Consider the following 72,089-nt stretch of genomic DNA (forward strand, 5'->3'; position numbering starts at 1 on the left):
ATTTTGGTAGCAATATCATGTATGGGCTATGGTATTAACTGCCAAAGTTGGCAAAAATGTTCGTGAAATTGCGCGAAAATTACGCAAACAATTACGCAAAATTATGAAATGATAAAATACTACTATAACATACAAAATCAATTACGATTTTCCCTGAAATTTTACATTACGATTACGATGCAAAAATGCAAATTTCGATGCGAAATTTCGCATATGCGAAATTTCAGCCCATCACTGGTGGTAGGCTCCACCTGTTCATGCTCGTTCCTCCACTGTCCACTCTGGTAAAGACCAGTCGAGGACTACTGTGCATGTGGGGCCCTGGTCGTGTGCCTCCTTGGTTGCACTCCTGTGGCTGGGAGTGTTATGCACCTGTGCAGTTACAAGTCTAATTGCTCAAAATGCTCCCGGCCAAAGGAGCGCAACCGAGGAGGCATGTGCAGTAGCCCCTGGCTACCAGGTTTAACACAGTATAGGAACAGATGGGACCAGACAGACACAGAGGCCTACAGGGAGCTGAAGGTAACCCCAGGAAAGTATAAAAGTGTAATGCCTGGGGTTTATACTTTGACCACCCAGAGCAACAAGGCTAGTAGCTTAATAATGAAAGAGGCTACACAGGTTGCCCAGAACAACTGCAGCTCTGGGCTTCCGATATCACTACAAATCAAACACAATGGCAGCGCAGTGCGATGTTGCGAAACCCTAGCGATAGCAAGCATTCAGACAGGTACAAGACAGGACTATAGATTGGAGCATAACTAGTAGCAACTGCAGCTCACAGTCACGTCCACAGAAGCTGAGCAAGCAGGCTAACAACAGTCGCCAGCAAGCATCCACCCAGGCAAGACTACAGGAAAGAACGTAACTAATAGCAACCGCAGCCTATAGTTACGTTCCCAGAGCTAGAGTAGCAGGAATACTACCAGTCACCCACGTGGTGATGGCAGAATCCAAGCTATCAGGATAATGAACTTTACTGACCCACTGCGGATGCAGCGAATGTCCATCAGGCGTGGAAACAAGGCAATACACAATAATACAGAAAAATAACAAACTGCTCAACTAACGGATAAATATATATTAGCAAGTCTGCATATATATTTATCAAGAAACTAGCTAAAGCACAAGTAACAATGTCGCATAGAACTACATTAACAGATCTATACCAGAGTGACAACGTGACCAGCAGACCAGCGTACTGACCGATATGTCGGGCAAAGTCTAAAATGGGAAGAAGACTTTTATGCTGACATCAACCAAGGGATGCAAGTATGCAAATTTCCACACAGCTGAATGGTAATCATTCAATCCTGAGCTGGCTTGATTACCATTTGCTAGCTGGCTGTGAATGCAAAGGACTGCCATAAGAAATACCTGCAGTATTATGTAACAACATGCATGCAAGAAATCCAGGGTTATCCGGCCGCAGCGCAGCTGCAGCAAGCAATTGGTGGAATGATGACAGCATCCTAAGCTGCCCAGAACTGCAGAGCGATTGCAAATGACAATGAGACTTATTGTGAATGCACAACCGAATGCAAGAAGATAAGCCAGAACTGTCTGTTTGCAGCTCCACTGCAGCGGACAGAACATGCTACAGGAGGGATCCTGACAAAAACCTTACGTTTTATTAATCTTGGCTTCTTTTTAAAGAGAAACTTTACATAATGTAACTTAATGATTAAGATTACTTATAGTTTTCAATATTCGTTTAAAAAGTATTTATTCAGTGTTTTCCTATTACAAAATCTTTCATCTCCCTGATTTGCGTTATTAATTTGATCACAGGTGGTGACATTTTTACTGCTGACAAGGTACATCACTGCGGGTTGTTTGTTTGTTCCAAAGTCAGCAGAAACAACACTTGGTCTCTCAGAGTGCTTTACAGCAGACGGTTGTGTGACTTCGTAGCCTAGGGTCATCACTCGGAGTCGGAGGGCAGGGGTTATGTACTAACTAATAGGGTCTCATATTTTTATTTTCAGATATATAGCTTTTTTATATATTTATATATATATATACCGTGTTTCCCCGAAAATAAGACACTGTCTTATATTAAATTACCCTTCAAAAAATGTGCTAGGGCTTATTTTCGGGGAGGTCTTATATTTTCTGGGGGTATCCATCACCTTTATTGTATATAGCCAGATTCCCCCCTGCTCCCTGCTAAATTATTATTTTATTATTATTATTATTTATTGAATTTATAAAGCGCCAACATATTGTGGGTGCTATACATTTTTGCATGCTGCACTGATTATATGGGGCTTATGTAGGTGGGTGCTGGTGTATTGCTTGCCTGTGACTGTGGTGGGTTTGGGTGCTATAGGTTACTGTCTATTTAGGGCTCACTTTACTTCGCTGCTGCTGCTGCTAACATTCCTGGCAGCCCTAAGCGGCAGACCTGTTCACCACCCGCCTGCCCGCCCGCTCGCCTGCTTTACCTCGCCGCTGCCACTGCTCCTGGCCCCGTACTGCAGATAATCCACGTTCCTGTTTATTCTCGGCATAATTCACAAGGCGCAGAGTAGCGCTGACATGTTGTAAAGGGCAGCTACTGTATGTAATAAGAGCGCTGCCCTATACAGGAAGTAAACAGAGATCACTTCCTGTATAGAGCAGCGCTCTTATTGGATACAGTAGCTGCCCTTTACAACATGTCACCGCTACTCTGCGCCTTGTGAATTATGACGAGAATAAACAGGAACATGGATTATCTGCAGGACGGGGCCAGGAGCAGTGGCAGCGGCTAGGTAAAGCGGGCGGGCAGTTGGTGAACAGGTCTGCCGCTTAGGGCTGCTTATGGAGGGATAACCACTAGGTCTTATATTAGGGGGGATAACCACTAGGTCTTATATTAGGAGTAGGACTTATATTTCGAGCATACTCGAAATAGATACTAGGTCTTGTTTTCAGGGAATGTCTTAAATTCGGGGAAACACGAGATATATATATATATTTGCATCATTATGTCACAGTTGCAGTTTTAAAACCCACACTCTGTCTTTTAAGATATAAAACAAAGCAGATATAATGACCCTTTGAACTTACTTTCCTACAGTAAAACCTTATCTCAAGCTGTTTCTCAATGTTTCTTGGCTGTTTATGTGCTTCAGAAAACTGGACTGTATTCAACCAAGTTAGGTCAAACTGCTCGCATAGATGGCAAATTCACCCGGCTCCAGTAAAGTGCTAACACGTTTCGGAAGGTATGCCTTCCTTTCTCAGAGCTTTGAGAAAGGAAGGCGTACCTTCCGAAACGCGTTAGCGATTGGCCAGGCTGCAGTGACGTCACGAGCACCATCGCAGAAGGAGTTGCGTTCAGCACGCATAGCGGAATCTAGCTGAGTTCGGGATTATGGCAAGATTCACCGGACACTAAGCGCCTCAGCACTTTACTGGAGCCGGGTGAATTTGTCCGACCTTGCTGCTACTGACAACTAAGCAGCGGGTCTTAGTCTCTCCTGCCCAGCTGCCGGCCGGGGCGGACAGGATTGAACGGCTCCAGCCCAGACACTGCGGACCATCTACTTGTGAGTAAGAACACTTCCTGCATAAATCATTACCTTTTGCACCAGTCTACACTTGTATTTGTTTGAAGGAACATTGTGACATATATTAATAATGGCAGTATTTGTATAGCGCCTTTCTCCTGTCGGACTCAAAGCTCTTGCGAGGCAGCCACTAGAGCGCACTCAGTAGGCAGTAGCAGTGTTAGGGAGTCTTGCCCAATGAACTCCTTACTGAATTACTGGCTTACTGAACCGGCAGAGCCGAGATTCGAACCCAGGTCTCCCATGTCAGAGGCAGAGCCCTTAACCAGTACACCATCCAGCCACTATTACCTGGATAACCAAGTCTGAATATTGATCATTTATTATTGGACATAAATCAACAGTGAAAAGCATCTTCTAACAGTGCAACAGCACGGATTTGTCCTAGTTTTTACAGCAATTTTTAAATATTTTTTAATTTTTTAGTTTTTTAGATTTTTCTGCTGCAGCAGGGCAGTGGTTTTGAATGTAGAGTGTGTGTCTGAATGTCCATTCATTTTATGCTATAGATTTGCATTTATATCAACCGCATATTAATTGCCTTACTGTCTATAATAAATGAATTGCATCTTTATTCGAGCGCCAGCCTAGTATCAGTTTATTGTTTATATTTCATTCAGGGGTATTGGGATCACCCCATTCTAGGTTGAGCAGCTGATAGATCCATAGGCGCAACACTGTACATTGAATTTCTTGATCATATGTAATTCCTGTTTCTCCTATGTTTTCTCCTAGGAGATAATTTTTCATCTTCTATTTTAAATAATTTTCCAGCACTTTTCAACTGAAAAAGTACTGAGAAGTAAGTGCAAAAGTATTATCAAAATTATTTTGAGTATTTTCTTGCTTGCTGGTGGCTTAAAGAGAATCTGTATTGTTAAAATCGCACAAAAGTAAACATACCAGTGCGTTAGGAGACATCTCCTATTACCCTCTGTCACAATTTCGCCGCTCCTCGCCACATTAAAAGTGGTTAAAAACAGTTTTAAAAAGTTTGTTTATAAACAAACAAAATGGCCACCAAAACGGGAAGTAGGTTGATGTACAGTATGTCCACACATAGAAAATACATCCATACACAAGCAGGCTGTATACAGCATTCCTTTTGAATCTCAAGAGATCATTTGTGTTTCTTTCCCCCTGCAGCTATCTTCCACTGAAGTGTCAGGCTGTTTCTTCCTGCAGAGTGCAGATAGCTGTGCCTGTATGTAATTCTTCAGTATGTGAAAGCCCAGCCAGCTCAGAGGACGAATTATCCAGCTTGTAAAAGATAATAGAGCAGAGAGAAGCTGCACTAATCTAAATAACACACAGGCAGTGTGCAGAGAGGGGCCTGGAGGGGGGAGATGCATCACAGAACCACAACACTGAAGAACTTGGCAGGCTTCCAGACACAGGCTGACAAGTCTGACAAGAGAGAGATAAGTTGATTTATTACAGAGATGGTGATAGTAGAACGTGCTGCAGTAAGCCAGAACACATTAGAATAGCTTTTGGAACTTGTAGGATGATAAAAAACAGGATGCAATTTTTGTTACGGAGTCTCTTTAAAAGGCATTTTATCGACACATTTAAAAATATCACCTAGGAGAAAACTCAGGTGAAAAAGTGAATTGCATATGGCCCACTTTATGTTTGGCAGTTGGAAATTGGAAACAGCCGTTATTTCCCACAATGCAATGAGGCTCAGGAAACTGTCAGTACTATGGTCATGATGACATCACACTGTGTGAGGGATTTCATCACAATATCAGCCAAGCAGACCCTCTAAGGCGATATGTAAGCAAAGATGCCACATTTGTGGCATTTTTTTCTATAATGGAAATCAAATATCCCTCTCAAATTCTCCCTAGAGATAAAGAAACAAATTCAAGATTTTGGGACACACGAATAGCCTTAAAGCTCTCTCAGGCTTGAAATCAAATAAAGTTCCGAGCCTCCCTAATTTAAAATCATATTATTAGGATTAGGGCTCCAGGGATGAGCTTGAATTTTTGCCAAAGTCATTTTTGAATCAAAATTTCCATTTTCTCCTTTTATAAAAATGAGAACTTTCTCAAAGTTTTGTCTGTAGACTTTAATTAATTTGGTGAAATGTCCTTTTTTCCAAGCCTGTTGCTCTTAATATATTTGGTAAAAATGAATTTTCTCATGTATATACATTTTTGGAAATGTTCTCATGTATGTTACATTTGATAAAAGGGTTAAGGGATGAGCAAGATAAATTTTGTGAAAAGCAAAACTGTACCAGAGTGTTTGGGCGTGGCAGAGAAGATTGGCTTACCCATATCGTCGCTACTTGCCAAGTTGCCACTGGTGGTATGCTGTGCCATGCTCGGGGCTTCTAGATGTGAAGGTTAAATCGATGAGAAGATGGAAGACAGCATACATCACAGCGTCGAGAGATGACGACATAGGTAAGTTAAACCTCTCTGCCATTGCCCGCACCCCACATTCCCATTGGAACAATTTCCCACTCTGTAAACCTGTTTTCGCTCACACTACATCAGGAGGGGGTTTTGTTGCTGAGCTCCATTAGAGGAATTAATAATAAAATAAGTAGTTTAGGGTGGAAGTTTTTTACATTTAGAATGATGTTGATCTATATTTGGTATAGCTTTTGTAGATTTTTGGAGATGGTGTAAGTTACTAATGAGTTTTAATACCCTACCTAACTAAGAAACATTAATCAGCTCTGGGGTTTTGAAAAGCTGCCAAACACACAATACTTTGTTATGTAAATTTCTGCAAAATTTAGCCCAAATGGGGCTTTAAAGTTTCTTTCAGACTTAGAAAAAGACAATTTGTGGGTGCTGTAAGCTAGGCAAAGAAAAAAGTTTTAACATTAATGTGTACAACCATCATCAGCTATTGGGTACAAAAAGAACAGGTGAATAGCTAGACTGCATAGAATACTTTAAGACTAACATAACGTTTTTCCTTAGTCCTCTCATTAATGATTGGAGGGGGAATTAGGTTGTGGACTCATTGGCACACAGGTCCACATGAGGTGGAACTACTCAAAACTTAGCAATTATTGGGATCCAGCAATAAAAATATCCTCTAACGCTATGATTAAAGCTCAGCAGTCATCAGATACTCACTTGCCACAATTCACATGCTGCAGCTACATTTTTCTCCCACCCTACATTAAATAGCCTGGAGTAGGTGCCTCCAGTATAGGTAACCAGAAATAGGTACCTTAGTATAGATAGTCAGGATTAGATGCCTCAGTATAGATAGTCAGGTTACGGTATAGATACCTCAGTATAGATAGCCAGGATTTGATGCCTCAGTATAGATAGTCAGGAATAGGTACCACAGTATAGACAGCTAGGATTGGATGCCTCAGTATTGATAGCCAGGATTAGATGCCTCAGTATAGATAGCCAGGATTAGATGCCTCAGTATAGATAGCCAGGATTAGATGCCTCAGTATAGATAGCCAGGGATAGATGCCTCAGTATAGATAGCCAGGATTAGATGCCTCAGTATAGATAGTCAGGTATAGGTACCTCGGTATAGGTAGTCAGGGTAGCCAGGCGGAGGGGGGAAGCAGCAGCAGGACCAGCAGTGGCTCAGCAGTCATCAGATACTCACTTGCCACGATCCACATGTTGCAGCTACAATTTTCTCCCACCCTACATTAAATAGCCAGGAATAGGTGCCTCCAGTATAGGTAGCCAGAAATAGATACCTCAGTATAGATAGCCAGGAATAGGTACCTCAGTATACTCCATGGCGGAGTGGGATACATGCCAAAAGTCCCAGGGAAAATCTGGATTTGACGCAAAGCAGCGTTTTAAGGGCAGAAATCACATTGAATGCTGAATTGCAGGCCTAAAGTGCTTTAAAACATCTTGCATGTGTATACATCAATCAGGGAGTGTAATTAGAGTACTGCTTCACAATGACACACCAAATTCACCGTGTAACGCACCGCAAACAGCTGTTTGTGTAGTGACGACTGTGCTGGACTGGTGCGCACCGTGGCCAGAGTGCAGGCCGTGGCGGTTTTCAAGCCCATATGGTCACCGGGCTGTGGTAGCTCAATGATAGAACAACAGTGACTGTCCAGCTGATCAAATTTGGTCTGTCCACAATGAAGCAGCGACCCTATTATTGTGGGTGTGCCCCCCCCCCCCCCCCCCCGAGACACTCAATTTTTGGTGGCTGAGCGTACAGATGGCATTGCTCTCATCTGAGACAGACACACAAGTACATTTCCACCCCGCTGAGCCTTGGGGTGATGGCACTTTGGTGGTGGCGGTCGACTGAGTGTTAAGTGGGGTGCTAGAATCAGAGCAGGAGGAGGAAGATATTTCATGCTTCCGTCAACTACGTCAACTACGTCCTGACAATATTGGGGGTTGATGGCACGTGCCTTGACCACTGTACTTTGGTCGAGGGCCGCACGGAATCACGACAGTGCGACCTCGAACAGACCTGTCAGGTGGCCTGCCTCTGCCTTTTGTTTTGTCCATATTGGGGGGGATGAAGTGAAAGGTATGCACTGACTTGACTAATACAATGTGAAGTCAGTCACACAGGTGCAGTTAACAGGTATGCATGGAGTGGTATATCACACTGCGTGCGCTCACGTAGGTAGGTGGGTGCACTGTGAACAACAGGTAGGTATATGCAGTGATGGGTATTACAATGTGCACCTGTCACACACAGACAGGTACCGGACAGGCACTGTAATACTGTGTGCACTCACATAGGTAGGTGGGTGCACTGTGAACAACAGGTAGGTATATGTAGTGATGGGTATTACAATGTGCACCTGGAACACACAGACAGGTACCGGACAGGCACAGTGACACTGCGTGCGCTCACGTAGGTAAGTGGGTGCACTGTGAACAACAGGTAGGTATATGCAGTGATGGGTATTACAATGTGCACCTGGCACAGTAGTAATTATACCATCAAGGGGCCAAAGGTCAGCTGCGACTGACTGACAGGGCTGTATATAATGCAAGTGGGCCACACACAAAAAAAAATAGATCACAAGAACAAGATTAGCTCTCAAAAGAGCTGTTGAGGGGTGCTTTTTTAGCAATAAGAATCAGCAAGGAGCAAGCTAACAAGCCTACAAGAGCCTAACTAAGCTTTCCCTATAGGTCTCTGCACAGCAGCTCTCCCTTCTCTAATTACTGCAGGCACACGAGTGAGTGAAAAGCCTGACGCTGCGTGCCTTTTATAAGGGGGGGGGGGCTCCAGGAGGGAGTGTAGCCTAGATTGGCTACAATGTGCCTGCTGACTGTGATGCAGAGGGTCAAAGTTGACCCTAATGATGTAGTAAAGGAGGCAAATCGAACCGCCATAAAGTTCGCATTCGCCCGCGAACGTGAACCACCGAAGTTCGCCGGCAAACCGTTCGGGCCATCTCTAATGAGCAGGCCCCTCAGGTGCCTGGGCCCGGTCGCACAGGCAACTGCTGCAACCATGGCCCCTAGGTCCCTGCTTCTTGCCTTATACTGTTTGATTCTCTAGAACTAAAGCAAATAATTTAACTGATTGGAAGTCAGAATTATGCACCTGAACCAGAACATCCCCAGATTGTAATATCACTTAATTTAATTCACCACCATGGACAGAGTGTTTCATCAACAATGGTACTTAATTACATGATGCCACAGAACTATATATCTTTAACAGTGTTTATTTACATGCATCCTTTTTATCTCCCCTTGTTGTTTATTATACCTATAATTACTTTTTTTTTACAATACCAAAGTAAATGTAGATTTTACTTTTATCTCATCTATGTAGAATTTTGTTCCTAGAGCCTGTTTAATGCTGTGCTTCAGATCATACGTTGAGTTAATTCTATCCTGTTAAACAGATGTCCTTGTTAAAAATAAATAAATAATATGTTAAAAACAAATATACATTGTGCAATTCTTCTTAACCACTTCACCACCAACGGGTTTTACCCTTACCAGCCAGTGCAATTTTCACCTGTCAACGCGCCTCCCTTTCATTTGCCAATAACTTTATCGCTACTTATTACATCTAAATGACCTACCGTATATACTCGGATACAAGTCGACCTCGTGTATAAGTCGACCCCAATATTTGACCCTCTTAATCTGGAATTATTTAATTACTCAAGTATAAGTATATCTAGCAAAGTTAATGGCTGCACAGTAGACTTGCAGCCTTGCACAGGACATAAAGAAAACCCAGAGAAATGCACCCTGTATGTATTAAGAGAGTTTAGCCTGCCTAATCCCCCCTCATCTGTGTCTAATAACAAGCTGTAATTTGATCTCTCCTGTGTCACCTGACAAGGCAGATAAGCTCATTTGAAAGCACAGGATGTTAACAATACGCCTGCCTCCATGAAAGCAGGAAGTAGACACACTACAGCTGATACAAATTCTGCAATACATCTGCACACAAAAGGCGTTTTTCTTTTAAAGGTAATTATGCTATTGCATATCTTTTAGTGCAGAGAGAAAGATCTGAGATCAGGTCCACTTTAAACAATAGACCCTTCCCAGAGCCCCAGCAGCCAGCGTCTCTCTATCCCTCCCCACAGTGCTAAATCACCTGCAACACACTGAATATCCCCCCCTCCCTCCCAGCACAACTCTGCAATGTTATGCGCTGGGAAGGCTGCCTCTTTCTGTCCCCTTCCCCGCAATGCTAAAGTCATTTTGTGCTTCCATCCTCTTTCTCCCCCCTCTGTGCGATCTAATGCACAGTGAGCACTGCAGCAGAAGCGACACTTACAGTCCATTGCCAGCGCTGAATCCTCTATACGTTCATGCTGTAACTTTCCCCCCTTCCCTTCTTCCCCCGAATCTCCGTGCAAATGTGGGCTGCCTCTCTCTCCCCCTCTGTGTAATTAATGTTAGGTGCCCTCGCAGCTGAAGCCGACACTTACGTTTTATTGCCAGCACGGTATCCTCCCTTCATGCCGCTCTCTGTCCGTTAGTACAGCTCCGGTTCCCGATGTCATGTGACTTCATTTGTCATGTGACATCGAGAGTCGCGTTGTACTATTGGACAGAGAGTGGCATGAAGGGAGGATACCATGCTGGCAATAAAATGTAAGTGTCGGCTTCAGCTGCGAGGGCACCTAACATTATGGTTCCTTCTATTGGCCTCTGAGGAAGCTTTGTAAGCGAAACAGCTGTCAGGCCTCCTTCACCCCCACTCCATCCCGATGTATCCTACCACCCTGGATGAAAGGTACCTTCTTTGCAACAATTAGTGCCTCCTCCTCTTTATCTTCACATATGCATGCTTGCCTCCGGAGTGCACAATTGAGAATATGAAGTACGTAATCCGGTGAAGTCACATACCCTTTGGTGGACATCTAGTGCCAGACTTTTTCTTTCCATTTGCATCATTAATTACACAGAGGGGGAGAGAGAGGCAGCCCACATTTGCACGGAGATGCGGGGGAAGAAGGGAAGGTGGGAAAGTTACAGCATGATAGCTACATCAGAGGGGGAGAGAGAGAGCGACGCCCTCCCCCCACCCTGCTATAAGTGGGACATTTAGGACTGACTCGAGTATAAGGCGACCCCCCCCCCACTTTTATACTTTGAGTCAGTCCTAAATTTCTCGACTTATAGCCGAGTATATACGGTATAGCTTGTATTTCTTTTTCCACAAATTAGGAATTTTGGGGGTGATTTTTGTTTTCAGTAATTACTTTACTTTCTGTTCATTTTAAAGGGGAAACAAAGGGAAAAAAAATGAAAAAATACACTATTTCTCCAATTCCTTACCCTGTAGTTTTAAAATAAACAATGCTCCTGTAAATAAAACCTACACATTTTATTTGCCCATTTGTCCTGGTTATCATAACATTTACATTACGTTCCTAGTACAATGTATGGTGACAATATATTATTTTAATAAAGGTGTATTTTTTTCTGTTTTGTGGCACCAAGTTTGAGAACCTCTGAGGTAGCACATTGTTAAAGAGACTCTGTAAAAAAAGTCATCCTTTTTTCTACTATCCTACAAGTTCCTAAACCTATTCTAATGTGCTCTGGCTTACTGCAGCACTTTCTACTATCACTGTCTCTGTAATAAATCAACGTATCTTTCCCCTGTCGGATTTGTCGCCCTATGTCTGGAAGGCTGCAAACTCTTCAGTGTTGTTGATCTGTTATGCACGCCCCCCCTTCCACACCCCCTCTATGTACACTCTTGTGTGTGTTATTTACATTAGGCAGCTTCTCTGCTCTCTCAGTGAGAGAAGAGAGCTTTACAAGCTGGATAAATCGCCCTCTGTTAGGCTGTGAAGGGATTTGGGCTGTTACATGTTGAGGTATTACAGACACAGAGCTGTCTGCAGGAAGAAACAATCAGCCTGTCACTCTTCAGTGGATGAGAGCTGCAGGGGGACGAAGGTAAACATACAAATGATCTCTTGTGATTCAAAAGGAAGGCTGTATACAGCCTGCTTGTGTATGGATGTATTTTTTATGTGTGGACATACTATACATCAACCTACTTCCGGTTTTGGTGGCCATGTAGTTTGTTTATAAAAAACTTTTGAAAACTGTTTTTGACTACTTTTAATACAGCGGGGAGCGGCGCAATTGTGATAGAGGGGAATAGGAGATGTCCCCTAACGCACTGGTATGTTTACTTTTGTGCGATTTTAACAATACAGATTCTCTTTAAGGCCACAGCGCAGCGCACCACACCATTACATGGACTTACTAACATGCAGCAGACTGCACCCACAAGGAAACTGGAGTAACCAAGTCTTACCCCTCCCTCAGTCATGTGCACACGTCCAGACAGGAAGTGCATTTCCCATCTGTGCATGCGCACTGCATCAATACCACGTAAAACTATTTAAAATGTTTGTGTTGCCATTGACTTTCATTGCTTCCTGTTTCACGCACACCATGCGGCTATGTGCTGCAGTCTCTGTGCCACAGTCAGACCACTTCTGTCGCACCGCATGGGGGAGAGTACAGTGACGCCACATCACGGCTGGACTACTGCAATGCCCTTTATGCTGGCCTCCCCAAAAAGGACCTGCGTCGCCTGCAATTAGTGCAGAATGCTGCTGCCAGATTGCTAACAAACCAGCCTCGCCACTGTCACATTACACCGATCCTTCGCTCACCGCACTGGCTACCAGTAGAATGGAGAATACTCTTCAAGATTGGACTGCTGACATTCAAATCCCTGCACAATCTGGGCCCTGGATACATGAAGAACTTGCTGAAGCTGCACCACACCTCTCACAACCTCAGAACAGCTAGTTCTATAAACTTGGTCACTCCCAGAGTGCACCTCAAAAGATCTGGAGATAGAGCCTTCTGTCATGCTGCCCCTACTCTTTGGAACTCCCTGCCACCACACCCAGTAAAGACAGCACCATCCCTGGAGCTATTCAAATCCAGACTGAAAAGCCACCTGTTTAGCCTGGCAATTCCGGACTTATAAAATTCTTCCTCTGTACCACAATGGTCTGAGCCATGCTTATGCGCTTTGAGTCCTATGGGAGAAAAGCGCTCTACAAATGTTATTTGTTGTTGTTGTTGTTGTTGTATGAAAGGAGCCTAATTCATCATTTTGCTCTCCTATGAGGCTGTAAAGTCGTGCAAAAAAATCACCAGAGAGGAACTTTCATGAAAATATCTTTATTTTTCTTTTTTGTGTGTGTTAATGCAAAATATATGGCACAAATCATTTTTCATGAATGTCGATATTCTAACAAAAATTCCTTGTTTTTTTATGCATTTTACAGAAACTTCAAATTTTCCAAATAAACGAATAACTATAAAAAAATTGCTCAGTTTCCTAGCAAAGGGTTAAGTTGGACAACCAGCGTTTGGCTATTTTGATACCTGAAGCCCTATAAAAAGATTAATGCTGGATTTAAACTTAGATGCATTACATTGAGTTGTATTGATTTGTATCACGCTTTGTTGCATCTGGCCCTTGTGTTTTGTTGCTGTGGTAACGGCGTTGCTCTGTGGTGCCCGGCACTATTGTGATCACGAAGTGGGTGATAGGAACAACCTGCAGGTGATGGGCCCCTCTGTGTTGGCACTTGCTGGTTGTTGGTAGAGGTGCAAGCCTGTCAGTAAAAGGTGATAGTTGAAAGTTATTAAAGGAACACTATCACAAAAATTGTAAAATACATGTAAACACATACAAATAAGAAGTACATTTCTTCCAGAGTAAAATGAGCCATAAATTACTTATCTCCTATGTTGCTGTCACTTTCAGTAGCAAGAAAAAATTAGACAGAACCGACATGTTTTGGACTAGTCCATCTCTTCATGGGGAAATCTCAGGGTTTTCTTTATTTTCAAAAGCACTTAGTAAATGGTAGTTGCTCCGTCCAACTGGGAGGCTGGCCAGCATCTTTGTATAAATCCATTTCAAGGGGTGTCTTTATAAAAAATAAAGATCATGCTAAGAATCCCCCATGAAGAGATGGACCAGACCAAAACCTGTTGGTAACGTCAGATTTCTACTATCTACTGTAAGTGACAGCAAGATGGGAGAAAAGTAATTTATGACTCATTTTAATGTGGAAGAAATGTACTTCTTATTTGTATATGTTCACATGTATTCTAAATTTTATAATTTTTCGCAATAGTGGTCCTTTAAAAGGCTATACTATGACTAAAAGTCATCTCTTAGTGTTTTCCCACAACACAGGCCTGGATAAAGGTTGGAGGAGCAAGTGGGGAGTGATTGTGACTGTTATATAAACTTTCGTAAAGAGTATACGGATTGGCAATCTAAGAACAGCATGTTCCACTGGAAGTAAAGACGTGTACATGTATAGATTATGCGTGTATCAAAAAAGGGCGCCTGGAAAAAAGGGTGCGGGGTATAGCCGAAATTTTAAGTTTTAATGCAAAACCATATTTTTCTTTTAAGGGGTTGTAAACGAAAATTTAGTGCTAAATAGGTTAAATAAACGGAAATGAAATGGCAAAATACCGTTTATAACAACAAACGAATTCTGAAAAGAAATGTCAAATAGCGTCTATAACAAAAACGATATTTACACTTGTATTAAGCATAGCAATGCAATGGTAGGTTTTACAGATATTTTACTGTAATTATACCAAACTGTAGGCTCACACAGATTTCTCCCTATCCCTATCCCTAACCCCTAGACCCCCTCTTTGTTTAAATATACATAATTTACTAAATTGTATATATCTATATATATAATAGAGTAAGTGCCTCAACCTTCAAGCAAGAAGAAGAAGTAGCGCCCTGCCCCCAGGGCCGGTCCAAGCAAGAAGAAGGGGCTGGTCCAAGCAAGAAGAAGCAGTGTCATATAAAACCAAGGGCAAAGAGGGATAATTTGCATATTCAGTAGCAGTGCATTGTGGGTAACCACAAATGTTCACTTATAGCTGAATTATTGCAGATTTGCTTCTGTTTGAAGAAGGAAAATTACACCAAGCTTTGCTTTTTTTAGTAGGAGGGCTTTTTGATCTCTTTTATCCTCCTATACATTCTTAGTAGTTTGGGTCACCCTGAGCTGCTTTGTTACTCTGTTGTACTGGTCCAAGCCCTATCTCATACAACATTATCAATACCTGCTATGTACTGATGAGGACCAAATGTCTGAAGTAGACTGTCACATGTGGGTTTGATATGACTGTGTAAAACTTGGCATGCGTCCTTATGCTTTGTACAATGCCATCAGGGAATGCAACCAGCTGCATTACCTGCCAGTTAACCTTTAATCTTGTTGCTTACTGCAGTCCCCCTGTGGGGAAATGTCTTTGCGGTCTACAAGGTTGACTGTTTATCCTTTTGGGGGGCTGCATAATGGGGGAGGGGGTCACTGACTACTTAGAGGCGGATGCTGCCTAATAGGCATCACTAGCTACTTGGAGGGGGTGCTACTTATTAAAGGTCATAACGGTATTTTGGTAGTTTTTGCCGAGGGGTGCCTTGAAAAAATTTCAAAGCCATCAAGGGCGCCCTCACCCAAAAAAGTTTAAGAACCACTGACTGAAAGCTATAGGCTTGCTTGACCTACCAAGGGTGAAAAGGAATAATTTGCATATTTAGTAGCAGTGCATTGTGGGTAATCACAAATGTTCACTTATAGCTGAATTATTGCAGATTTCCTTCTGTTTTAAAATGGCAAATTACACCAATACAGTGTGCAGCATTGCAGGAAGTGACGACAGTGGAACGCACGATGGAATACGGTAGAGGTGGGTCATCCCCGCCCACTGACTCTTACTAATAGTGGCGGCTGCTACTGTGCTTAAGCAGGAGGGGGAGCGCATGTGGGGGACCCAGGTGAGGGGGGGGGTTCCTGCTGAGCTTAAGCTGGAGAGGGAGTGCACATGGGGGACCTAGTTGAGGGGGGGTCCAACCCCCCTCCCCGCCGCTGTGCCCAATACCCCCTTCCTGCCCTCTACCCTCTTATGCGGCGTATGCTACGCCACGGGACAGCTAGTTACATATATTGTGCTGTAACTATACCTAACCTTACTCTCACACAGAGCCCTCCCTGTACCTATCCCTAACCCCTAGACCCCCCTGGTGGTGCCTAACCCTAAGACCCCCCTGGTGGTGCCTAACCCTAAGACCCCCCTGGTGGCGCCTAACCCTACGACCCCCCTGGTTGGTGGTGCCTAACCCTGAGACCCCCCTGGTGGTGCCTAACTCTAAGACCCCCCTGGTGGTGCCTAACCCTAATCACCCCCCTGGTGGTGCCTAACCCTAACCACCCCCCTGGTAGTGCCTAAACCTAACCACCCCCCTAGTGGTGCCTAACCCTATATATCCCCTGGTGATGCCTAACCCTAATCATCCCCCTGGTGGTCTATATTGCACTGTAACTATACCTAACCCACCCTGTAAATAACCCTAACCCTTAGACCCCCCTGGTGTTGCCTAACCCTATCCACCCCCCTGGTGGTGCCTAACCCTAACCACTCCTTGGTTGCGTATATTATACTGTAACTATACCTAACCCTCCCTGTACCTATCCCTAACCCCTAGACCCCCTGGTAATGCCTAAACCTAACCATCCCCACCGCACAAACACCCTAAACACATATACACAATAATATATTTAATCCTTAAAATACTTCTCTACAAATAACATGAATAAAATAATTTATATATTTGTAATAGAATAAATAGCCTTAAAATAGCCTTAAAATCACATATACATTAATATTATAAATGGAGAAAAGTATATATAAATATATACAATACAATAGATAGCCTTACAATCACGTATGCATTAGAAATCTTAAAATAACAGTAATATTAAAAGCGATATTTTAGTAACTATAATCAACGCATTATAAATGTAAAACAAAGTTAAAACCAAAAGCGATGTATTTCTAATACAATAAGGTTGAAAACGGTATTTATGCATTATACATATGAAAACAAATTTTTAAATGATCAAAGTAGTGTAAATGAAAATTTAGTTGTTATACTTTTGTAAGCGAAATTTTTAAACTAAAAAATAAGTAAAAACTGATATAAGCGAAATTTAAAAACGAAAAAATAAGTATAACACAAACTGAAAACGAACTTGTAAACGATATTTGTTATAAACCTTATTCTGTAAATGAAAACTTTTGTAAACACGATCCCTGTAACCGCTATTTCTCGGGCGCCCTTTTTTCCTGTCGGGCGCCAAATAGCCGATATTTTGCATAGCAGTCTATGGCGGTGCCTTTTTTGTCCACTATCCCTGTGCGCCCTTTTTTACTAGCACCATAGATTATAGACCTTTGGCAGGATAGTCGAGCGCAGCACTATTTACTGAGAATTATTTGGTACTAATATGTGCGCCCCAGTTTCCCCCTCACAACTGAAGAACTTTGTATGCTATACCTTTTTTTTGTTCTTTTTTTCCAAATTCCTCCTCCTCCTAGCATAAGTGCAGAGAGTGCAGAACTTTATCTGATATTACTGTTAAAGGATACCCAAAGTGACATTTGACATGATGAGATAGACATGTGTATGTACAGTGCCTAGCACACAAATAACTATACTGTGTTCCTTTTTTTCTTTCTCTGCCTGAAAGAGTTAAATATCAGGTAGGGAAGTGGCCGACTCAGTCCTGACTCAGACAGGAAGTGAGTACAGTGACCCTCACTGATAAGAAATTCCAACTACAAAACACTTTCCTAGCAGAAAATGGCTTTCTGGGAGCAGGAAATAGATAAAAAGGATCCATAGTTCATAGATTTTAGCTCTGGCATACTTCAATGAATGTGTCATTGAGTAAAAACCATAAAACAGTTAAAACTTGAAAAAGTAGATTTAAACATAAAATAAAACTGTGGAATATCTTAAAAAGTCATTTTTAGGAGAAGAAAGATCGATACAATCGTTTATTTTATTAGTTTATCTTCGCCTCGGGTGTCCTTCAAGACAGAATAAGGTGCTTTACTTTAAAGCGGAATGAAACCCAGCATCTCTTCTTTGCTCTAAAAGATTATTTACAGCATATTATATATTACAACCATTTGTTTTATTAGAACAGCATTCAACTAGTTAAACACAGGACTCACAATCTCCCTGCAGTTAAAGCTGGACGCATCCGAACTGGAGATAACATTATCTTGATTTTACTTAATTATATCACGTGAGGAATGTGACACATTCTATGACTGTGCAGACTCTCCTGAACACAGAAAGACACATCAGAAAGCATTTCTGCGTACATTACAAGATGAATAAACCAGTTATGAATGCAATGCAATGTCAGCTCTCAGAGCAAAACAATTATACTTTAGGAACCTGAAATTTCTAAATGAATAATAATATTCATGCACAAAAGCAAATATGATAACCGTATGACATTTATGTTTTTATTGAATATTATGTCAGAGTTTTATACAGCTTTAATCCATTGTTCTTGCACATTTAGCTGAATTAAATACTGTATATGAACATTTTTTCCAGATTTCGGATCTGACAGTGAGGTCTCTTTTTTTTCTTTTTCCTTTAGCTGTAAATCTCCACCTGTGTATACCGTGCAGCGCCATTAAGCAAAGCAGTTAATTGTCAATTCTGGGTTACGTTATTTAGAAAACACTTTTCAAGGACACATTGTTATGCAGATACGCTTGTCAGACCCTCTTATTTCTATGACACACGTTCTCTTGTCCTCCTTTCTTTAGCAGTGTAGAAAATTGTACTTAGCAAAGAAAACACATGCTGCCTCTCGCAGATGGACATTTTAAATGTGAGTTTAATGACGATTATTCTTTTGTTAAGAAATATTTTTCAAGGACTTATTTTTCAAGGAAGAGCAGAGTCACTTCATGGGAAGGAGCAAGAGAATCAAGAAAATGGCTTTGTATGTTTAATGTACGGATTCCATTGGAAATTTTTAAAAAATCTCTCTCTCTCTCTCTCTCATCATCTTGTAGGGAATTGCAGTTTTTCAAAAGCCAGCTTACACACCATGGCTGGGAATTGAACCCAGGTCTCAGTGTGTAGTAGGTATCTGACTTATCCCCTAGACCACCAACCACACTACATACTAAAGCCAGCCTAGCATGTACCATTACTCATCAATCCAATAGAAAAAGTAGCGTGCTTGAAGGGGAACTTCAGCCTAAACAAACATACTGTCATTAGGTTACATTAGTTATGTTAATTAGAATAGATAGGTAATATAATCTCTTACCCACCCCGTTTTAAAAGAACAGGCAAATGTTTGTGATTCATGGGGGCTGCCATCTTTGTCATGGAGGCAGCCATCTTTTTGGTTGAAAGGAGGTGACAGGGAGCAGTAGACACAGTTCCAACTGTCCTGTGTCCTGATTACCCCTCCCAGCTGCACAAGCTAGGCTTCAAATGTCAAATTCAAAATGTAAAAAAACCCACAAAATTGCACCAAAACAGCAGAACGAGAACAACAACATCAAAAATCCCATCATGCTTTGCACAGCATTAGGGGAAAAATGCCCGGGCAGTTTTTTTCTGTGTGTGGAATTCCGTTTGAGAGGTGTAGCAATTCCGTTCCGACTGCCGGAATTGGAATCAACCTAATTCCGTCCGGAATCACGGAATTAACAATTCCGCGGAATCCAGCGAGCATCCCTAGACAGAGCTGCAGCCACTAGGATGCACTCTATTGGCAAGTGTTTAGGGAGACTTGCCTAAGGTCTCCTGCTAAATAGGTTCTGGCTTACTGAACAGGCAGTGCCGAGATTAAAACGCTGGTCTCCAGTGTCAGAGGCAGAGCCCTTAACCATTACACTTCCAGCCACACGCTCACCATGCTCACCATGCTCACCATAGTCACCATAATGATAGCAGCCATAGTGTCTGCTATGGGGCCCAAGCCAAGATATAGGCCCAGACCTGGATGTTCCTGCCCCTCCCATTCTAATTCCCCACCCAATGAATAAAGCCACCCGGAAACCATACCATGGCTCCACACACACATTGTTCCTATCACCCACTTTGTGATCACAATAGTGCCGGGCACCACAGAGCAACGCTGTTACCACAGCAACAAAACACAAGGGCCAGGCCAATGCGCTACATGCAATAGCCAGCTTCTGTGTTCTGTTCCCGGGGGAACAGGGATGCTGCTGAGGCACCCAACACTATAGTGATGACAAAGCTGCTGATGGGGACAACGTGTGTGACCGGGAGCTGCCTCCTACCCCTGTATTAACAGCCACTGGGACGAGCAATTAGTGGAATCGGGAGGGGGCCCGACTGCTTTCTTTCCTCCTTCTCCTAGGACCCCCCTCCTAAATCAGCCTTATGCAGAGTAAGCGTAGCATTATTGCTACCCAGGCTCACCTTATTCACACTGTGATGATGTCTCTCTCCATCCTCCACAGCGGTCACTCAGCTCTCTGCCTTCAATCCTCTGCAAGTCCCATGTCATCATGTGACATGAAGGGACCGGGAAGTAGAGAGATGAGCGCTCGTTGAAAAGCAGCCGTCATTGCACTGTGGATCAGGTGAGCCTGTGTAGCAATACCGCTGCACTTATTCTGCATGAAGATGACATAGGAGGGGGCCTAGGAGAGTGAGGGAAGGAAGAAAGCAGTCAGATCCCCCCTCCCACTCCTCTGCACCTACTGCTCTTTATATAGGGGAGGTAAAGGGGGAAGCACACTGGAAGGAGGGGCCATGGAGATATATGCAGAGCGGTAGATCCTCTGAACAAATCAAGCATGTGCATAGAGAGAAAAAGTTAAGATGGGACTTTCTAAAGTAATAATACAGAAAAAAATGCATACATTTAACTTTCCATTTAACGCCCAGTAGGGAAAGATTTTATTGAGGCTAGGAATGCCAACAGCTGTTGTGAGTTATATGACCAGTAGATAACATAGAGGCTTTGATTGGCAATTTTTTTTTCCAACTTTTTTTTTAAAGTGTACCTCAGGTGGACCTTAGGTAAGAAAACACATATTGTACTTACTGAAGAAGCTTTTGGATCCAGTAGAGACTTCCTCCGACATCCTTCAGGCCTCTTTTGCCGCTCACAACTGCCCCCCCTTCCAAACAAAAAAATCCAACAAGGGCATGTTGGATTGAAGATTGTGGCTGCATTACTGTTCAGGAACACACCCTAGAGAAGGACCTGGTGATAGACCACGTAATTGTGCTTCACAGCTTATGCTTTGCATAATCAGATGCCATCGGCGCCATAGATCAATTACCTAACGGGACAAAATCTAAAACATAGTCTAAGTTGTGGACGGAATTGTTTATTAACTACTTGCCGTCTGCGTAATGCTGATGGGCGTGGCCACGGCGGCAGCCCCAGGACTGCCTAACGCCACTCGGTGTAAAGTCCTGGGGCGGGGATTTGCAGGAGATCGGGCGCACCAATGCGCGCGCATCTCCACTTGTATGACAGAGCTCCGTCATCAGTTTACCAGCGGCAATCCCCGCTAGGAGACTGTTAGATGGCAAAACCGCCATCTATTTACCTTGTATAGCGCTGCGATCTGAGGCAGCACCTGCACTGTCCTCCTGGCAGGCTCAGGGGTGATCCGCTGTCATAGGCTGATGCCTATGACAGCTGATCACAGTGATATGCTGACGGGGGGAGGGAGGGAATGCAGTAAAAAAAAATTATACCAAAATATATTTAAAAATAAAAGAAATAAATATTTGTAAAAAAATAAATAAACTTTCCAGTGGGTATCAGAGCCCACCAACAGAGAACTCTGTTGGTGGGCAGAAAAGAGGGGTGAATCACTTGTGTGCTAAGTTGTATGGCCCTGCAGCGAGGCCTTAAAGCTGCAGTGGTCTATATTGTAATAAATAGCATGTCACTACCGGGTTTAAGCCCAGGGTCCTCAACATTTACTGAACAGTCTCAAAATAAGTAGAAAAACAATAGCGATCATAGTGGACCTGCTCCTCCCCCTTCTGGATATTAGCAATATTTATGTGCCCCAGCGCTGCTTTGGCAGAAAAGGATAAAGATGAAATGTGGCCCAAGGCAAGATGCTGGCCTCCATTTTTCCCACAGTCTTTTTGGTAAGCTGAGGTGGCGGGCCTGTGTTTTACTAGCCATACAAAGGGTTTGGATTCCAGGAAGTGCCCTATTGTAATTTTGCTGAGGGGTGCCATGGGCTGACAAACTGACAATGTTTTAACCAGAAGCACTGTCACCGAAGCGCTCCTCTGGATGGGAAGGCAGTGTGCTGCCATTCTCTTACTGCTTACAGTGATGCACAACTGAAGCTCTGGGGGGCATATGCAATTCAATTTTTCCCCTGGGTGAAAATGTACTATTAAAATTATTTTCAGTATTTTCTTGCTTTCTAGTGGCTTAAAAGACATTTTATTGACATGTTCACAAATATTACCTGGGAGAAAACTCAGGAGAAAACACTAATTGCATATGGGTTTGGATGGCCCCCCAAAAATGGCAAGGAGGGCCGCATTTGGCCCACGGGCCTTGTGTTTGACACCTTGGCCCATATGCATTTCACTTTTCTCCTGAGTTTTCTCCTCGGAGATAATTTTTCATCTTCTATTTAAAATAACTTTTCAGTACTTTGCAATTGAAAAAAGTATCAACAACTAAGTGAAAAAGTACTGGTTAAAGTAGTTTAAGTATTGAATTGCTTGCTATTGGTTTAAAATGCATTTGATTGACAAGGTGTGAAATTATCTCCTAGGAGAAAACCACAGGAGAAAAAGCGATTTGCATATGGACCCTAATGTTGCTGCCTGAATCCAATAACCCACGTGGCTTTGTGGTAGGGCTGGTGCTCTCTACATGCATCTTCAATTAGTTACCAAAACTGCATGTCTACTATATGTTTAGCCATTCTAGAGACAGTAGAGGATGTAAAGGTAACTAAGAGTATCATCAGGAAACGAGCTTGAAATATCAAAGGGGTTGGACTTCCTCTTGACACTGGGGAACTTCCTCCTTACATTGCTAGCAACAACAGCACTTCTCCTGGGCGATACCTTACAAAATTCAATAAATCCATGCCAAGTTTGAAAGATCTCTTACGCTGCTTGATGAACCCTGGAGAACCTTGGTAAATCTAACCTACAATATATTACGTATAAATGCTTTGATTTTTTTGCTTGAGACGGTAAAGAGAGACCTGGTGTTTTTTTCTTCTTGAATGTATTCCCAACCTTGCAGTGTCCTTATCGCATTGACTTTGAGTACCGATTTCACTCATTCTGCCGCTAGTTTGTGACAATCAGCTATAAGACTTTGAAGCCCTGTAAGTCACTTTGTGTGTCATAAATCAGGAAATGTCCTTAGAATTTCGCAAAGTCTAAACAAAAATGTCAAGCTTAATGATTTGAATAATGTGATGTTTTCCTGCTATTTTCACAGATGTAAAGCATTTATTATGTATTAGCAAAGCCACTGACTGCAGGAGCTTCTGGCTTATTTGACTAAAAAGTTAAATAAAAGTTTCTTACCTGATAAATCCCCTGTCCTACCAAAAACTTTATTATACAGCAGGCTTCCCATCCTCTTTTTCACTAGAGTAGTAAAATAAATACCATTAAATAAATAAATAAGGTAAAGAGTGATTCTACTTGCATGCTGTAATGACTCCATAGCTGTCTATGGTAGACTTTGGAGAGCGGTTTTGGCGTATGTATATGTACCATGCCAGTGAGTTGGGCACACGGTAAGCCGAATGATGGTGTAAAATACTATTAACACTGTGCACCGAAACCACCTGCTTTCTGCTATGTCCAAATCCTACCCCTTTCCTCCCTTCTCTCTGGTCAGGTTACCCCCACCACTAACCTCTCCTGTGGTGGTTTTAAGTATCAGACTAGCCATAGTACAGCACAGTGGACCATGATTTCTCAAACTCACCAGAAATCACATGACTACTACCATTTAGAGGCATTTAGGAACATGTACTAGTCTAGTGGTTGCTGGTTGAAGTCTCTAGTTTAATAACATGTTTTCCTAAACAAGAGCTCCACTTGCTTCTACATACATAATTAAAAAGGCAGACATACTATATATAGTGCCCCACTCAAAGACAGATGGATACCAGGTACTCGAACATCAGAGGCAGTGATTCCAAAGTGCATGTCTGCCCCTCGAATTGTGCATGCCCCAGTATAGGTAGCAGATGTGCCCCCAGTATTAAGTAGCTTTAGTAAGTTAGCTTCCCAGTATAGAGAGCCAGATGTGTTCCCAGTATTGGTTAACCCCTCTCTCCAGTGTAGATAGCTAGATGTGCACCCTCTAGAAGGAGTCATAGAGAGGAGGCACTTCAACAGGCTGAAGAGAGATCCTGGCAGCACCAGGAGGCGAGTAACTCTTTCAGCACACTCCAAATACTCTGCAATTGCCTGGCAAAGGGGAACACTCGGGGAGGCATGGGCGTGCTCTCTGTGCTCTGCATCAAGAGGCTGGTGGGTGCTGACTGAGCCTCTGCCCTGAAAATAATATTATGATAGAACATAAGGCTATGGTAGGGATGAGATTGTGCGCTCCTCTGAGGACAGTCAGTGACATGACTATGTACTCTATAAAGTGCTGCAGAAGATGCCAGGGTTTTATAAATACATTATAATAATAATATGGTAGGACATTAGACTATGGCAGGATTAGACAGTGAGCTCCTCTGATGACTGTTAGTGACATGACTATGTACTCTGTAAAGTGCTGCAGAAGATGTCAGTGCTATATAAATACATCATCACCATCATCATAATGATGATATGGTAGGACATTAGACTATGACTATGGTAGGATTAGATTGTGAGCTCCTGTGAGGACAGTCAGTGACATGACTATGTACTCTGTAAAGTGCTGCAGGAGATGTCAGTGCTATATAAATACATAATAATAATATGGTAGGACATTAGACTATGACTATGGTAGTATTAGATTGTGAGCTCCTCTGAGGACAGTCAGTGACATGACTATGTACTCTGTAATGTGCTGCAGAAGATGTTGCTGCTATATAATTAAATAAATAAATAAAATAATAATAATCAGGCAGGAGCTCTGCGGTCAGTGAGTGATATGACTATGTACTCTGTAAAGGGCTTCAAAATATGTCAGTATATATGCTTTAAAGACTGTGACCATGATGGAGATTAGATTGTGAGCCCATCTAAGCACAGTCACTGACATGAATATGTACTCTGTAAAAAGTCAGCATCTCTCATACTCGTATTGCTGGTAGATACGCGCTAGCAAAAACTTGGAAGATACATCCAGTTTCGGTAACCATCTCCCCATGAAATACAGTATATCTGGTGGATTAGACCACCGAAATATTGCCATATAGCTTAAAATCTAATTTCGCCCTTTTAATAAGGCATGCTTTCTGTGTGCTGTCTCCAGCACTGAGTACAAGAAGCCCCTAGTTTGGTCTATCTCTGAGCACTGTTCATTGTCACTCAGCTTCTAGTCGCCTAATAAAGTGTCATTTTCCTTGTTACTGCAATGCTAAAAGGTAGAATAGTTTACAGAGGACAATTTACTCAAGTTTACTAATGATCGCACTGCTAACCACTATATATCTCGTCACCATGTCCTTCTATGTGTGCTGCAGTTTCCCACTTATGAAATGTTACCTATCCAGCATCTGCAAAGTGTTGTTCAATAATTGTATTCAGCTTAGCTGTGTTTTTTTTTTTTTGTTAACAAGAGTTAGCTAATTAAAGGTTGGGTAAATATAGTACACTAGTAAGAAGATGGTGGTACAAACACAGAACATATATGTCGCACTTTTCTCCTGGCGGACTCCAAGTGCCAGAGCTGCAGCCACTAGGACGTGCTCTATAGGCAGTAGCAGTGTTAGGGAGACTTGCCCAAGGTCTCCTACTGAAATAGGTGCTGGCTTACTGAGCAGGCAGAGCCGAGATTTGAACCCAGGTCTCCTGTGTCAGAGGAAGAGCCCTTAACCATTACACTATCCAGCCAGTAGCAGTCATTGCATGTACAATATGTGTTTTTTGTATTGGAACAGGAATTGAAGCAGGTAAATATACCACTCCCTGCACTACTCTGCATGGAGGGGTTGTTTGTTTACTGACTGCCTGTCTGGTCTCTTGAAAGGGAGGATTATGGACCCCATGCAATATTTATTTTTTGCTGGGGGCCCCAAGTTTTGAAAATGGGAAGACGCATTAGACAGTTGGCGTGCATGAAAAAGGGCGCCATGAAAAAAGGGCCCGGTTGGATAATGAAATGGCGCCGGTGGATAACGAAATCTGATAACAATAAACATCATTGTCAAACTTGATTAATGATAAATACAGTTGTAAAAACAGATGGGAAATAATAACGAAAATATATTAACGTTACAAATTGTTACGAAATTCAACTATACAGCTTAACCCAACCCTACTCTCACACAGAACCCTCCCCTGGTGGTGCCTAATCCTAACCCCCCATTGGTGCCTAGCCCTAACCACCCCCAGTGGTGCCTAACCCTAACACCCCCCCGGTGGTGCCTAACCCTTACCCCCCCCTTGTTGCCTAAAATTAACCACCGCCCGGGTGGTGCCTAACCCTAACCACTCCTCCTGGTGGTGCCTAACACTCACCACTCCCTCTGCAGAGGCACATAGAAAGGATAATATCTTTGATAACGTAAAAGCTGTACATACAAACAAAATAATATGATAAAAACTATAATGTTGCAACTTCTAAAACGATAACATACTTTAAAAACTGTAATGTTCTGATGTTGTTAATGATATTTATTGCGGCACCTTTTTTCTGCTTTTTTTTTTGCCGTATTAACAATAATTGCATCAGAGTCTATGGCGGCGCCCTTTTCGCCCACCCTCAGCTACCGACAGTTGTAGTAGTAAAAGTAATAGCAGTAAGTAGAATTAGTTTACAGGAGTGTTATTAGTAGTAGGAATACACATAAGTAGAATAAGTCTCAGTAGGAGCTTAGAAAAAGTAGTAGCATGGCATAATAGTAGTAGTTTTAGTAGCTGTAGCCACTGCAGTAGTAGCAGAAGTACTTGTAGCATGTGCATATAATAAAGACTCCGGTTAAAAAGAAAGCCAAATATAAACGATATTGAAGTTACCGTATAGCAAAATGGTCACCAGCATATGACGTAACATTATAATACTTATAGTTTACACAATTCCCCACTGTAACCTTTATTTTTACAACTAGTAAAATGAGCATCAGCAAAAGTGATAAAATATTGTTTAATTGACTGATATTGTACTACTTCATTCCTATAGTAAAATATTTAATACTTACAGATTATTAACCATAACCTAATCTCTCCCTACTCTCACACAGAACCCTTCCCTGTTGGTGTGCCTAACATTAAAGGACTTACGAGCCCAAATAGGTAAAAAAAGAGAAGTAAAGTACCTTAATCACTTTTAAATGCACGGAAGACGCCATCAGCGCCCTCCTTGCAGTTCCGCCGGGTCCCCGCAGTGTGATAGCCCCCCGTGTCGCTCCCGACCCCACAGGCGGGGTCGGGCTCCCCTTCCTCTCCTAAGATGGCCGCCGGAGCTGGCCGCGGCTGCGCAGTCCGCATACACGTTAGTGCGGCTGCGCAGCTCTAGGGCCCTCCCCCGATCCACGCACAGTAACGTGGCGGAACTGCACGGAGGGCACGGATGGCGTCCCCGGCGGAACTGCACGGAGGGCACAGATGGCGTCCTCCGTGCATTTAAAAGTGATTAAGGTACTTCTCTTTTTTTACCTATTTGGGCTCGTAAGTCCTTTAAACCCCAATTGTTCCCCCCCAGGTAGTGCCTAAGCCTAAGATCCCCCCTGGTGGTCTCTAACCGCAAAGGGGCACTATGGCGAAAAATTGTAAAATTTAAAATATGTGTAAACATAGACAAATGAGAAGTACGTTTTTTCCAGAGTAAAATGAGCCATAAATTACTTTTCTCCTATGTTGCTGTCACTTACAGTAGGTAGTAGAAATTTGACAGAAGCAGCCGGTTTTGGACTAGTCCATCTCTTCATAGGGGATTCTCAGCAAGGCTTTTATCCTTTATAAAGTTATTCCCTAAAAGGATTTAAACAATGATGCTGGCCAGCTTCCCTGCTAGCTACACAGTTTTTTGTCAGTTAGACAGAGCAACTGCCATTCACTAGGTGCTTTTGAAAACAAATAAATTCCTGAGAATCCCCATGAAGAGATGGACTAGTCCAAAACTTGTCGCATCAATCAGATTTCTACTACTATTGTAAGTGACAGCAACATAGGAGAAAAGTAATTTATGACTCATTTTACTCTGGAAGAAACATACTTCTTATTTGTCTATGTTTGCACATATTTTAAATTTTACAATTTTTTGCCATAGTGCCCCTTTAAGTGCCTAACCCTAACTGTTGGTGCCTAATCTTAACACCTCCTGTCGGTGCCTATTACGAAGCCCCCCCCCCCCCCCCCCCGTGGAGATGCTTAACCCTAAGACCCTAGTGTGGCCTAACCTTAAACCCCATGATGGTGCCAAACCCTAAAACCTAGTGGTGCCTAACCTTAACCCTCCGGTGGTGTCAACCTTAATCCCCCCTGGAGGGAGCCTGACTGCAATCTGCCATTTTGTTTGTTTAATATACATTAGTGTATGATTGTTTATGGTTTTATTTAACAAATAATTTTTAAAAGGTGATAAGGAGGAGGAGTAAAGATGTAAAAATAAACTTTTTTTTACACCACATCCTTTTACAAGCGATATACTTGTTTTATATTTACGTGGCACCCTTTTTATGCACATTGCCACCAATGGAGAAAAGATTTGCATTGAAGTGAATGGGGTGTTCTTTTAACAGGTGCTATTGTTTTCCCCTGTAGCAGTTATAGCGGTTGTAATAAAGTAACTCATAGCAATTGTAGTCCTCATAGTAGTAATAGTAGAACATGTTGCAACAATAGCATTAGTGTTAAAATAGTAATAAATGTTATCGCAGCTGTCATAAAAGTAATTGCTAGTAATAGTATTAGCAGTAGTAGTTCTAGTAGTCCTAGTAGTAGTAGGCCACAATTCACTAATATAATGCTGGTGACAATATAAGATGAGTGAACACTTATCTCCACACATCGATCGGTATTTTTAGTGTTAATTCACTAAAGAAGCTTGCCCTATTAACATGTAGTGATAAGCTTTCACAGTGAGAGTGTTATCTTGTCACTCCAGTCTTTAGGTTACCATCTCTGTAGTTATTCTCACATGCAGTAGTTAGGGAGGGAGGAGCACACACAGGCAGGAAGACGCTCCACCCCTCCTGCTGCCAGGAAGATTACAGCTAGCCCGTGTAGGACAGCAAGGGGAGGAGAGAGAGAGCGAGAGAGAGGCTGTGGCTGTATGTGTGTTGCTGGGTTTGCCTGTTTCTCTGTGTGCGTGCGTGCGTGCGTGCCTGCGTGTGTGTGCGTGCGTGTGTGTGCGTGCGTGTGTGTGCGTGCGTGTGTGTGTGTGTGTGTGTGTGTGTGCGTGCGTGCGTGTGTGTGTGTGTGTATGTGTGTGTGAATATACATATATATGCTTGGTGCCTCTCTCTCCCTCCCTCTGCCTGCTGTGTATAACGTTGTATTGTTGTCTCTATACAGCGTCCCCTTCTACATAAACTAGAATAGAATAAAGCAAACAGCTCAGAATGCTTCAATCTAAATTCCAGTCTGTAGTAACACTCCACTTAACAATAGGTCAGGCCAGGTGATAATTCATCACATACTTTACAGTTGCATTTCTCTCTGTGAATCTGTTGTTATTTTAGGGATTTAAACTTTTACTTTAGAAGTAACTTCATAACTTAAAGGGAATGTCCAAGCAAAATAAAAAAATGAGTTTCACTTTAAAGACAGAATCCTTATTTTAAGGTTTGTTTGTTTGAGTTAAATTACTTAGTGAATACTACATGCTTTATCACCATGGCGATAACAGTAAAAACAGCTCAGAATCAGTATTAAAGACAGGAGGTGAGCTAAGTGAATTGTGGCCTTTGGTTAGTAGAAAAATACATTTATTGACATAGATCCATTCCATACACCCATCTTGAAAGAGGGACAAATGAGGGAGAAAGAGGGACATAGAGTTTGGGTTGTCAAAGAGGGACTGTCCCCTTGAAACAACTGACCGTTGGGAGCTATGGTATAAGTGGTAGATGTTGTGGTGATCATAGTAATATTTGTTGTAGAAATAGTATAAGTATCATTGAAGAGAAGCAATTTAATATAATTTGAGAAGAGGATTATCTCCTTCAGTGGATAAATAGGAAACCTGTATAAACCCATTAATGGATTGCAGCCAGTTTTGTTTTCCCGCTGGCTCCAAGCTGACCCTATTTATGAAGGGAAAAACATGTCACGGAATGCAGCTTAATCTTCTCCCATTATAAATAATGAACAGGAGGAAATATGTTTGAATAAAAAGTGCAGAACCTATATCATGGCCGTGCAGCCAGATGAATGGGGAACAATTTCCTGGGTGAGTAATATGCGACTTAATGGCAACGCTTTAGCATTCCACAAGATTATATTCAGATAATTCTTCAATTCTGTCTGCTGCTGCTGTGTCTGATAATCCTGCAGCTCTTAATCTACATGATCTGAATCCAGGAGGGATGGCGGAGGCCTGAGATCAATCTATCAATTACAACAAACACAAGCAGAGCGTTAGCATGCGGATAAAACAAAGATGACCTTTTACAGAAAGACAGGATAGTCGGCGAGATCTTGTGATCTGCAGAGCAAAGTCAACGCACCCTCTGGGTTGTTTTGATGTTCCTTCAAGCTGCCATGCCCGCTGCTCTGTATCTGAAGAACATGGTATTTTCAGTGTTACAAATATCACAGGGCCAATACTATACTATACCATATACTATACTATACTATACCATATACTATACCATATAATATACTATACTATACTATACTATACTATACTATACTATACCATATACTATACTATACCATATACTAAACTATACAATACCATATAATATACTATACTATACTATACCATATACTATACTATACCATATACTAAACTATACAATACCATATACTATACTATACCATATACTATACTGTACAATACAATATACTATAATATATCATATACTATACTATACCATATACTATACTATACTATACTATACTATACCATATACTGTACTATACAATACCATATACTATACTATACCATATAATATACTATACTATACTATACTGTCTATACTATACCGTATACTATTGGCTCCCTCTAAAAAAAAAAAAATTGGCCCTAGACTACAGAACTTACACTACATAATATAGACATATGGCAATGGTAGGGATTAGATTGTGAGCTCCTTTGAGGGACAGTTAGTGACAAGATATATATATATATATATACACTGTACAGTGCTGCGTAATATGTCGGTGCTATATAAATACTAAATAATAATAATAATAATAATAATAATACTGTACTATACTATACCATATACTATACTATACTATGCCATATACTATACCATAGTATACTATACCATATACTATACTACAATATACTATACCATATACTACACTATACTATACTATACCATATACTATACTGTACAATACCATATACTATACTATATTATACCATATACTATACTATATCATATACTATACTATACCATATACTATACTATACTATACTATACTATACCATATACTGTACTATACTATACCATATACTATACTATACCATATAATATACTATACTATACTATACTGTCTATACTATACCGTATACTATTCTATACTATACCATATACTATACTATGCCATATACTATACTACAATATACTATACCATATACTATACTATACTATACCATATACTATACTATACTATACCATATACTACACTATACTATACCATATACTATACTGTACAATACCATATACTATACTATATTATACCATATACTATACTATATCATATACTATACTATACCATATACTATACTATACTATACCATATACTGTACTATACTATACTATACTATACTGTCTATACTATACCGTATACTATTCTATACTATACCATATACTATACTATACTATAATATACTATACCATATACTATACTATGCCATATACTATACTATATACCATATACTATACTATATCATATACTATACTATAACATCCAGCACATCTGGCAGCATGAAATCAAGTAGAAGAAAGACATATAAACATTAACATAAATCTATACACTAAGCAAACATCCATGACAGACATGTCACATATGTATCACATTGTATAACCCTTGCACTGTGCAGGGTCATGTGGGGCGTGCGTGCATGGAGGCCATGGACGTGCGAGTGGAGACACAACATTTGATTAAATCCTAGTGCCCTTTAATAAACAAACGGGCCTAATGTCTAGTTACTAAAAAAAATTATAATACAGGTAGTCCCTGGTTAACGAATGAGATAGGGACTGTAGATTTGTTCTTAACCTGAATCCATTCTTTTGACGGAACACTGTGGCATCTTCTCTGTCCCCGGTGGCTCCTCTGTGCCCTCACCTGTTCCTTCAGTGTCCTCCTCTGATTCACCTTTGCCTCCTCTGCCTGTGTCCCTCTGTACCATCCCTGTCCCCTATGCCCTCTTGTGCCCCGTTCTGTCCTAATGATAAACATAAACTTCAAATTTTGCTTTCTAAAATTTTACACAAAATTTAGCAATTATGCTTATAAACAATTACAGTTTTTACATTAAATTCATTTTACATAATCCACCCAAACGTCCAGAGGGTGCCAGCCCTGAATCACAGATTTGCTTTAAAATGTATAAAATGTGTATACAGTACTCGCTATTTACATACCTCACTCAGGTGGGCAGTGTAGGATCTACCAAGAAGTGTAGGATCTACCCAGAGGTGTAGGATCTACCCAGAGGTGTAGGATCTACCCAGAGGTGTAAGTATGTCTACCCGGGAGATCACAAACTACACATTTGGCTTTAATTCATTATTAGCATAATTATTATTAGTACTATTATTTTAGGGGTTAGTGTAAATTAATGTTTGTATCTAAAATATAAATTATATAATTAATACAAATTCAGTAATAATAATAAATATATTCAGTAATACATTCAGTGAACGGCTAAGAACAGTACACAAAACTGCTAGTGATGGTCAGAAAATACTGATTTTCGATTCCAATAAACTCCAATTTCCGATGTCCCAGCAAGATATGCAGCCGCAGCGGGGGGAGGGGGGGGGGGCTTAGGGGGGAAAGCCTCAGGGGGGCCCTGGCTCTGGGGTCCTCCAGGGCCATTTTTAGGGGCAGAAAGGGGTGCAGTGCAGGAAGGGGCAGAAGCAGGCACAAATAGAAGCGGGGAGGGGGGCCCCAATACCTCCCTCGCTCACCTTGGGCTACCAGCAGTGTCCCCCCTCCAGCAATGACAGCTGGGGGGAGGGTGGAATCCAAAGTTTCACAGGGGGGGATTTTTAGTTACGCCCCTGCAAGTAACTGCAAGTAACTGCTTCTCAGCTGCTCTTATTAGCATCCTGGGGGTCTGAAGCCAGCTGCAAGCATCCTGCATTGGCGGTGGTCTCCTGCAAGCACATCTGAGCATTGCATGCAGGGTTTTTTATGAGCAGTGACTGCACCCCTTGTCAACTGCAGACATGCATGTGTTTACACCATTTGGCTAAATTATTCTGCAATCGGAAAGCCGCTTATTCTCGGCAATTGGGTGGGAAAGTGGCGTGTTTGACATGACATTTTGCCGTCCGTATGAAAGAGGCCTAATAGTATCATAAATTCAGGAACCTGTCTTGTAGATTCTATGGAATACATTAAGCTCAGAACACCTATATAAATAAACTTACTAATATGAGCTATCCATCCAAGAGCTGCGTATATTAAACAGTAAATCAAAATAAGTGAATTACACTCACACAAGCAATTGTGTTTTGCAAAAAACTTCAACAGAAAATACATTTGCACAACACAAGTAAGGCAGAGTATGGCTGGGAACAAATGTGTTCAGATAACTGCTAATCCATCACAAAGTATCACAATTTGCTTTAGGCCCCTTTTGCAGAGACAAGCCGGGTTGGGGCAGGCAGTGAGCAGGAAGGTCATTTAAAGAAGCCAAGGGTAAAACCAGAAAGTGGAGAGATCAAGAGGAGTCCAAAAACAAGTCGGGTCAGTAACAGGAATTAAGATATGGTAAGTCACAGGGGTAACAGGCGTGCTCACACATTAGCTGACAGAATGATCAGTACAGTGTGCTGTGAGCAGTCGCCTTAAATTCTGAAAAGGGGTCTAGCTCCAGGTTTGAATTTTGCGACGCGCATGCACGTTCGCACGTGTACATAATGTCCAGTGCCGTGTCTGTCCATTTCCGAATACGCCGCCCTAAGGCAGATGCTAATCTACCGCCAGGGATACACCCGCATGCACACACACTTATTCCGGGAAACCAACCCCAGAAGCATGGGCCGCTGAAAGCCACGGAACCCCAACTTCCCTGCACCCAACGATCCAGGCTGAGTGACAAGCAACTCAGGATCCCCAGGATGCGGTAAGACTGCCACATGACCCTGACAGACTGCCACATGGCCCTGACAACCGATATTTTTCACTAATCACTAAAGCACACCTCACTGCCTGAGCCTGGAAACCGATTCTCTCTTACCTTTATTTCCCAGCTCTCCTACTACCTCATCCCTGCTTTAACAAAGCCTTTTGATCTCGTCATCTCCACTGGCATTGGCCTTTCATCAATTAAACAAGCAATCATGACACCACTAATCAAAAAACCCTGTTTAGATAGAGCACTCTCCAACTACAAACAATCTTACTTCTTCCCTCTACTTCCAAACTGCTGAAAGGATACATCTACTCAGAGCTGTCTGACTTTCGTTGGGCCCTCTCCAGTCTGGCTTCCGCTCTTAGCATTTCACAGAAACAGTCCTCCCTCAAGTTGCAAATGACCTCCTCATTGCAAAATCCAAAGCTCAATTCTCTGTAGTTATAGTCCTTGACCTTTGATCATTCTCTGCTTACATAGTTACATAGTTACTTTGGTTGAAAAAAGACATACGTCCATCGAGTTCAACCAGTACAAAGTACAACTCCAGCCTGCTCCCTCACATATCCCTGTTGATCATAAAATCCCTGGATTAACATCATTGGCATTACCTAGTAATTGTAGCCATGGATGTCATTCAACGCAAGGAAAGCATCTAAGCCCCCTTTAAATGCAGGTATAGAGTTTGCCATAACGACTTCCTGTGGCAATGCATTCCACATCTTAATCACTCTTACTGTAAAGAACCCTTTCCTAAATAAATGGCTAAAACGTTTTTCCTCCATGCGCAGATCATGTCCTCTAGTCCTTTGAGAAGGCCTAGGGACAAAAAGCTCATCCGCCAAGCTATTATATTGCCCTCTGATGTATTTATACATGTTAATTAGATCTCCTCTAAGGCGTCTTTTCTCTAGACTAAATAAACCCAGTTTATCTAACCTTTCTTGGTAAGTGAGACCTTCCATCCCACGTATCAATTTTGTTGCTCGTCTCTGCACCTGCTCTAAAACTGCAATATCTTTTTTGTAATGTGGTGCCCAGAACTGAATTCCATATTCCAGATGTGGCCTTACTAGAGAGTTAAACAGGGGCAATATTATGCTAGCATCTCGAGTTTTTATTTCCCTTTTAATGCATCCCAAAATTTTGTTAGCTTTAGCTGCAGCGGCTTGGCATTGAGTACGATTATTTAACTTGTTGTCGATGAGTACTCCTAAGTCCTTCTCCAAGTTTGATGTCCCCAACTGTATCCCATTTATTTTGTATGGTGTTAGACCATTGGTACGACCAAAATGCATGACTTTACATTTGTCAACATTGAATTTCATCTGCCATGTATGTGCCCATATAGCCATCCTATCCAGATCCTGTTGCAATATAACACTATCTTCCTTAGAGTTGATGATTCTGCACAATTTTGTATCATCTGCAAAAATAGCAACATTGCTCACTACTGTATCCACTAGGTCATTAATAAATAAATTGAAGAGCACTGGACCCAGTACAGACCCCTGTGGGACCCCACTGCTAACAGTCTCCCATTTTGAGTATGATCCATTGACCACAACCCTTTGTTTTCTGTCCATTAGCCAGTTCCCTATCCAAGCACACAGACTCTTCCCCAGTCCTTGCATCCTCATCTTTTGCACCAGACTTTTGTGGGGAACAGTGTCGAATGCCTTAGCAAAGTCTAAGTATATCACATCTACAGCATTCCCAATATCCATATTAGCATTCACTACCTCATAAAAGCTGAGCATGTTAGTCAAACAGGACCTGTCTTTAGTAAACCCATGTTGATGCTGAGAAATAAGATTATTTTCTACTATGAAGTCATGTATAGTATCTCTTAGTAACCCCTCAAATAGTTTGCATACAACTGATGTTAAGCTTACAGGTCTATAATTTCCTGGATCTGATTTTTTGCCCTTCTTAAATAATGGGAAAACGTGGGCTGTACGCCAATCCACTGGGACTCTGCCAGTTGCAAGAGAGTCACAAAAGATTAGATAAAGGGGTTTATCTATAACTGAACTTAATTCCCTTAGGACCCGAGGATGCATGCCATCCGGGCCAGGTGCCTTGTCTATTTTTAATTTATTTAGTCTTGCCTTTACTTCTTCCTGCGTTAAGTATTTAATATTACAGTTAGAAGATTGAGACTCTTCCGCCTCTGTAATTTGCAACAGTGCTGTTTCCTTTGTAAAGACAGAAGCAAAGAAAGCATTTAATAACTCTGCCTTACCTTGGTCATCCACCATTGAGTTCCCACCCTCATCCTTTAGGAGTCCTATACAGTCAACCTTTCTTTTTTTAGAGTTGATGTACTTGTAAAACTTTTTTGGGTTAGATTTGATATCCCTAGCGATTTGATTTTCAGCTTCGATCTTTGCCAGCCTAATTTCTTTTTTACAATTTTTATTGCACTCCTTATAATTGCTTAGTGCAGCCTCGGTCCCCTCCTGTTTTAGGACCTTATAGGCATTCTTTTTCCTCTTCATTTTATCTTTAACCTTTCTATTCATCCATAGAGGCCTTTTTTTATTCCTAGACATTTTGTTTCCATATGGGATATACATACTACAATATTGATTGAGAATACGTTTAAAAGCTTGCCATTTCCCTTCAGTGTCCTCCCCTTGTAGTATATTATCCCAGTTCACCAAACTTAGTGCCTGCCTGATTTGATTGAACTTTGCTTTTCTAAAATTCATAGTTTTAGTGGTCCCGCTGCCCCGTGGCCTATCAGTCACCAGATCAAACGTTATCATGTTGTGATCACTATTTCCCAAATGTTCTTGAACCTGCACATTTGATACATTATCTGGTCTATTCGAAATGATCAGATCCAGTAACGCATTCCCCCTAGTTGGTTCCGTTACCATTTGAGTCAAGTAATTGTCCTGTAGTGCTGCCAGAAATCTGCTGCTTTTACCAGAATGGGTAGCCTCAATACCCCAGTCAATGTCTGGAAAGTTGAAGTCGCCCATAACTATGACCTCATTTTTACTTGCCGCTTTTTCAATTTGCTGTAGTAATTGCAGTTCTGCAGCTTCATTAATATGAGGTGGTCTGTAGCATACCCCAATAAGCAATTGGCAACTTTTATTTCCACCATGAATATTTACCCAAACGGACTCCACATCTTCGCAATCTTCCTCCATCTCATCGTTGAGGACAGCTGTAAAAGAATTCTCAACAAAGAGACAAACCCCTCCACCTTTTTTCCCTGTTCTATCCCTCCTGAACACATTGTATCCTTTTAAATTGGCTATCCAGTCATGACTTTCATCCATCCATGTCTCGGTTATTCCCACAATGTCATAGCCTTTGTCATTCAGAATGAACTCTAGTTCATCTATTTTATTTGCAAGGCTCCGAGCATTGGTTATCATGCACTTTATATTTTTACCACCACATTTACCAATTTTGTTTACCTGAAATGGGCTACTTGAAGTTTTACCAACCTCCTTAATCTTTACACTGTCCCCACCCCCCTCTCCACCCCCCATAATGTTAGGCTCCCACTGTCTTTTTACCTTATCTTGTCTATATGTTGAGACTTTATCCTCCCGCCTCCCCCCAGATCCTAGTTTAAAATCTCCTCCAACCGTTTAGCCATCTTCTCCCCCAATGCAGCTGCACCCTCCCCATTAAGGTGCAGCCCGTCCCTGCTGTAGAACCTGTAGCCGACTGCAAAGTCTGCCCAGTTCTCCAGGAACCCAAACCCTTCCTTCCTACACCAATTTCTCAGCCACTTATTTAACTCCCTAAGCTCCCTCTGTCTCTCAGATGTAGCACGTGGCACTGGCAGTATTTCAGAGAACACCACCTTGGAGGTCCTTGCTTTAAGTTTATCTCCAAGTACCTGAAAATCATTTTTGAGGACCTTCCATCTCCCACTAACTTTGTCATTGGTGCCAATGTGTACCATGACAGCCGGGTCTTCCCCAGCCCCACCCAATAATCTGTCAATTCTTTCCGCTATATGCCGAACCCGAGCACCCGGGAGGCAACAGACTGTACGGCATTCACGGTTTCTTCGACAGATTACCCTGTCTGTGCGCCTAATAATTGAATCCCCTACCACCAGTACCTGTCTAGCCTTAGCTGCACTCCTATTCCCTTTCTCGTTACAGCAGTCTGCCCCTTGGTTGCTAAGGAGCACATCCTGCTGCAGCATTGCTACTCCAGAGTCGTCCTCACCAATATTACGCAAACAAGCATACTTATTAGTGAGGGACAACTCGGGACTAGCCTCCCTGCCACTTTTTCCCCTACCCCTTCTAACTGTGACCCAACTAGCGGCTACCTCTGCTTCTTGCTCCGGCTTTACTCCACCCGCCTCATCTTCAAGGGTTCCATCAAGTGTCTGGATCGTGAGATCCAAGCTCATCTCCATGTTGTGTATGCGTCTCAGTGTTGCGAGATGCTTATTTAGCTCTGCGACTTCCGCCTCTAACCGAGCAACACGCACACATCCAGGGCAACAGTAAACACCCTCAATCCGCTGATCAAGGCATGCATACATGCTGCAGGATGTACACTGTACTGCATTGTCCAACATGATGACTATTGTGTGGGGAAAATTTATTTAAAGTAAACTATGGTGGTAAAAGATGAAACGGGAGAGTGAGTGACGTTCGGGAGTAAGTGTAGCTGGGGTGGAAGAGGGGGAGGGGTGGAGGAGGGGGAGTGAGTAAGTTGGGGTGGAGGAGGGGGAGTGAGTAAAGTTGGGGTGGGGGGGAGGAGGGGGAGGAGGGGAGGGGGAGTGAGTGAAGCTGGGGTGGAGTCCTCAAAACTTAAAGACTACACCACAACGTGTTAGCACATTCTAACCAATGCAAAAAAACCGCAATATTGGTTGAAGGTTTTTTTTTTTTTTTTTTTTTTTTTTTAGTCCTTACCTGTTTCCTCTCCCTTCTCTCTTTGTGCCTGTGTTCTAACGCCTGTTTTTTAACGCCTATGCCACTTGTGTCGAAGCCACTTAGTGAGCAAGCCACAGACTGAGCAAGCTCAGTACTGAGACCTGAAGCTGTCCAAATACCTTGTGTTACAGCTAATCCCTCCCCCTAGCTGATTGACAGCCTGCTGCAAACAGAGAAAAAAAAATTGTACTTTTAAAACAAGCACTTGCTGTTAGATATCTGATGAATCGCTATGCACAAGCCCCAGATATCAAAGCAGCAACACACACACTTTACAAACAACAGCAATATAATATAATCAGAGCTCACAATCTCCCAGCAGTGAAGTGAAAGCAGCCCACCACCAAGATTAGAGCTGTAGCTTACACTTCCTGTTAATTAATCACCTGTGTTACAGCTAATCCCTCCCCCTAGCTGATTGACAGCCTGCTGCAAACAGAGAAAAAAAAATTGTACTTTTAAAACAAGCACTTGCTTCTCCAGAACCTCTCGACACTGGGGATCAAAGGCCTTGCGCAATCCTGGGTCCACTCTTAAAGGGACTCCGAGCAGTGCAACTATGGAAAGATGCATATCATTTTAAAGCTATCTTTCTCCTCTTTCCAATGATATATAAACCGCCTCCCTACGCCTTTTAGTTTTCGCTATTTTCGTGATTGAAATTGCAGCGGCCGCGATTTCATTCGCGAAAATAGAGAAAACTAAAAGGCGTAGGATGACGATTTAGGTGTTGTCAGAAAGAGGAGAAAGAGAGCTTGAAAATGATATCCATCTTTCCATAGTTACATTGCATTACACAGGACGACTTTTTCTCAAAATCAGCAGCTGCATTCAGCAGAAAAAGTCGTCCTGTGTAATGCAATGTAACTATGGAAAGATGGATATCATTTTAAAGCTCTCTTTCTCCTCTTTCTGGCGACACCTAAATCGTCATCCTACACCTTTTAGTTTTCTCTATTTTCGCGAATGAAATCGCGGCCGCAGCAATTTCAATCACGAAAATAGCGAAAACTAAAAGGCGTAGGGAGGCGGTTTATATATCATTGGAAAGAGGAGAAAGATAGCTTTAAAATGATATGCATCTTTCCATAGTTGCACTGCTCGGAGTCCCTTTAAGAGTGGACCCAGGATTGGCGTAGGGTGGCGGTTTATATATCATTGGAAAGAGGAGAAAGAGGGCTTTAAAATGATATGCATCTTTCCATAGTTTCTGCACTGCTCGGTGTCCCTTTAACTGGAATTTCTTTCACCATCTCCTACTCCAATAATAACTCCTCTTCATTTCCGCTGTCTGTTGGTGTACCACAAGGCTCCATCGTTGGCCCTCTTCTCTTCCCCATTTAAACTCATGGCTTGGGACAATTAATAAACTGTTTTGGTTTTCATTATCATCTCAATGGTCATGACACCTACATCTATTTTTCGGCCCCTGAACTCTATACACTATATTCTCGAGTCCCTGACTGTCTATCTGCTGTCTATACATTTATGTCAACTCTCATTTTCTTAAACTGAACAGAGATTGTGATATTCCCACCTGCTCTCTCTGTTCTCTGACCTCGTTGTAATCTAACAATATGACTGGCCATAGCCAATGGGCAATCCCAGCATGAACTTAACACAATTTAGCCAATTCATAGCTTTGGTCTTGCATTAGTCAGTAAGTTATGAGTAGAGATGGTCAATGAAATGCTAATAATTCTGGCTTAAATGCAAATGGTATGTACTAGATCACATGGAGCTTGGAATCGAGTCAACAAGGAATTAACAGAAAGTATTTATTTATTTATTTATTGTATTTATAAAGCTCCAGCATATTACGCAGCACTGGACATTTGTTTAGGTTACAGACAATATTTAGGGGTGACATATAGCAATATGACAATGCAGGAAAACATGCAAACCAGATCACACAGCACAGTATGAGTACCAGGTAATGCTTAGTCAGTCACTGGATGGGAGCATGGAGATTAGGCAAGTTAGGTTCACTCAAATGCATAGCAAGGTTGCACAGTAATGGAGGTACATGATCAGGTAGGACACAAAAGGAGGAGGACCCTGCCCAAAGGCTTACAATCTAGAGGGAGAGGTAGGGACACGAAAGGTAGGGGACCAGAGTTCAGCTGTGGGTTTAGAGCATTTGTGAGGGGTGGTAGGCCAGAGTGAAAAGGTGAGTTTTGAGGGCCTTTTTGAAGATGTTAAAGGAGGGGGCTGTCCTAATGGGTGGAGGTAGAAAGTTCCAAAGTGTTGGAGCAGCTCTTGAGAAGTCCTGGAGGCGTGCATGTGACTGGGTGATGCGGGCAGCGGTCAGGTGAAGTTCGTTGGAGGAGCGGACTGAGCGGCTAGGTGTGTACCTCTGCGAAAGATCGGAAATGTAGGTTGGACAGGTTTTGTGGACAGATTTGTAGGTCAGACACAGTATCTTGAATCTGATTCTGGACTAGATAGGAAGCCAGTGGAGGGATTCACGGAGGGGATCCGCCGTGGTGGAGTGATGGGAGGAGTGGATAATTTTGGCTGCCGCATTCATGATGGACTGCATGCAGCGGGGCTATTCGGGTCATAGGGAGACCAGACAGAAGGGCATTGCAGTAGTCAAGGCGGGAAATTATGAGTGCATGGATGAGGAGTTTGGTGGTGGCAGAGGTCCCGAAAGGGCGGATCTTGCAGATGTTGCTAAGATGGAAGTTGCAGGACTTTGTGAGGTTTTGGATGTGGGGAGTGAAGGAGAGTGCGGAGTCCAGGGTGACTCCCATACAGCGGCTTTGAGAGGTAGGGCGAATGGTAGTGTGGTTAACAGTGACATGCACATCTGGGAAGTTCAGGGATCGCCGGGGTGGGAAGATCATAATTTCCATTAGGTCATTTCCAGGCTGTTGTTTAAAGCATCAGGGACAGCCATACTATCCCAGGAAATGAAGACATATATAAGTAGATAAATACCAATTTTACTTACATAACATATGTATTGTACCATCCACATTTTGATTTCAGTGAATTGTATTAAGTAATTAAAGGGAAAATGGTTTCAGGCATTTTCCTCTTTATTGCCTCTGACTGGGGCCCATCCTGATTTAATTTCCTCCCTTACTGTTTTTTCTTTTTTCCTAGAAACTACACTGCCATATCTAGCTTGCTTTGTAAGCACAGCATAGATTGTATTTCAGCAGCTTCTGCAGAAGGGTGAGGTGTATTTCCCTTCTCAGTCTCCTGTCACACTGAACTTCCCTCAGCCAATCAGTGAGGAGCAGGAATGTGGGAGGGAAGATGACAAGCTTCCCTCTCCTCTGTGATGTACCAAATAGAGCCAGGCTGACTGAAATAAGATTTACTACAGCAGACACATTTATGATGATATTGGAATGCTTACAATGTAGGGACAGGTTTTAGACTGCATAATAAACACAGAGCAGTGGGTAAAAGTAATTTGATTTCATGTCTGAAAATCCCGCTTTAACCCACGCTCCCAATTGTGGCTTAGCTCCACTGTGTGGATCTGAGTTAGCCCTAATACACCAAAGAGCATGTTAAGATTCTCACTTTCCCGATCAGGATATCATAAAAAATGACAACAAAAGCAAAAAACTACTTTTAACTGCAAATCAGACTACCTATGAAAGCCTTACCTGTAGAGTTTAGCAGCTTCAGCATGTTCCCAGCCCCCTCCCCCCCATATATTTTTTGCAGTGTCCATAAAACTGCGGCCCCTGTTCCAATTCCCATTCCAATCTCTCACTTCTCCGCTCCCCATCACTCATTGTAATACATGCAAACTAGTATGCCCAGGCTGTGTTTTAGTAGATATAGGAATATTATATCTAGACGTATTTCCTTTACATGAAAGTCTAGTAACTTGTCAGGAGCAAACCACACAGGATTCACTAACAGCAAATCAGCCTATTCGACCATTTCTGCTTGATTGGCTGTTATGTGCAATGGATTCAGTCTGCTTTTTGTTCAAAAATAGAAAAGCAACCTCGTTGAGTAGAGTCCCTATTTTAATAAACCGCAGAGCGATAACGGGACGTCCATACTTCAAGCAGGATATTTTTCTCCGCACTGTACAGAGCCCCGTGTATTATAGGCCCCAAAGGAATTTCTTATGCTATATGACTACTTTAAAATGCATTAAACTATGGAATGCTGGTACCATATATTTCACAGATCAGCTCCATCACACTCGCCCCCCAAATGACCACTCTTTGCATTATTCTACCTCTGAATCAATCAGAATTTAAGCAGTTCAATGCATATTGCTAAGCTCTGAATTGCCTGTTAAGTCGTTGCTGCTTCTCCCTTGTTTATTCTGTCCAGAGGATAGAGATATTCATTGTATGGCTGGATGAAAGTCTGCTTTGTATATATGAAAATGGGATATTTTTTCAATAGGTTTAATTAAAAAAAGGTTATGTTCTTTTTTCGTTATACTGTTTTTATTGGTTTTTCAAAAAATTTCCAAAGTACATTATATACTTTTCACAGTATAAGTAACAGAACAAATTGTACATTGCTAAGAAAATATAAACCAATTGAACATCACATAATGAACCGGGGCAGGATCCGTCAGGGTCGGAAGAAAGTTATTTCCCGAAAGGACCTAGAGAAAATATTATTCATTTTAGAGAGTCCAGGAAGGTTCTATGACCAGTAGGATAGGCTTTTAGACCTGGAAAACTGTGTCGTCAGGTATAGTAGATCCTGAAGTTTTAGTCTTATACATTTGTTTTCAGTATTGGATCCTATAGTCAAAAGTATCAATAGACATATTTTTTATAAACTTAGCCTAACAAGAGAAATAGGCTGAACTTTATAGAAAGAAGTAGAAAGAGAAAAGAAAGATAGAAAAGAGATATTGAGTGCAATATTAGAGGAAGGATAATGAAGTTCCTTAGATAGGTATGAATCATCCAAGGTTACCTGTAGTTCTTGGGAGACGCTACTAAATAATTAAATCGTATTATGCCAGGGTCCAAATGTTAATGGAAAAGGTGAGAAAATGTCTCTTTATGAATTAAGAAAGGTTATGTTCTAAAAAAAAATGGACCTAGACTATGATGGAGATATGACAATGTTAGGGATTATTATTATGTTTCAGTATCTATATTACGCAGCACTTTACAGGGTACATTCAGGGCCAGTCCTAGACATTTTGCTACCTGAGGCAAGCTTGTAAGGATGCTCCCCCCTCCCCCCCATCCGATTTGGAATGACTGCCCAGCACCCGTCAATTTACTCTGCTTCCGTTAATGTTCTCACTTGACATGCTGCAGCACAATAGCACACTGGCCGGCTATGAGTCTTTGAGTCTCGTTCTCTTCCTTCTCTGACTACATGCTGTTAATGTACAGTAAATACAGTACAAAAATGCTAACCCTGTAAACTCTGCCACCTGATGCAAATGTTTCACCTTGCCTCATGAGAGAACCGGCCCTGAGTACATTGTCTTGTCACCGACTGTCCCCCAGGGGAGTTGACAGTCTAATCCATGCCATAGTAACATGTTCACCACAATCTAGAGCCAATTTGGGGAAAGCCATTTAACTTATCTGCATGTTTTTGGGATGTCATGTGGCAGATTACTGGTGCGCCAGGAGGAAACCCACGCAGACACAGGGAGATCATACACACTTATTGTGGGATTATTATCCTGTTTCAAAACTTCCTGTCTGTAAAATACAAACTCTGGTTTATTGGCTAGTTTAAAAGAAAAACAGGAAGCTTTCAGCTAGTAAGCCTTCTTCAGACTCTATTCCTGTTGACATGACATGATGTTAGAACGTACAATCAGAAGGAGGTAGAGAGATTATTTCCAAATATACAGGTAAGTGTCATCTAGAAAAATTAATTACAAGGGATCTTGCAAGGATTGTGAAGTATTTATGGCAATTAGCAAATAGTTAAGACCCTTGGTTTATTTAATGCCTACATAGACTCAGGCTGACATGGAGAGTTGTTTACAGACCCTATCCTGTTCACTGTACGCAATGATTCCAGTGTAGCACCACCCACGGCAGGGACTGGGAGTGTGGATAGGAATCACTGGATGAAGATATTTCTTGCTGACTTCACCATTGGGCAAAAACACAATTTCTCCCACAACCTAGTTTTGCCAAATAGAGGAGCCCTAGATTTCTTCATTTACTTTTATTTCCAGAAAACTGCATGTGAGGATCTATAGCTCCACCAGTACTGGGAGAGAGGGGCCCAAAAAGAAAGAAAGACAAGAAAAACTTACCCCAGGACTCATGGTAAGAGTGAATTGGCTTGGAGCGCTTCTTGAGACTCTTACCTCGAGACACTGTTTTATTGACCTAAAGGATTGTGTGAATGCCTGAGAATTGCATTGTCCAGCGTTTTTGGTATCTCATATCAGACCTTGTCTTGAGGCAAAGCATTTTTTTCTGTCTATTAAATAGTTTTTAATCATTTTACACATCTTTTCGGGGCACCTCCTGCCCACTTTAAATCTGGGGGGGTCAGTTTTCATTTTCCCATCTACTATCCCCTTTTCTGGAGTGTGACTTAAAGGATACCCGAACTGACATGTGACATGACGAGATAGACATGTGTATGTACAGTGCCTAGCACACAAATAACTATGCTGTGTTCCTTTTTTCTTTCTCTGTCTGAAAGAGTTAAATATCAGGTATGCAAGTGGTTGACTCAGTCCTGACGCAGACAGGAAGTGACTATAGTGTGACCCTCACTGATACGAAATTCCCCTTTTTTACCTCTTTCTTGCTCTCAGAAGACATGTTCTGCTAGGAAAGTGTTTTATAGTTGGAATTTCTTATCAGTGAGGGTCACACTGTAGTCACTTCCTGTCTGAGTCAGGACTGAGTCAGCCACTTACATACCTGATATTTAACTCTTTCAGGCAGAGAAAGAAAAATAGGAACCTAGCATAGTTATTTGTGTGCTAGGCACTGTACATACCCCTGTCTATCTCATCATGCCGCATGTCAGTTCAGGTATCCTTTAACCAAACTGAAGCAAGTCAACCCTCTCTTGGTGGCCAGTGACACCATCTTCAATCTGTGCTGTTCTGCACCTCAGTTTTGTGAGTTTCCTATTTGTTTTCTTTTCTTTCTGCATTACTTTTCATTCTACACCATTAGAGGGTCCCGATTCATCTATCATTATATCTCCACTAAATAGGACCTCTAGGTGTTTACTCTTTTTAGAGAAGATTACTTCTGTTGCCCATTGTTTGGAGACTTACATTAAATATTGGACATTCATCTATAAAAAAAAGTTGTCATGCTGACCTTTTGGCTTCCACACCTTCTGGGTAAGTTACCTGTAGTGATAAGCAAAAAAGCTGATATTTTTTTTCGCACTTTTTTTTTTTGAAGAAATAATGCATCTCCCAACTTTAAAGTGAATAATGCATCTCCCAACTTTAGAGTGGAAATGCCATTTACAATCATTTTGTAATGGGATTTTAATTTTTTTGGGGCATTTTTTGTAAATTTAGACGCTAAAATAAACAGTTTTTGCACTTTTTTTTGTGTGCAAATTTTGGCTGTAAAGTTACTTTTAATTTTTTTTTGGGTGCATTGGAAAGAAAACAGTGCTTCCTTTGTCCATATCTCAAAACTAGCATTTTTGATGTAAGAAACACTGGTCACCTGGATCAGAAAACACAAAGGGCTTGATTCACAAAGCGGTGCAAAGTGTTTGCACGCCAGTGAAAAGCCCCTTATTACGCCTAAACTCACTTTAGGCATGATAAGAAGCAACTCGCGCGAATTTTCCGTCGCGCGAAGCTCCCATTAAGCCCTATGGGACTTTGTGCGCGCACGTACGCGCATACGCGCGTACGCGCGGAAACTTTGCGCGAGTTAGAGCAAAAATCGGTGATAACTCAGTGGTGCAAAGGTTATCACGCCTAAAGTCTTTTAGGCGTGATAACTGAGTTATCACCGCTTTGTGAATCGAGCCCAAACAGTGAAATCAATCAAGTGTGAACATCTGATCTGAATCAGTAACAACTGTGCACACTGACTATGGGGCATAACCTTCGACAGAAAGGATCCTTTTAACACATTTGGACAGACATGCTCTTACCCCTTAAAGCGAAATATAACCCAGCATTTCAACTTTGCTCTAAAACATTATTTACAGCATATTATATGCAACCAGCATTTTTTTTTTACTAGACCAACATTGGAAGGGTTACACACAGAGCTTTAAAGTTCCATGGAGAGAAATGCTGCCCATCTGAAGTTTAGATAGATACATTTAAGTAAACACAATGTAACAAGTGGTGAATTTGACACACACTCTGACTGTGCAGAAGCTCCCGGACACAGAGAGAGAGTGAGTCACATTCCTCACTTGTTACATTGTGTTTACTTAAATGTATCTATCTAAACTTCGGCTGAGTCTGCATTTCTCTCCACAGAACTTTAAAGCCCTGTGTAACCCTTCCAATGCTGGTCTAGTAAAAAAAAAAAAATGCTGGTTGCATATAATATGCTGTAAATAATGTTTTAGAGCAAAGTTGAAATGCTGGGTTATATTCCGCTTTAAGAACTAGAACCTTTATTTTTAGTTTTTTACTTCCCGATCACTGTGATTGGTTCACAGTGAGGAGGGTGTCAGGAGCCAATAAAATGAGGTGAGGAGCTCAGCTGTCTTCAGTTAGGTGCCAGGGGAGACCCTGTGTGATGTTAAAACTACACTTTATCAAGGTTAGGCAATCAAAAGTGCGTGGTCCCAAAGCGGTTAAGAAGGGCCACATAGGTAACGCAGAGTAGCATAAGAAGCAGTGTAACATTCACCTGTTCCAGCATGGCGAGTCTCCTCCATGATTCACAGCCACACACTCACTGCTGCCATCCTCTGGCCATCATGTGACTTGCATCGGTCATGTGATCAGGAGCTGGCGAATGGCAGCAGAGTTTGCTGCTGTGATGCATAAAGGAGACCAGCAGCTCTTTAGCAGGTAAATGTTACAGCTCACCGCTCCCTGCACTACTTTACATGTGGGTGGGGAGAGGGAGGAGGAGAGGGCCCCCACATCCACCGGGTACCCCTGTGATCATGGGGGCTATAGCTATGCTCCTGTCCACATAGGTTTGCTAACATAGGCTGACCAGGCATCCTCTTTTGCCCAGGCAGGTCCACTTTTGCTGACCTGTCTGGGCTGTCCTCCCGGGATTTTGAAATGTCCAGGTGAAGAGAGCCGAACACCAGCGAGCCGAGCAATTAGCCACTTCATTGTGGCTATTTAGTGAGCCGAACTTCCCATCACTAACTATCCACTATTCTGGGCTAGAGATGAGTCTCTGCCAGAGAGTCTCTGGCAGGCTGCTCCTCTGGCTGCTTCTGTGAGTCATGAGTCGACTCATGAGTCAAAGATTGCTGGCCTAGAATCTAGGCCAGCAATCTTTGACTCATGAGTCGACTCATGGGAGCAGCCAGAGAAGCAGCCTGCTAGAGACTCTCTGCAGCACGTGGAACCAGAGAGGGCGGAGGCAGATAAAATCAGCGTGGAGGGAGACAGGAGGTGGGACTGGGAACACTCGGAGGAGCATAACAGGAGAAGGGTTGTCTATGGAGGGGTGAGTGCTAGATGAGCTCAGAACATCCTCTCTGCCCTAAAAGATAGACAACAGCATGATAACCGTTATTAATTAAAGTGGACCTGCTTTCTGCTCTAAAAGATCCACAACTACACAACAGCATAATGCCCTTTATTAAAGTGGACCTGAACTCAGAACATGCTTTCTGCTCTAAAAGATACCTCTGCCAGAGGTAACGGTTCGTGCAGTTATGTGTCGGAGGAAACTGTTGTTGCATTTGATTCCGCAGAGTTAATGGTTGCTGCATTTATCATTTTGACAGACAATTGTTGTCTGATTGCATTTTGTGGTCTGCCGGCCCTCCACCATCTGGTCTGGAAAAAAAACAGCCCTCCATGCCCGCGAAGTTGGACAGCACACTGCTAAGGTCTTGTATATTTGGCCCCACCCATGACCACGCCCACATGCTGTTGTGATCGTCCTCTTTTTTGGAAATCAAAATATGGTCGCCCTAGCTACCAAGTAAACAAATCCTTTTTTGTTGCTTTGCAATTGTTATTTAGATTTTAAAGCTTGAGTAGAAAATGAGATACTTACCTAAAGAGAGGAATCCTCAGGATCCTATTGAGGCTTCCCTCTGTATTCTGATGTCTCCCGTTGCCGAGCGTGACTCCCCCAGAAGATTAGCGACAAAGCACTGTCACTAATCATATGTGGGCCCCTAAACTCCTCTTCTTGCAGCGTGGCTTTGCAGTAGCCGTGAAAGCCAGTCAGTTTGTGCGCGGTAAGCTGGAGCCACTCGTGTATGAGCAATTCTGTGCTACTGCGCATGCATGGCCGCACTCATAACAGAGGAGGAGCATGACCTCAATCTGGAAGGGAGCCACATTCAGTGACAGGGAACATCGGAGCACCGAGGGGGGCCTCAATAGGATTCTGAGGCTTCCTTCTCTTCAGGTAAGTATCTCATTTTGATCCCAAGCTTGGACTCGGGATCACTTTTAAACCAGAGTTTTATAAATAAGGGTGCTAGCATTTAGCCTGAACGTCTGCTGTCAGAAAGCAACATCTGCACATTGCTGTTATTACACACCAGCCCGGGGTTCCACTTTACCAGCACATTTCCCGGGACTATACATCCTGGCTAATTTACAAGACAGAGAACAGCTCAGACGCCGGGCGTATTTACCTGAACAAATTCATCATTAGGATATAAATGAATAATGTATGTAAACAGAAAGACATATCGCCTCAAAGGACATTTATGTGATCTATATTCCGGCTGTGAAGAGGCGGAAACAATAGGTACTCCAAAGGACAAAGAAACAACAGGCACAAAGACTGTCAAGTTCACTCGGGAGGGGAGATTATCATGCCGTCCGCAGCGCAGGACTCGAAGATGAAAAATAATTTAAGTGAGTGTGCAGCCCCTTCAAGCCACCTTGACAAGCCGGTGCCTCATTGATGGAACAATAAGAGATTCTGGAATGCAGGGATCAAACAATGTAATTAAAGCCATGGAAATACAGGGTGTGTAGTGGCACTCCGTGTCGGAGATGCACTCAGATTAATTTATTCAGGACAAAGTATGCTTATGAGCGGATTAATTTGACAACATGACCCCATCAACCGTCAGGAATCTCGTGCATCATTTGTTGAGATAGGACAACTCTCATCTATAAAAACAATGTTTTTTCCCCACCTTAAATTGTACCTGAGATGACCTGAAAGTAAAAAATCCATAACTACCTTGGGCTTTCTCCAGCCACCTTTGGCCTGATAGCGTCCTTGCCACTGTCCTCAGGCTTCTGGACCCTCCGCTACGGTCCCGTTAACTTTGGGCAGCCGAGACATACTCAGTGCGGCAGTGCATGCTCCCCATCTCTCTCCCGCGGTTGGGGGCGTTCTGCCCCTGCGCAATAGTACTGCGCAGGCGCAGAAGGCTCCCGGCCATGGGAGCAAGGTCCCATTAACTTTGGGTAGCCGAGACATACGCAGTGCGGCAGTGCATGCTCCCCATCTCTCTCCCGCGGTTTGGGCCGTTCTGCCCCTGCGCAATAGTACTGTGCAGGCGCAGAAGGCTCCCAGCCATGGGAGCATGATAGGGGGCATGTACGTGGCCTTGCCCCGCATGCGCAGTAAGCTACATCTCACAAAGTTACCTGGAGACAAAGCAAATGATCCATAATGCGGAGGATGGCAACAAGGGATGGATCAGGCTAAAGGGGGCTAGAGGAAGCCCTAGGTATGTATGAAATCTTGCTTTTACGTTATCTCAGGTTCACTGTATTCACACTTAGGCCCAGTGCACACCGAGCGGTTTTTGGAGCGATCCGCCACCCGCATCCGCCTATAAAAACACTTGGCTAATGTATTGCAATGGGATGGTGCACACCGGCGGTTTGAGGTTTTTGCCAAGCCGCAAACGCGCCTCCTGCTGCGCGTTTGCGGTTTTCGGAAGCGTTTCGTCCTCAATGTAAAGTATAGGAAAAACGCAAACCGCTCTGAAAAACGCTACTTCAGAGCGGTTTGCCAGGCATTTTTGTTACAGAAGCTGTTCAGTAACAGCTTTTACTGTAACAATATGTGTAATCTGCTACACAAAAACGCACCCAAAACCGCTAGGTATGTTTAGAAAACCTCTCTAAACATACCTAGAATCGCTCCGAAATCAACTCCCAAAACCGCTAGCGTATTGCGGATCTGCTAGCGGTTTTGGTGTGCACCGGGCCTTAGGCATGATGCACACCAGGGGAGTTTTTCTGAGCGTTTTGAGTTTTTAAATCTGCTGCTAATGTTATCCTATGTGTCTGTGCACACTGGAGCAATGAGGTTTTGTAAAAACCCCCATAGCATTACATTGGGAAGAGCTTTTAGAGGTTTCAAAACCTCTTCCCAATGTAATGCTATGGGTTTTTTTTACAAAACCTCATTGCTCCAGTGTGCACAGACACATAGGATAACATTAGCAGCAGATTTAAAAACTCAAAACGCTCAGAAAAACTCCTCTGGTGTGCACCAGGCCTTAGATGTGTTGCATTGAGTTGCGTTGAGCTGTGTCGTGTTGCAGCTTGCTTTTCTCAATGTGATGCAATGCAACACAACATAACTCAATGCAGCTCACCTAAGTGTGAATCCAGCCTAACTTTCACACCTGTGGGTGTAATACAAGTGAGACTCAAAAAATTAGAATATCATGGCAAAGTCCAATTATTTCAGTAGATAATTCAGTAATTCCACTTAAAAAGTGAATCTAATTTATGAAATTTTGGATTCATTAGCTGATTAGAGTCTGACACGATGAATCTAGAATATCGAACATTTCCAAAATATTCTGCTGTTCTAATTTTAGTGTTCTCATACGCTGTAAGCCATCAAATAAAGGCTTGAAATATTTTGCTTTGCATGTAATGAGTCTATTAGTTTCCCCTTTTAAGTTGAATTACTAAAATCATTTTTCGAACACCACCAGTAAGCGGGAGGCTATAGAAAGTTCTATGACAGGCTTTATTTATATGGGCATGCCAACCAACTCCTCCTTACCTTGAACCCCCCGATGCCTCAAACCAATAGTTGCAGTTTCACTTGGGTTGATTATAGCACTTGTGCGTATGCTCGGAATAGACACTGTCACCTTTGTTGCTCGCAAATTTTTAGCGAAAGTCAATACCGCGTTGAAAATGCTATTTTGGCCTTCAAAAATATTTTTGTGAAAATACAATATATTTTTGTGACAGGGTCAATGAGAAACAAATTACTGAGACTGCATATTTTACAGAAGCAGCACATTTTTGTTCTTGAGTATATACTAACTGGGATATGTATGGGTGTATGTGACTTCGACAGACAGTGAAAACTGTTGGAAAAATGTAACAAAACCAGTGGAAAACTGAAAAAAAAAAAAAAAAAACAGCAGAAAAAGTATTATAGATATGCTGACATCAAACCAACAAACATTGATTTGGGAAATACCTTTAAAGTGTACCAGAGATGGGGAAAAAAAGTGTTACACATACCTGGGGCTTCCTCGAGCCTCATGCACATGGATCACTCCCATGCCGCCGTCCTTCGCTGCCTACTGCTCCGGTACCAGGTCCTGTCACTTCCTCCAGTCGCGGCCAGCCTGCGCAAGAGAAGTGCGCCCTCTAGTATCTCTCCGTCGGCAGGAGAATGATTGTTTCCACATTGCCTTCTGTTTCACCAGTGTTGTTAATATATGTGCATTGGTATGACTCTCAGATTTTATCTCCGATCTACAACAATATACATGGCCTAAACCTATCAGGAAGAAAAAAAAAGGTATATCTGGTGTTCAAGTTACTGGAAGAGTTAATATTCAAACTTTCACTTCACTTAGAAGCTAATTGATACGATTGCCATTGCTGTTCTAAAATGTTTAGATTGTGTTGAGCTGTATTTGCTGAGTCAGCAATGCAGAGACGCTCCCCTACACCCAGAGGGAAAGCAAATAACTGTCTCTGCTTTATTTGATTTGCTTAATTCCAACACAATCTCGTGATTGTCAAGCAACTGGAAATGCTATTAGTTAGCATCAGTGAAGTGACTTCATAACAGTTTTTTCTTTTATCTTTTCTTTTTTTCTTTTCTTTTTTTTCTTCAATTAGTTTTATGCTGTGTTTAATGTTTTACAGCAATCAGCAGAAATGAAATTTTAGGTTTTATATCACATCAAGATGATTTCGTATTCTAAACCTTCTTCACGGATGATGAAGTTAAAGTACTCAAACTAGTTAAGGATGGTCTACAGCTCTTGCCCTGGAGCTACTATCCATCTTGTAAATGGCTTCTTACTGCTGGTCATCAGCTTGTTTTTTCCAGTATTAATCTCCATACCATATTTCCATGATGCTGTATGCATGCATTTCACCAGAGCGAACAAGCTCGGTCACAATTTCCTCCATGTGCATGCAAAAATAACGACAACTTTCTCCAGGACAACTACAATATATGGATTGCAAAATAACTGATTCCCACAGCTGAGAGGCACTGATTGCTGTTAGTTCTACTTACAGGGTGTTAGAAGTTAGGGCCAGTGCACACCAAAAAACGCTAGTGTGTCCGCAAACACTATCGGTTTTTGAAGCGTTTTTCCTGAGCCATTCTAGGCATGTGCAGAGCCATGTTCTACACATAGTAGATACAGTTGAACATAGGTGCCAAATTAGGATAAAAGCCTCTAAAAACCGTTTAAAAGGGGGAAGTATTTATGGACTCACCTCCCTCAAGGTAAACAGACACAAAGACTCGAATTTAGACAAGTAAAAAAGGGACATTTAATGAGTAACTCCAAGTTGCAGCGCGTTTCGCAGGTAGTCCTCCTGCAATAACACACCGGAAGGGTCTGTAGCGTGACCGAGGCGCTCGGTGAGTTATTGCTCCACTATTTTGCCTGATGAAGCAGGAGTGTTACCTGCGAAATGCGTTGTGACTTGGAGTTACTCAATAAATGTACCTTTTTGACTTGTCTAAATTCAAGTCTTTGTGTCTGTTTACCTCGAAGGAGGTGAGTCCATCCATACTTCCCCCTTTTAAACGGTTTTTAGATGCTTTTATCCTAATTTGGGGCCTCTGTTCAACTGTATCTACTATTTGAATCCACCCTTGGTGGAGGGGTTGGTCCCCTTTTTCTACCTACAGAGAGCGACTTCTTAAACCCGAGTGGAGTAGGGTGCTAATGCTCCCCACCTGTCTATCCAGTGATTGCCTTTGAGGTAACCCGTGTTTGTGAAAATATATCTTCATACTCAACGTCTTTTTTGTTGGATCCTAACGTTACTACACCATACTGGGCGCTCGGTTTCCTTTTTTGTCTTCTTTCAAGTCTATTTTCTACACATGCCTAGCGTTGTGTTTTGTTTAGAATATTTTATTTTTTGTTGCAGTAGAACTGTAACTGAACAGCTTCTGTAACAAAATTGCTTGGAAAATCGCTCTGATGTAGTGCTTTTCATAGTGATTTTCCACTTATTTTATACTTAACATTGAGGCAGAATCACCTCAGAAATCCGCAAAAATGCTGCAGGACCCAGGTTTGCATTTGGGGAAAAAAACTAATCGCTCTGGTGTGCACCATCCCATTGAAATACATTAGTCAAGCGGTTTTCAAACTGCAAGTGTTTTTAAAAAATGCTCAGAACCGCTCTTGGTGTGCACCAGCTCATAGTCACCATGCTGAGAGAGTTCAGGGAGAGAAAGCTTAAAGATCAAGAGGACTTTACCACAGGCAACATTTTTAATTGGGCACAATCTTAGTCCCAACCAAGGAAACCTAGAAAGAGTCATTATTGTAAACTTAAAGAGAATCTGTATTGTTAAAATCGCACAAAAGTAAACATACCAGTGCGTTAGGGGACAACTCCTATTACCCTCTGACACAATTTCGCCACTCCTCGCCGCATTAAAAGTGGTTAAAAACAGTTTTAAAAAGTTTGTTTATAAACAAACACAATGGCCACCAAAACAGGAAGTAGGTTGATGTACAGTATGTCCACACATAGAAAATACACCCATACATAAGCAGGCTGTATACAGCCTTCCTTTTGAATCTCAAGAGATCATTTGTGTGTTTCTTTCCCCCTGTTCTCATGCACTGAAGTTTCAGGCTGCTTGTTTCTTCCTGCAAACAGCTTTGCCCTTGTCTGTAATTCTTCAGTATGTGAAAGCCCAGCCAGCTCAGAGGACGATTTATCCAGCTTGTAAAAGATAAGAGAGAAGAGAGAAGCTGCTCTAATCCTAAATAACACACAGGCAGTGTGCATACAGGGGCCTGGAAGGGGGATTTCATAGCAGAACCACAACACTGAAGAACTTGGCAGCCTTCCAGACACAGGCTGACAAGTCTGACAGGGGAAAGATACATTGATTTATTACAGAGACAGTGATAGTATAAAGTGCTGCAGTAAGCCAGAACACATTAGAATAGCTTTTTGAACTTGTAGGATGATAAAAAACAGGATGCAATTTTTGTTACGGAGTCTCTTTAAAACAGGATATTGGACCTCTAAGTCTGTGTCAGATTCCAAGGGTGAAAACAAAAAGAAACCCAAATCTAAGTCCCCTTTAGTAAAAAAAAAAACTCGGCAGGGAAGAATAAGGGGGAGGAGAGCCAGGATGTGCAAAGAAAGTGTCCTGGAAGAATTGTCCCCAAAGGAGGGTTAATAGAGAAAGGAACATCTCCTGCAACAGGCAAACTGCAAGTGGTTAACTTATCTGATGCGTTGCTATCGGATTTTGTCATACAAAATTTGGAGAAAGGCCTGACTTTTGTGACTACTCGGTCTTTTGACTGCACAAAGTTTGAAATTGATCTATACAAAAATGTGCGAGGGTGTAACGATCGGTGTAACACAGAGAGGGTCTGATTACCTGTGATCTGCAGTATCACCGAGAATGCAGAATATACCCGATTATTGATGATCTGCAGTATCACCGATAATCAGATATATCTACTAACCTCTGGAGACAGTAGGCAGATACAGAATCCAGAGTCTAGCCAGGTTTTGGCAACAGAGAATCAGAAATACAAGGTACAAAATCAGAGATCAGGAGAATGGTCAGGAATGCAGAAAGTCATAACAGATAATCAACAATGTCTAAGCTTGAGTGTGAGCTCCAAGATTCTCACACTCCAGGACTAACTAGATCATACAAATAATACAGATGGTACAGAATTCCTAGACTAATGTGTGAGATCCGTAGCCGTCAACACCTTGGAAACTAGTCTAGATAACAATACAGATAGTAACAGAATTCCTAGGCTAAGGTGTGAGTTCCGTGATCATCAACACCTTTGGAAACTGACTAATAAACACAGATACTGACAAGGTCTGAGTGCTACCACGTAGTGATCGCAACAGACAAACAAAATAGATATGCAATCCTAACTGCACAAGGGAATCTGCCTAGTGCAGTTCCAGGAATTACTCTAAACTAATCTTCAAGCAATGAGCAAGGCTGACACTCCAAGAGTGTTCCACAGGACTAACCCTTATGACCAGCAAAGGACTTTGGGAAACATAGCTCTTTATACTGCCAGTCATCAAAGGAGGCAGGTAGGGGATTTGCATAACGAGTGTATGCAAATTCCTCAGCAGCAGAACAGACCAGAAACTTGTAATGGAAAGACAGGTCTCTTTTCCAGATACCTGCAGCCCACAGACTAGAGGAATGGTCAAACAGCTGTCTGCCAGTGCATCCAGCTGAGTGGATCATTACAGAACCCCCCCCCCCCCCCCTCCTCTAGGGTCGGATTCCAGACGAGCCTCTAACCTGATATTTGCAAAAGACTCTAACTGAAGACTCATGAAGGTCAGGACAGCCCGACAAGGCCCAATTCCAGAGTCAGCCCACCCGAAACCGACCTAATCGGAAGGAGAAGCCACCGAAACATGCCCATCAGTACCACAAGTCTCAGTGTAACACCCATCAGGACTGTGAATGCCAGAGAAGAAGCCATCGACACCCACCGAGCCATGCCCACCACCTTCCAAGGACCGTCCAAAAATACCAAACCTGCCACAATACCCATTCGAAGTGTCCCTTTCCACAAAGCACCCACTGCGGATCTCATCCAAGGTACCAGGAAATATTTCTCCCAGGATCTCCCAGAACACTTTGAAGTTCCACAGAGATCCCAGGAGGGCAGATCGATCACCAGGCTCACACGGAGAACTATCAATAACCCCTATGAAACCAATGACAATTCCGGATTCAGAATTACCAGGACAAGCATCAAGACCAGGGCCTTCAGGGACCACCTCTGGGCATGCAGGCAGAGAGGCAACGTCAGAACAGGTTTCCACCGAGGAAGCATCTGAGCAGGCTGGCAACCGAGACACACTTGGGCTTTCTGGGTCACAGAACACATCGGGGTACACTAGCTCAAGGGGAACCTCAGAACACGTCGAGGAACTGCCAACCTCAGAGTCTGTCACGACAAGACCAAAACCAGAACCGGGCAGAGAATCATCACGAGCAGTGGTCACAAGCACTGGACTTCCAAAAGAAGGCTTGGACTCAAACCTAGAAATCTCTGTGACAATAATATCATCATTGACTACATATGAGTGAAGCTCCACCAGAGCTGCAAAGGTAGTCAGCACAACAGCAATGCCTACTGAAGTGGGCAACACCTCAGAAGGACTTGGGGGGCAGTAGACATCTCCTACAAGTTCTGCACCCTTTGGGAGGAACTCGGAGGTCTCCAGGACATCAGACAAGACCTCAGGAACATCATTTTTCAAGTTTTCTGAGAAGGATTCTGAACTATCCATGTTACAGGGCAAAACTGGAACTTTATTTTGTGGACAGGGCAGATGTCCCAGGGAAGTTTCCACCATAAACTGAGACTGAATTTCATCATCATGAGCGGAATGTACAGGAATATTTACTGGAACACACACTGACTCCCTATCTTTAATCTCACTGCACCCAGAATTCTGCGTAGCAGTCAAACTAACTTGCAACTCCAAAACCGCAGAAAAACAGATGAGTATAGTAGCAATACCTAGACGAGCCTCTAGGGACACTGCAGTAGATATTGTACAAGGCAATATTGACTCATCCAGAGTACAGGGTGGAGAGTAAGAACTCTCCTCCAAGCAAGAAAGGGATTCCCAAATGTCAGTGTGATTGGACATCATATTGTTATTCATGGTACAGGGCAGGCTCAGAAAAACCTTCTCTGGACCCAGCAAAGATGCTTCAGAGTCAGATTCGCAAAACCAAAGTGCTGTCTCACTCTTAGACTCGGCTAACGATGTCGAATCCGAGGAGACAGAACGCAAAATTTACGAATCCAAGATCGCTTTAGGTTGTGAAACTGACGCTTCCATAGCGCAAACCTCCGCGATCTGCGGGGCAGACTGTAAGGCGTTCAGGACAGCAACACTGGAGCAACTGTCACCAGGCAACGGGCCCTTACAGGTGTGAACAGGGTGAGAGAAAGACGCATTTGCAGTTGAAATAGCGACAACATCAGGAAAAACTTTATTAGACATATTAATTTTACTTTTGATGCTGCATAATTTAGGAATTTTCCCCATAGCAGGATCACAGATGGAAGATCTTAAAGATCTGTCTCTAAATGACAAGGGGTCACACACATCCTTGAGAAAACTGGAACATTCATGCTGATCACAATCTGCAGGAACATCAGAGCAACAGGCATCATCAGATCACACAGATTCAAACTGCACGCAGTCAGGAGAAAATCCTCCAGGATTCGCACAGGAATCAACCACAGTGGCACACCCACTCATTTCAGATCGCACAATGTCAAGACTCACATGCTTTACCCCAGAAAGGCAGGAACAATCATCCGACAATGATGTCTCTTTATTGGAATCAATTGATTGGTGTGTGTGCAACTCATCCAAAATCGTCTGCCATACATAAATCACCAGATCCACATCACCCTCGTCACATTCATCGGAATCAATCAAAAGGTACATAGAATCGAGACAATCATTCAAGACATCTTCGCTTTTTGCGATGTAAAAATCGCAAAAGGCTTTCCAATCAAAATCAAATTCCTCCATCAAGGCCCCAATGTCCCATGAGGCAAATGGAGGTTCAAACAGGCCAGTATCCAGATAATCTCCATATGGGTGGAGTTCAGGAACAAGAACAGATTTTTTAACTGCTTTAATATAGTGTGCGATCCTACCTATAATAGGATCCACATAAGCTTTGGATTGGGGCAAAAAACCCGGAGACTGAGCAGCATCATTATCATACTGAATGGTTTTGCACATTTCAGACTTGACAGAAATTACCTCTTTATTTGTGGTTGCTATGGGCAACGAATATTTTGGCTGACAAGCCGAATCAGCAGATTGGCCTGCAAGCACCAATTCATTAACATATGGTAATGACACAGAAATGTTGCATAACCTAATCTGATCAGCATCATGCACTGCAGGAAAAAACTCATAGAAATAACCTGGCAGGGGAATTCTAAGCTTACAAGAAAATACATGACTCAGAAATCTGCGAGGGTTATGTCTCAGATTCTCGTGTCTGGCACACTCATCAGCCCACACAAACAGATCCCCTTGGAAAAGATTGTAAGCAATCTGACCACTCCAAGTGGAAATATTGGTGGCCTGAAATTCAGGATTTGCCAAGAATCTGGAACATTCTGATATAAACTCATCTCTGGTTTCAGAGTCCAGTATCTTAAACCTCTTAAAGATACAGGACCCATATTTGACCAAATCGTACAAATCGGAAATTCCCTCTACACTGGGAATTTCGGTTTGGCTGGTCTGGCGTTCTGTAACGATCGGTGTAACACAGAGAGGGTCTGATTACCGGTGATCTGCAGTATCACTGAGAATGCAGAATATACCCGATTATTGATGATCTGCAGTATCACCGATAATCAGATATATCTACTAACCTCTGGACACCTGAGATGAGAGTGTTTGGTGCAACAGTAATACTTTGAGGAAAGCACCCAGGAAATGGGAGCAAGACAGTAGGATCTACTGTGATGGGTTAGCTTCCTTCCACAAGCCTGCTGCTCCCCAAGGGGCGGAGCCAGGCTGAGACAGTGGGAAGGACAGAACGTGAGTGACACCAGTGGAGGAGTGTCACTGACAGATCTGTGAACTATCTCCTAACAGGGGAGATAGTTCTCGAAGTCGGACAAGCCAGGTCGTAAACACACGACAGATAAAGTACAGAGACAGTAGGCAGATACAGAATCCAGAGTCTAGCCAGGTTTTGGCAACAGAGAATCAGAAATACAAGGTACAAAATCAGAGATCAGGAGAATGGTCAGGAATGCAGAAAGTCATAACAGATAATCAATGTCTAAGCTTGAGTGTGAGCTCCAAGATTCTCACACTCCAGGACTAACTAGATCATACAAATAATACAGATGGTACAGAATTCCTAGACTAAAGTGTGAGATCCGTAGCCGTCAACACCTTGGAAACTAGTCTAGATAACAATACAGATAGTAACAGAATTCCTAGGCTAAGGTGTGAGTTCCGTGATCATCAACACCTTTGGAAACTGACTAATAAACACAGATACTGTCAAGGTCTGAGTGCTACCACGTAGTGATCGCAACAGACAAACAAAATAGATATGCAATCCTAACTGCACTAGGGAATCTGCCTAGTGCAGTTCCAGGAATTACTCTAAACTAATCTTCAAACAATGAGGAAGGCTGACACTCCAAGAGTGTTCCACAGGACTAACCCTTATGACCAGCAAAGGACTCTGGGAAACATAGCTCTTTATACTGCCAGTCATCAAAGGAGGCAGGTAGGGGATTTGCATAACGAGTGTATGCAAATTCCTCAGCAGCAGAATAGACCAGAAACTTGTAATGGAAAGACAGGTCTCTCTTCCAGATACCTGCAGCCCACAGACTAGAGAAATGGTCAAACAGCTGTCTTCCAGTGTATCCAGCTGAGCGGATCATTACAGAGGGATTAGCATTTATCAGATCGATGTCTGGAAATAATGAGACATCACCCATATTCTGCTGTTGTTATAGGGTGTTATAGGGTGTGGTAATGCATGAGGAAGAGATACCCCATTGGCTGTCATGTGTCTGCTGACTCTGGGGTAAGGGGTAGATTTTTGGCTCCATGTAAGTGAATGAGGGCTGACTGAACAGCATGATCTGTTCGGGAGAATGGGTGATGATCATCGGGAACCGTTCGAGGGCGAAACGTTTGGTCCATCACTAGAGCCAATGCCATGGGCCCCTTGGGTTCAATGATTGAAAAAATCTGAGCGTGTTTTTCTTAGAGTGGTACTAGAATAATCCTAGGCCTTTTTGTATATTATGTTTACCTACTTTTCAATTTTTTCCACCTTCATATATACTTGAACTTCTCAGACAGCACACCTATCTTGCCTTGTTGGTCGTGCCAGGCCTCAAGGATGTAATTGTAGCTCAATGGTATTCATAGCTCTTAGCTGCATATAGATGGCTGAAGACATCTTCCAAACATGGATTATGCCTCGAATGGATAAACCGTAAAGAAGGGTTCATCCATTTGAAACAGCAATTGTCCATTGTGAGGGCAGATTGGGCTGCAATGTAGGCGTAACCCATGTTTGGAAGATGTCTTCAGCCATCTACAGTGGAGGAAATAATTATTTGAAATAATTATTTCCTCCACTGTAGATGGCTGAAGACATCTTCCTTCTCTGTGCAACTCTGAGCTTGAGCTCCCTCCATAGGTTTTCTATTGGATTAAGGTCCGGAGACTGTTCTGAGACTTTTCATTTCTTTGTCATTGGACAAACTTACAAAATCAGTGAGGGGTCAAATAATTATTTCCTCCACTGTATATGCAGCTAACAGCTATGAATACCATTGAGCTATAATTACTTCCTTGAGGCTTTCGGATGTTTTTGGCTGTGTTTTGTTCACTAGTGAATAAAAACCTGCTTTTTTTTAAGACACGGCCAGTGTTGATCATTTTCTTTTTCTGGATCCCTGTCATCTATTGCATGCTTGTTTCATTTTTTTTCTTTTTGGCACCCAGTTCAGTTATTCATGATTTGCATTAACTTTGCTATCTTTGCATCGAGCGGAGGGTGGGCCATCTGGCGAAGCTTCGCTGCTGCATCCCCTCCTTTGAACACCGGCAGAGGGGGAAAATTTTCCTCCCACTGGCCCATCCTTTACACGCCACCAGTGCTGGGTGCTGGAGTAATGTACCATGTGACTTGGTACATGAATGAGTGTGCACCAAGCAACAAGGAGGTGATGCAACCAGAAGAGGTACCGTCCATCATGTGCTCCAGCAAGGAGCCCGGGCGGACTTCCAGGAATGTGCAGAAATTGACTGGTTTCCCTATTAGGGAGGTAGTGGCATTATTTAATGCTTCGCCTTCAGTTTTGTGGTGAGCTTTCTTCCCACCATGGAGCAGAGTCCACGAGGAAGCGCAATCAACACAAAACAAGTGCTGACTGCTTAGTCTCTGTGTGCGGCTGCAGTACCCAGATGGGTGATGTATAACAACTTTATATGAACTATCATCTTGCTTGTCAACCTCGACCATCATTGGGAATAAATTAAAGCTTCATATGATTGGCACCCACATCAATTTCTTATGCATTTGAATACTTCTACTACTACTCCTACTACTAAAACTACCACTATATGCCTACTACTCTACTACTACTACTACTACTACTACTACTACTACTACTACTACTACTACTACTACTACTACTACTACGCCTACTACTACTACGCCTACTACTACTACTTCTACTACTATGACTACTGCTCCTCCTCCTCCTCCCACTAATACTACTACTAATACGCCTACTATGCGTACTACTACTACTACTACTACTACTACTACTACTACTACTACTACTAATAGTACTACTACTGCTACTACTCCTACCTCCTACGCCTTCTCCTCCTACTAATACTACTACTCCTGCTGCTAATACTACCACTACTACTACTACTACTACTACTACTACTACTACTACTACTACTACTACTACTACTACTACTACTACTACTACTACTACTACTACTACTACTACTACTACTACTACTACTACTACTGCTACTACTGCTACTACTATTACCACAACCACTACTACTACAGCTACTACCACCATCACAACTACTGCTACTACTACTACTACTACCACTACCACCACCACCACCACCACCACCAACAACAACATAATAATAATGTTAACAGCTGTATTGTACTTGCCTATTGATTACTTGTTTACTGTTTATGTGGAAATCCCATCTATAATGGGATTTGAATATTTGATTTTATTATCACACTTGCAAAATACAAAAAACTACTAAAACGTCTAAAACCTCCAAGATCTTCATCGTTTCTGACACAGTTTAGGAAAGCTGACACTTTTACATTATTATTGGTATGTTTCTATGATAATCAAGAAAATAGTAATAAAGAAATAAATTGCAAAAAAAAAAGTGCCCCCAAGCAAAATAAATATTTTATTCTGCTAATAGTGTACAAAACAAATTGTATACTTAACATTCTTTCTCTGGCAGCACCACTTGCTCCCAGTGTGTATACTTTCAAAAGAAGTGAAAATTAAACTATCGCATGTTAACTTCACAACACGTCCCCCCCTCAGGACCGCGATCGCTCTAACACAAGCTTGTCATTAGGAAGTTGTTTATTATGGTTTATTACTATGGGGCCTTGCTTCGCATTTCACCTTACCCAACATTTACAAAGTTTTTTTTTGTTTTTTTTCCTCCTGATTTCCCATAGAAACTCAAGGCATCCTATTTGTTGTAAACAGCAAGATGCACTGGGGACAAGGAAGGGATACCAAAACAGACTGCTAAACCATGTTTCAAACAAGCAATTTCCATGCAGATTCCAATGATAAACACAACTTCCAGAGGAATAGAATTTAGGGTAATTATTATCTCACATAACCATTATTTTCCTGTAACAACTAGGGAGTTTGCAAAATTTATGGCGAAATTATATGGCAGCAATATCATCAGCGAACAGCCTTCAGATAATGAAGTACCCAGGGGCCTAATTAAATTACAACAGGGAAGATAAGAGTACATTCAGCTCATCCCTTGTTGTATGGATTACGTGTATATTTTATTCCAAACGAGCTCTATCTACGAAATTCCCACTGGGGTCTTTTTTTTTTCCATTCTCTTCTTCTTCTTCTTTTTTTTTTTTTTATTCTGCTAAATACCATTAGTAATACATATCACTCATGAGCATAGCTACTTCTCTATTAAAAGCCTGCTGGCTCCCAATAAAATTGAATTTTAAATGCATGTGTGACTCATGGACATGGCCTGAGAAACCCGTCCGATGGGTTTAGTCATTCATGCTTTCATGCGACTTCAAGGAGAATCGGGTTAAAAGTATTTACTGCAACAGATTGTGAATATATTTTAGTTCTAGTTACTGGATGGTAATACAGTTCCACTTTAAAAAAAAATAAAAATAAATGTATGTTTAAAATTAGGTGTAACATTTTCAAAGTCTATTACAATGTTTTTTTTTTGTTTGTTTTTTTGCTTGTTTGGGTTTTTTTTAATTTTGATTTTATTTTGTTTTTAATATTGCATTTTTTTATTATTACTATTTTTTTTATAGAGTAGGAATGTATGAAGGCTTATGTGACGCTTTTGTTGTTGTCATCCTGATGGGAAGATTTCCTCTCGCTTGCTGCTCTAAACGCATAGCAGGAAGTTAGAGAAAATTTCTACAAAGGGAAGGAAAAATTGCCTTGCACGGTTGCCAGTAGAACCCCAGCGGGGGGCTTCTCCTTAATGTCTGTTCTGGTGATTTGAATGTTTTTTCAGGCAAAATTGAATAAAAATCTTTCAGAAGTGAATTTCTGTTCAAGTCAGAAGCTGCTGCATGTGGTGGGGCAGAAGGACATAGGTCTGCATTATGAGACATTTCAAAGAATATGAGATAAGCTTTTCAGGGTGGTGAGTATGTATCTCATACCTGCATACACCTCCAGCCATACCACCATAGGGTGATAATGATCGATCGAGTTATTCTTGAAAGGAAAACCTAAGTCATGTAAAAAAGCCAGTTTTACTTACCTGGGGCCTCTACCGGCCCCCTACAGTCGCCCTGTGCCTACACCAACAATCCTCCAATCCCCTGCTATGGCTCAGTTTCACTTTCAGTGACTGAGCCAGTTGATGACCACTGCGCCTACATAGCCCTGGCCACGGGCATTCTTGGTTGCACTCCCATCTCCAGGAACATCCTGCGCAGACGCAGTAGCAATGTTTTCGTACTGTGCCTGTGCGAAGGGGGCCCGAGGATCGTTGAGTACAGGCGACAGCAAAAGGCGACTGCAAGGGGTCGGTAGAAGTCCCAGGTAAGTAAAATTAGTTTTTTTTTTTACATGACTTAGTTATCCCTTTAAGGTTAAAGAGGAACTCCAGCCTAAACAAACATACTGTCATTAAGTTACATTAGTTATGTTAATTAAAATAGATAGGTAATATAATCTCTTACCCACACTGTTTTAAAAGAACAGGCAAAAGTTTGATTTTATGATGGCAGCCATCTTTTTGGTTAAAAGGAGGTGACAGGGAGCAACTGTCCTGTGTCCTGAGCACCTCTCCCAGTTGCTAGGCAACGTGAACAACAACATAGGAAATCCCATCATGCTCTGCACAGCATCAGGGAAAAAAAGCCCAGGCTTTTTTTCTTTGATGGGTGGAGCTTAGATAAAAATGCAGGTAAAAATGATGCTTTGGTAAGAAAAACAAAGTTCTGATGCTGTGAAACTGTTAAAGAAACACCAAGCCTTTTCAGTGCTGCTGAGTAGATTTTTAGTCCGGAGGTTCACTTTAAGTCAGGTGAAGAGTAGTCTAAGACAAGAGAAGTCATTGGAGCACATGAAATCAGGGTATTGAAGTTGTATGAGACACCTTGGCTTTTGCCCAGTTCAGCAAACATTACTCTACCTTAGGGATGGTCAGAGATGCCGATTTCCGATTCCACAGAAATTCCACTTTCCGCTAATGCCAACTACCAATTCCAACGATTTACATTTTGTCTTTTTTTGTCATTTTTTTGCATTCTCCGATTGCCCAAATATTTCTGTGTTGAATAGAACACTAATCTTCCCCCTTTTTAAAGCCTCACATAAATCCCCATCTCTGATCCTATTCCTAACCTTCCCCTGATGACTTCCAACACTAAGGCGTGAATGCCAAGGCAGCAGCCACTCGTTCTAAGTGATAACTTGTTCTTTCTCGCAGCTCACTGCAGCTTTCTTGCTGAAGAGGTAATTAGACTGGGACCGGCGGTGGGGAACGGACGATCGTAGGATGACAACGTGGGACATGACAGCTACAGGGGGCCGATAGAAGCCCCAGATAAGTGTCTGTTTTATTTTTTGTTTTTTAACTCCACAGATTTCCTTTAATCATTTACACACATAAGATAACATGCTCACCTCAGTGTAGGCTGATTCATGTCATATGAGTCAGCAGTAAAGGCCTTTTTTTTAGCGCACAGTGCACTGCTGGGTAGATATTAGAGATAGCCCGAACGGTTCGCCCGCGAATGGTTCCAGGCCGAAGTTTGGGTGGTTAGCGTTCGCCGGCAAAGGTGAACTTTTGCGGAAGTTCGATTCGCCCCCATAATGCTCCATTAGGGTCAACTTTGACCCTCTATATCACAGTCAGCAGGCACTTTATCACCAATCAGACTACACTCACTCCTGGAGCCCCACCCCCCTTATAAAAGGCAAGGTTCTCCGGCCATTTTACTCACTCGTCTGCCTACAGTAATTAGTTAAGGGACAGCTGCTGACAGACTCTGCTAGGGAAAGCTTAGTTAGGCTCTTGTAGGCTTGTTAGCTTGCTCCTGGCTAATGGCTGATTGTTATTCCTTATATTGCACCCCACCACAGCTCCCTCCTTCTCCAGAGGAGGAGGAGGAGGATATTGTCTTCCAGGGAATTGTAGGATTTCAAAAGCCAGCTTACATACATTGGCCGGGAATCGAACCCAGGTCTAGTGCTTGGTAGGCAGCTCTCCTCACCACTATACCACCACCAACACTACATGCTAAAGCCAGCCTAGCATGTACCATTATGATATATCCAAGAGAAAAATAAGCTTGCTTAGGGATTTGTGGGATGTCAAAAGCCAACTCACATACATTGGCCAGGAATCAAACCCAGGCCTACCGCGTGGTAGGCTGCTATCCTAACCATTATACTACCAACACAACACACTACAATGCTACATGCTGAAGCCAGCCTAGCATGTACCATTATGATATATCCAAGAGAAAAATGAGCTTACTTAGGGATTTGTAGGATGTCAAAAGCCAACTTACATACATTGGCCAGGAATCGAACCCAGGCCTACCGCATGGTATGCTGCTATCCTAACCATTATACCACCAACACAACACACTACAATGCTACATGCTGAAGCCAGCCTAGCATGTACCATTATGATATATCCAAGAGAAAAATTAGCTTGCTTGCCCTCTGAGGAAGCAAGTTTGGACCTTGCAAAATGTGTAAGGACTACACTCTCTGAGCAGATGCTGATGCATGCTCAACCTCGCTTTGTCCTTCCACAAAAAATGATGTCCCAGAATCTATGCTACTACATACATGTCCTCATAGCGGCACTTGAATAGGGAACTGAGGACACATGTGCAGTAACATGGATTTTGGGATGGTGTCTGAGTAATTCTGGGGAGCAGGCCCAGATTTAAATGACAGGATATAGGCACAGATGTTCTGGCACCCTAGACTTTGCCCTCCATGATCCTACAAAACCCTGATGAACCACACCACAAGTGTGCTGGCTGGCCCAGCTATATCACTTCCCCCTTACTTCCCTTGCCAGTCATAGGTAGCTATAAGTGTCCCTTAGCATTAGGTAGCCAGAAGTACAGTATTAAGTAGCTAGTGGTATAGTGGTACCACTTATTGAAGGGAGATCTTGTCGGTGGAAAGCCGAGAGCAGAGTGACTAAACTCTCATTTATGCTCTGCTCTGGACACTGCATAGGGAAGGAGGGAGGGAGGCACTTGGGAAGGGGGAGTTAGTTACCTTAACATCATAAGGCGCCTGTAGGCATATGCCTACAGTGCCTTATGATCAAATCTGGCCCTGCTGGTGAGCTAAGAGATGACTCCTAAACTGTCCCACTGCACTGTTAAACCTTGTTATAGGTCTTAGATGACAATGAGATGTGTATTACCAGGTATGGGAAAGGCTGTCCTCTCCCTTTGAATCCAAGGACTACTAGGAGTTTTGATACACATACCTTTTTGGGACAAATACAGGTAGCTGAATTTATAAAGAGTTTAGTTTCCATATCTATCTGAGAACCTGAGACTTGTAGTGATGATAGTTGTGTTTGGGATTGTGTTGTGTGCCACCACCTCCACCATATCCTTGCATAGACTTTTACGTTTTGTAACGTAAGCTCAGGAACACTTTAAATGAATAATGGATAGAGATTTCCTAACCACCTGCACAGCTGCTTATTTATGCAATTATGCAATCAGCTAATCATTTTGGCAGTGGTGCAGTGCATTCAATCACACTGGCACAGTTCAGACATTTCAGTTTATGTTTATGTTAGACACCAAAACGGGGGAAAAATGAAATCTGAGTGATTTTGACGGTGGCATGATTTTTAGTACTAGATGGGCTAGGCTGGGTTTTTCTGTAGCTGCTGATCTCCTGGGATCATCACGCACAAAAGTAAAGGCATGCATGAAAAAAGGGCACCGTGAAAAAAAGGCCTGACTGGATAATGAAATGGTGCCAGTGGATAAAGAAATCTGATAACGATAAACGTCGTTGTAAACTTGGTTAACGATAAATATCATTGTTAAAACAGATGGGAAATAATAAGGAAAAGATATTAACGTTAAAAATCATAACGTAATTCAACAATACAGCTTAACCCAACTCTACTCTCATACAGAACCCCCCCCCTGGTGGTGCCTAAAAGTAACCACTCCCCTGGTGGTACCTAACCCTAACCACCCCCCAGTGGTGCCTAACCCTAACCACTCTCCCGGTGGTGCCTAACCCTAACCCCCCCCCCATGATGGTGCCTAACACTAACTGCCCCCTTCTGGTGCCTAACTCCAACCACCCTCCCGGTGGTTCCTAACCCTAACCCCCCGATGGTGCCTAACCCTAACCACCACCTTGTGGTGCCTAACCCTAACCCCCCACCCCCCTGTGTTGCCTAAAACTAACCACCGCTCAGGTGGTGCCTAACCCTAACCACTCCCCTTGGTGTTGCCTAACCCTAGCCACTCTCTCTACAGAAACACCCTTTTACACATGAAACAATATCATTGTTGATAACGTAAAACCTGTACATACAAACAAAATAATATGACAAAAACTATAACGTTGCAAGCTTCTAAAACGATAACATACTTCAAAAACTTTAATGTTCTAATGTTGTTAATATTTATCGTGGCGCCCTTTTTTCACCTTATTAACGATAATTGCATTAAAGTCTATGGCAGTGCCCTTTTCGTCCACCCTCAGCCGGTGCCCTTTTTTTTCTGCTACCCTTTAGTAGCTTAGAAGTTGCTTTAGAAGTTTAGGTGAAATAGTGAGAAAAACAAAGGGGAAAAAAAGTAAATGGGTAAATTTTACTGATGGAAAAGGTCAGAGCAGAATTTTCAGATGGGTTAAAGTATACCTGACCTAAACTATTATTTATACAGTAAACACAGAGATATGTTCACATGAACATACCTTTGTGTGGTCTTAGTTGCCCATTTCGCTCTCTGTAATCTCCGGAAGAAAAGTTTGACTTCCAGCTGAAGTCAAACTTTGAAACAGGAAGAGGCAGGCTTCTGCTTCTATCCACACCACTCACACCCCTTTCATGCCCCTTTCTCACCCCATTCACACCGCTCTCGCCCCACTAAGCTTGCCCCCAAGTGTCCTGAGTGAGCATCTTGAGGCTGACAAGGAGCTGACACTGGAGGAATGTCCAGGGGTTGGCACCATATTCAATGTGGGAATGCTGGATTTCAGAAAGAAATTGTGGTCAAACAGGAAACCTGAGGGATGTCAGAAGACACCACATTGAGTATTCAGGGGAGGCCAATATTATGTTTATTTTACAGGGCGTCTTTTCCATCCGGTTGTCCTATGTACATACATAGGATACAAGAGCTGACACAAACTTTAAAAACAGGAGGAGCAGTCCTTGTGCAGAGGAAGTTAGAAAAAGGTCAATAGTTCATGCATTTTCATTTAGGGACACTTAATAGGCGCCACTGAGCAGAGACAACAAAACATCCATCCTACTTTGTAAATGTTTAAATAAAAAAATAAAATCATGATATAGCTAAAACATTTTAGGAGTAGGAAGATAAATACAATTGTTTATCTTACCAGATTATTTTTACTTTGGGTTCCCTTTAAACAACATTGGGTTCGGGGCTACATACCAATATACAGATATAGACCTCAATTCACTAAGCAGTTTAGACTAGTCTACAGATGGTTTTTAGTCTACTGATGGTTTGATGTAACGTTTTAGACCTGTTTTTAGACCTGGTCTGACATTCAATAATTACACAATTCCCAAAGGCAAACAAGGAGTAATCACGCCCACTTTTTCTGACAGCGATTAAACCAGCTGATTTATGTCCTTAACCACTTAAGCCCAACTGGACGAGATTTCTCATCCAGTTGGGCTGCGCGCACTCCCGCGGGTCGCGCGCGCGCCCGCGGGCCCCCCCGTGCGCGCCCCCGCTGCTGGCCGCTAGCCCACCGATCAGTGAAAGGGATTATAAATCCCTTTCGCTGATCGGACCCCCCCGGAGAAAAGCCAACAGCGTCTCTTCAGACGCTGCGGCTTCTCTGAGCTCTGGTCTCCTTTCTTCTGCCTGGGAGCGAGATCGATCGCTCCCAGGACTTTTTGATTCTGGCCATCTTGTGGCCAAATAGCAAATTACACCTAAAAATAAAAAGTTTTAAGAATAAACCTATAAATATATTAAAAAAAACCCTGTTTACCTCCCACACCAAAAAATACCCACATACAAGTTTAAATTAAAAAAAAATAAAAAATTACAATAAAATAAAAAAAAAAAAACATAAATAGTTACCTAAGGGTCTGAACTTTTTAAATATTCATGTCAAAGGAGTATATCAATATGATTTAATAAATTATGGGCTTCTAAACAGTGATGGACGCAAAACGGAAAAAATGCACCTTTATTTCCAAATAAAATATTGTCGCCATACATTGTGATAGGGACATAATTTTAACGGTGAAATACCCGGGGCATATGGGCAAATACAATACATGAGTTTTAATTATGGAGTCATGTATTATTTTAAAACTATAATGGCTGAAAACTGAGAAATAATGAATTTTTTCCATTTTTTTCTTATTCTTCCTGTTAAAATGCATTTACAGTAAAGTGGCTCTTAGCAAAATATACCACCCACAGAAAGCCTAATTGGTGGCGGAAAAAACAAGATATAGATCAATTAATTGTGATGAGTAGTGATAAAGTTATTGGCAAATGAATGGGGGGTGAAAGTTGCTCGGATGTAAAAAAATTTCAACCC

The sequence above is a fragment of the Hyperolius riggenbachi genome, chromosome 1, assembly GCF_040937935.1.
Source record: "Hyperolius riggenbachi isolate aHypRig1 chromosome 1, aHypRig1.pri, whole genome shotgun sequence".
Lineage (NCBI taxonomy): Eukaryota > Metazoa > Chordata > Amphibia > Anura > Hyperoliidae > Hyperolius > Hyperolius riggenbachi.